Source organism: Diabrotica undecimpunctata, chromosome 4, assembly GCF_040954645.1.
Source record: "Diabrotica undecimpunctata isolate CICGRU chromosome 4, icDiaUnde3, whole genome shotgun sequence".
Taxonomy (NCBI): Eukaryota; Metazoa; Arthropoda; class Insecta; order Coleoptera; family Chrysomelidae; genus Diabrotica; species Diabrotica undecimpunctata.
Window position 1 is genome coordinate 42315441 of NC_092806.1, and position 72089 is coordinate 42387529.

Below are 72089 nucleotides of genomic sequence, written 5' to 3' on the forward strand. Positions count from 1 at the left end.
CACATCATTCACAAACGAACTAATACTAAATGCACATACAACTGCATACAACTGCACATTCTTGATACTTCTGCCTTAGCATTATGTTTTGCTGCTATTTGTGTTTATGGGCAAAGTATGCTTAAGCTATTTTGACATGGCTCTCAATGAAACGGTCCGTATAATATCGGGTTGCCTAAAACCGAGACATATCAAATAGGTCTACCGCGTAATTGGAATCACTTCACCATCCATCAGAAGACAGATCACGTTGGAGGTATGATGAAAGAAGCAGAAGATGGATCAAAGACACCTCTTATATGACCACCGAACAATATCTAGCACACTTAAGTCTTGGAAAAGCTTTTGAAAAAACAATAAATATCTTTTATAAAAGCATTTGAAACGTGCCGTTTCCTGGCGTTCCATAAACCTATAGCAAGTCTCAGCTACCACAACACATTTATTTCCTTCAGAAGAAATGGTTTTTGGATATAAATTGCCTTACTCGACATGGAGAGCGCTAAACAGATAAAGAACTGGCTTCTTACATTGGGTTAGTAACCTGAGAAAATAGGGATACCATCAGGTCGTTAATGGCGACTGTGGCACGGTTCAGAGTAGTCACTACCTACTAATGTGCATTAATATGAGAGTGACCTGCACAGATAAAGACCTAATTTTAGTAAATTACTGGGCCAGCTATATAGCCAATCATTAAACATATAGGAATTAACTTGTTGATGTTCCGGACACAAAAGTAGGTACGTAACTTTAGTACGCTAGTGGTCATCATAGCTATTTATATGTTGTTGACCGTTGTTCCCATCGTCGACCTGGTAAACCTCCCTTGAAGTTCTGTGTCCTCCAGGCCTGCATATATTATCTCTGTGGAAATTAAATACCCGATAATAAATGTAGGGAAAGCATTTTTTAAACACAGCATTTAACTGCCGAAGGTACGATTTAGCTATAAACACAAAAAGGAAGCTAACTCAACGTAAAGGCGTATTGATCTGGATGATGCAAGTATACCTGCTGAGCTCTCGGTTATCGTAAAAATCACATCAATAGGAGCATCCACAGACACCAATCTCTCACTTAATCTCAACCCAAAGACTCAGACCATTGTCGCCAATAGCTCAATTTTGGCTTTACGATTGGTCAAATTGATAATTGCAGCCAATGGTATTGCCCGAAATTGAGCATTGGCTGTCGTGCAAGCTCCAATGGCAGAGCGCCATGCAGCACTTGACCTACTTAATTTCATATAAGTATAGGTGCACGACGGCCAAAAAATCGTTCTGGTCTGGACAGGGATCCGCAGAACCAGCCTTCTTGGCATAAGAGACCTTCTGGTTGATTTAGTTCCCAGAAACTCTGTTTTTTATTGCACCTAACCGCTATCTTTTTTTTTTAGGATTTTTCCTAAGTCCGCTAAGTTCTTTAGCGAGACTTAGTCTAATTTATATTTAAATTGTATTTATTTCAGCTTTTTCGACTTAGGATATTTCTCATGAAATATTTTATTTCGAATTAAATCGTATTTTCGACTTCATATTTTAGTACGATTTCATATTTTTCTTCTGTTTCCTGGGTATTTTCGACTTAGAAGTAATTTTGGTAAGATATTTATTTCTGATTTAATAACTTAAGATAACTTGAATTATTTGGTTATTTCTTTCAGGATTTTTCCAAGTTCTTAAACGAATAGTTTCTCATTTGATTTGATTTATTTGAAATATTAATCATTTGGTTTTAAATTAACTAAGTCTGCATCTATATCTCCACCACTGACTGTTTGGGGTGACGCATTATCTAACCGTTTTTTTCGTCCCTGTCCCCTCGCTCCCGATTTATCGACAATACCATATGCTCCCTCTAAGTAAGGTAAACATGAATATGGCATGACCCAATTTAGTAATTAGGGTTTGGCGATAATGGCTATTATATTACAAGGTAGTGATCATTTCTATTGATTTTACAGTTTTTGGTACCTCTAGTACTAATGTTTCGGAAGTACGGTAGGAACGGAATATGCGTATTTTTACCGTTCGAAATAGAATGTGTTTGAATAACGGGGTGGGTGTTAAATTTTTTTAAGGAACAGTTAGGTGACGAATAAGAGGAATTCTTTATTGACAAAGAAATAATAATTCTTGAATTTTTACAGTTTTAAAGTATTATGGTTCAGACAATAGTACAGAGGAAGAGACGCACACCATACAAAAATAACTTCAGGAAAATAAAAAAAAATGAAAAACATAAAATAAATTATTATGCCAAATTATGCCTGATTTAGAATTTACACTCTTATACTTACAGTATCTATTACAGTCACGTCAAAGAGTTATAACCGTCATTGCTACGTAAAGTATATGAGAAAGAAAAATAAAATAGTATTTTAATGACTCTTCTTCTTATTCAAGAGCTTTTTTCCAAAAGTCGACATCAATTATGTCAAATTTTTCTTTTTCTTGACTTAGCAAATTGTTTAGTCCCAAGCTTGTCCAATCTCTTATTGCGTATGTTCTCGTCATATCTATTATGTACATATATGTCATTTTTAATCACCCATGTTTACTTATGGCCAGAGTCAGGCCATACCCGTATACATATATATATATATATATATATATATATATATATATATATATATATATATATATACGTAATAAAGCGTTTAAATATAATAATTTTATAAAATATTAGATATTAATATTGTTATTATAAAATAAAACAAAACTTATAAGCAAGCAATTACTTTAATTCAAGAAATAACTATATATATATATATATATATATATATATATATATATATATATACAGGGTGGCGCACCGAAAACGAAACAGATGCATTTACTGGCAGATCCATCATTTAAAAGGTCTTTCAACTCCCTTTACAATGATGTAAAATTCATGTACTTCAATTCAGTAGTTTTGGAGATTTATTGATTTAAAGTTTAAATACATCATCGTAAGAGGAGATCAATACATAGCAGCAAAGTTGTTAAAAAATAACGAATAAACTGACCTGTCAGCCGAGTAAATGTTGAAAATGACCACCATTACTTTCCATGCAATAATAAAGATTTTGCTGAAAACGTTGCCGGACATTTTGCAATATTTGAGGAGTAATTTGATGGCACTCATTCACAATTCTTTGTCGTAAATCTTCTAAGGATGTTGGCTGAGTAGCATAGATTTTGCTTTTTAAGTAACCCCACAAAAAGAAATCCAAAGGTGATAAATCTGGCGATCTTGGGGGCCATTCAACGGCACCTCTTCTACCAATCCATTGACCTGGAAAGGTCTGATCTAAATAATGCCGAACTCTTAATGCGTAATGTGGTGGGGCACCATCCTGTTGGAACATCAACATATTCTCAACGTATCGACCATCATTCTGATTTTCAATTATATCTGTTAGCGCAGGATCTATGGCATTTTGCAGTAATTCCAAATACATTTCACCAGTCAAATTTCCAGGTAAGAAAAAATGACCAACCAAATGATCGCCAAAAATGCCAGCTTAAACATTTAATTTTTGTGGCTGCTGTGTGTGTACCTCATGGTAAATTCTGGGATTAGAGTCCGACCAATATCGACAATTATGACGATTTACTTCGCCATTTAAAAAAAAGGAACATTCGTCGGAAAAGCAAATGTTAAATAAAAATTGTTCATCATTTGTAATTCGGTCACTCATAACTTCACAAAATTCTAATCGCTTATCAAAATCGTCTTCATTAAGTTCTTGTACAAGGTGAATTTTATACGGATGAAAATTATGGGCCTTTAGAATTCGTTGGATAGTACGTCGACTAACACCACACGAAGTTTGCAATTTGCGGGTACTTAATGTAGGATCTACAATAACTTGCCCTAAAACCCCCACTTCTGTTGCTTCGGTCCTTATAGGATTTTCAATATTACGTTTTTTATTGGCGACTGATCCAGTTTCCCGAAATTTAGCTACAAGTTCTAGAACATATTTTCGGTGCACATTATTGTTCTCATGTCGCTCATTAAAAATTTGTGCTGTTCTATTAGCGCACTGATTATTTCCGAAAAATATTTCAATAATTTCAACCCTTTCTGCCGTGGAATATACCATGGTTAATTTATGTATAAAGCAATAAATGATATTTTAACAACAAATATTGGTCAAATCAATCGCAAACTAATGTACTATTTCCTATTTAAAATAAGTACGTGGCATTCTCTACTTATCTTTCTTCAAGAAACAACTTTTTTTGTCACAAAGGACACTTCAATTGGTATTTTTATTATTAATAAACCATGGGCGTAGTAAATAAAAGCATTTACTTATCAAGAAAATGCTTTTACTCAAATTTCTTCTGAAAGAAGTACAAACTAATTTGATGTACCTATTAAAGTCTACTTTAAACTTTAAATCAATAAATCTACAAAACTACTGAATTGAATACATGAATTTTACATCATTATAAAGGGAGTTGAAAGACCTTTCAAATAATGGATCATTCGACCCCCCTTTTCATTTAAGATTTTAGGAATGATGCCACCCTCGCTTAAGGGGCTGCAAATGTTAAAGTGATTTTATGCCAATTTTGTGTCCCCCTCGAAAACAAAATCGACGGGTCCGAGCGTTTTTTCAAAAAAGGAATCATCTGCCAGTAAATGCCTCTGTTTCGTTTTCGGTGCGCCACACTGTATATATATATATATATGTATACATGGTTATTTACTTAAAAAACAATATGTGATAATATGTTTTCAAAGTTTTCTATCAAAAAGTTATGTCGCCTAGCTGTACTAAGTTTAATTGACACAAAAACTAAAGTCTGATGACCACGCACAAATGCATTCACAGCGTGTCACAGTCATAAACCCTTCGGTTTTTTTAAATGAGGAAGATAATACGGAACACTTACTGAATCGTTTGAATTTTCTTCAAATCGGATTTATATGTTATCCAAGGCGGTTTTGTATAAAAAATTATTAAGGCCAAAATTATTAAAATTATTATTAGCCAGCAATTTTAGTTTTTGGTGGTTAATAACCAAAAAATTATGTAGGTCGTTAAATAAAAATAAACAAAAACAGTTCTCACACATCAAAACACTACACAAATTAAATAATTTGGAAGGATACCCTACATTAGGAATCTTTTTGTAAGTATGTAAAAATTATTTATACAAAAGAAAATGAGCTAATGAATAATGAATGAAATAAAGCACATGAAGTGTATTGGCAAATATATAAATGGGAATATATTTAATGTGTATATAGGAGGATAGATTGATATAAAACTAGCCTTTGATAAAAAAAACAAGTTTTTTAGAATTAAATCGATTTATTTCTTAACATAGTCCCCTTTCAGCTCGATACACTTAGTAAGACGATGTTCCAATTTTTTTATCCCATCCGAATAGTACTTTTGCTCGAGCTCTTCAAAACAGGCCGAAGTTTCAGCGACAACTTTATCATTTGTTGCGAAACGACGTCCTCCGAGCCATTTTTTTGGGTTTGGAAAATCGGTGAGCCGGTGCATTGTCTTGGTGAAAGAGCACTTTTTTGCGTTCCAAACCGGGGCGTTTTCGACGCAATTCGGCATCAAATCGATCCAATAATGCTGCGTAGTACTCACCATTGATTGTTTTTCCTTTTTCCAAGTAGTTGATGTGGATGATGCCCTTCACGTCCCAGAAAACAGTCGCCATCACTTTGCCGTCCGAACGTGCACTCTTTGCCTTCTTCGGCGGCCCTTCGCCGCGTTTGTGCCACTGTTTCGACTGTTCCTTGGTTTTCGGTGTGTAATAATGCACCCAGGTTTCATCAACGGTGATAAATCGGTGAAAAAAATCCTTCGGATCGCACCGTATCGTCGCCAAAAGCGTCTCCGAAGTGGTCACACGTTTTTGCATTTGATCGATTGTTAGCAAACGCGGCACCCATTGCTCGGATAGCTTTTTCATGTCCAAATGATGTTGAATGATGTTGTATACGCATTCCTAGGAAATGTTTAGGACCTCTATTTACTCGCGAAGCTTAATTCAACGATCAGCCATAACCATGTCATGGACTTTGTTGATTATTTCCGGCGTGGTGACTTCATTTGGTCTCCCTGGACGCTCATCATTAAAAACACTCGTATGACCACGAACAAATTCAGCTTTCCAAAATTTTACTGTTGCTAACAAAGGTGCAACCTCACCATAAACTTCTTCCAGGTCGGCTTTGATTTGCACATTCGTTTTACCCTTTTTTTGGAGGAACATAGTCACCGAATGATACTCGACTTTTTCCATTTTTTCGAAAACACAAAATTTGCTTGTATTTGACGGCTGTAAAAACCAAACTAATTGTTTTTAAAACTTAAAATTTTGACAGACGTCATGTCATGAATGGCAAATCTCAACACCGAAACCAATTCGGTATCAAGTAGCGCCATCTATCAAAGGCTAGTTTAATATCAATCCATCCTCGTATAAACCACCACTGTTTTATTAGTAGATTGACAATAATCCATTCTTCTTCTTCTGGTTCCTATCCGTTTCGGATGTTGGAAATCATATTGGCAATCATGACCTTGCTCGCTGCGGCTCGAAACAGCTCCGTTGAGGTTTTCTTAAACCATGTTCTTAAATTCCGCAGCCATGATATTCTCCTTCTACCGGGTCCTCGCTTACCTTTGACTTTACCTTGCAATATAGACTGCAGCAGGGAGTAACGGTGCTGATTTCTCATAACGTGTCCCAGATATTGCAATTTTATGCGTTTGATCGTAAACACAATGTCTGGTTCCTTCTTCATTTTTTCTAGAACTTCCTTGTTCGTGATCCTTGCTGTTCATGATATTCTCAGCACTCTTCTATAAAGCCACATCTCAAATGCTTCAAGTTTTTTAATAGTGGTGTCTGTAAGCGTCCATGCCTCCGCCCGGTAACACAACACATAGAAAACATAGCATCTCAAATGTCTCATTTTTGTATCTAGGGATATGTTGTGACTTTTGAAGATGACGCTTATTTTGTTAAAGACCGTTCTTGCCTTTCCTATGCGGCACTTTATTTCCTGTACATTGCTCCACTGTTCGTTTATAATAGTTCCCAGGTAGCAATACTGTTTTACTCGCTCTATCTGCGTCCCATTAATGTAAAGATGAGCCCCATTTATATTCTCCTTACTGATAATCATTTGTTTCGTTTTGTGGGTATTAATGTTTAGTCCGTACTGTTGACTGTACTCGTTTATTCTGTTCATTAGCCTCTGAAGTCCCTCTAAACTATCTGCTATCACCATGGTGTCGTCGGCATATCTAACATTGTTTACTCTTTCACCATTTAGAAGGATGCCTTCGTCTATTCCGTAAAGAGCCTCGTTAAAAATTTTCTCTGAGTACATATTAAATATCAACGGCGATAGGATACATCCCTGTCTAACTCCGCGTAGTATTTTTATGTGATCTGTTTCTTCTCCGTTAATTTTCATGTATGCGGTCTGATTCCAGTATAGTTCTGAAATTATTCTGAGGTCTTTGTCATCCAGGTCTGCTTCTTTTAAAATGTTTATCATCTTTTGATGTTGAACTCTGTCAAATGCCTTTTCATAGTCGATCAAGCACGCGTATACGTGGCAGTTAACGTCCCTGCATCTTTGAATCAGTACCTGTACTCCGAAAAGTGCCTCTCTGGTACCCACTGCGTTAATGAAGCCGAACTGTCTGTCCGATATTTGTTCCTCGCACTTCTTATAAATTCCAATAATCCATAAGGAACATTAATGCACTCTAAATATATTTAAATATCTGTTGGCGTGGATTGGTTGTCTGAAAATAACTTTAATCAAAGCACGGCTAACGTCTGTAATATTAAGGCGAAGTAAGTAAACTGTCAAATTGGTACTACCATCCACCGCCAACTATTAACATTTTCAGATTACCCTGCAAACTCGCTCCACAAAAAAATATTTTTTGTGCTATTTTAATCAGTTCGTCCCAGATCAGTTAGCGAGTCTAGGTACCTTAAGGCATTGGTACTATTTTAATTTATTGGGTATTATATCTTTAATAAGTTTACTACTGTGAGTATTATTAGATTTTGCGAAGAGTCCGCAGTGACTATTCGTGTACTGGTCCATTTGAGTGGCATTACAAGTTTAAGTAAGTTTTATGCGTACGCGTGTACGCGTTCTATAGATTAAATTTTAAAATAAAAATTATTTTAAATTCTTTAGGTATTATGACAGATTACGAAAGAGAACAAAAAACGTCTTCATCGGCTAAAAGAAGAATGTTTGGCTGGTGGCTAATATTCTGCAACAACAAAACAACATTTTTTATGTTTAAAAGATTTCATAATAATTTATACTAATTATTAAGAAGATGGCTTGAAGTTATAAAAAATTCTTAATTTTCACGTTGGTTATTTGTTAACCCAAGTTGCATTTTGCAGATGATTGCTGATATTCATAATTGCGTAGTGACAGTCAGCAGCGACTATTGGTGTTTCAAAAATAGATGCGAATACTGTAGTTTTACGATCATTTACCATTTTTGTTTTAGAATTTTTTGAAAACGATTTTCGGATTGGAAATTGGAAAAAAAATAATAATTTGTCAATTATTTGTAAAGAGCTAATGCTTGCCTCGGAACTAAAAAGCCTAATGCTTGCCTCGGAATTTCGGACGGATTATATGGAAAAAGACACAAGCTACGGAAACGGGTATTGAATATTGGTACATGGAATGTCCAGGGAATAAGAGTAAAAATGGAAGAAGTTATTCATGAACTGAAAAACGCCAACATGGATATAGTAGTCTTGACGGAGACTAAGAAAAAAGGAACTGGCACAGAAACTGTAAATAACTATACACACATATTCAGTGGTATCCCAAAACACCAAAGAGCAAAGAGAGGAGTCTCTGTAATGATACACAAAAAATTCAAACACAAAATAACTGATTTCGAGACAATCGACGAAAACATCATACGTGTTAATATCAACATAAATCAAACGCCAATGACAATTCTTGGAGTCTACGCCATCTCAGATGACGAATCAATTGCTGCTAAGGACGAGTTTTTCGAAAAATTGAACGACATAATCACCAACATAGGAAAGTCACGAGAACTGATAATACTGGGAGATCTGAATAGCCGGGTGGGTCAAAGAATAAACAGTGAGGTGATCGGTCCCTACGGTGAAATAAACCTGAATGACAATGGAGAAAGGCTGATCCAAGTGTGTCAGAGTCATACTCTGAGAATAATGAACGGCTTCTATAAACACAAGGATATTCACAAATACACATGGGTACAACATACAAGGAATCTAAAATCGATCATTGACTATGTAATAGTCAAACAAAGCACTACCTTAAAAGTGAATGATGTAAGAGTACTTAGAGAACCGACGTGTGGTTCCGACCACTATATAGTTAGGACAAAAATGGTATTTCCTTGCAACAGAGAACTGGATCCGACATTACGAAAATCTATTAACAGAAAACAGAGAGGAATATAGAGAAATGTCTCCAACTGAAATACACATACAAGGAGAAACGATAAACATCGATGAGAGGACTGTCATAAAAACGATACAACTACTAAAAAATGGTCGAGCTGCAGGTCCGGAGGGAATTTCAGCAGAACTAATCAAATGCGGTACTAACAAACTGTTTGAACGATTAACCTGGTGTATAAACCAATATCTAAACGGTGCACCAGTCCCGCATGAGTGGAAAGTATCCTTCATATCATCTATACATAAGAAGGGAAGTAAACTGGACTGCTCAAACTATCGAGGTATATCAGTAACCAGTACCTTAAGTCGCCTATATGGAAGGATACTTCGAGACATTATCGAACAAGAATATAAGGAACAAGAAGAAGAGGAACAATCTGGCTTTAGAGCGGGAAGGAGCTGCACCGATAATGTGTTTGTTTTGAAACAAATAATAGAAAAAAGATCAAGTACCAATCAAGAAACCCACCTTATGTTTATAGACCTTCAGAAGGCCTATGATACTGTACCCGCTAAAAAGCTATGGAAAGTTTTGCAGGAAACAAACATTAACCACACAGTAATTAACGCCCTTAAACAGCTTTATGAAGGATCAACGTCGGGAATAAAAATTGGAAATAGACTTTCAAAAAAATTTCCTGTAAACAAGGGACTCCGGCAGGGGTGTTGCATATCCCCCACATTGTTTAAAATCTACGTGGCGAAAGCACTGTATCAGTGGAAAAGAAAGTGCAGAGGAATGGGCATTGACCTGGGAGAAACTTGCCTATATACCCTACAGTTTGCAGACGATCAAGTCCTTATAGCCAACGATAAAGAAGACCTGACATATATGGCCAGAAAACTACAGGAAGAATACAAGAAGTGGGGTTTAGAACTCAATACACAAAAAACAAAATATCTCCCAATAGGCGCAGAACTATCCAACATTCAGATGGACACAACCGAAATTGCATTCTGCACTGAATATACCTACCTAGGAATTGATTTCGACACCACAGGCACAGACAATAGGGAAATTAGAAAACGAATAACCCAGGCCCGTAGAACAATTGGATGCCTTAACGGAGTTCTTTGGAGCTCAGAAATTGGTAAAAGACGAAAATACAATATATATGAATCTCTCATAAAAACCAGCTTAACCTATGGTACAGAGACATGGAGATTAACAGAAAGCAATAAAAGAAAACTCGAAGCAACAGAAATGGATGTATTTAGACGATCACTTCAAATATCTAGAGCAGACAGAATTAGAAACGATGACATAAGAAATCGGATGTTGGTAGATGGATCACTGGCAACAGACATAGAAAGGAAACAACTTATATGGTATGGCCATGTTCAAAGAATGCCAGAAACAAGACTACCAAAAATCGCCATGAAATGGATACCACCAAATCGTAAGAAACGAGGAAGACCAAAAAGAACATGGAAGGAGGGAATAACAAAGGCAATGAGCTCCCGAGACTTGACCGAAGAACAATGGAATGATAGAAATTCGTGGAAATTAGGCATCGGACAACGACGCAAGACGTTTTGAAACCGATATATATATATATATATATATATATATATATATATATATATATATATATATATATATATATATTGTAACGATTGGGGTTTATAGAAAATAATTTATAAGTTATATACTACATAATATTAGATATAAAAAAGTATTTGATTATTTTAAATAAGTTATATACTAGAGAATTTTATAAAAATATATTTATGTGAGGGCATTTTAAGAAATTAGCATATAATAATTGTAAAAAGTTGTATTTTAATATTGTAAATATATATAAGTGAGCCATGTGCATAGGCAACCAAAAATACTCTCGGAGTAATTTGACAGATAGAAATTAATCATAAGGGAATATAAAGTGGGGTTATATAATATATTGTTTGAAATGTGTATTTTATTAAATTAGAGTGTTAGTTACTAATTTAATTATATATTCTGATCTGAAAAGCCTAAATGTAAACAAAATTATTAATAGAAAAGAATGGAATTCTCTGGATCTCCGGAGATGGCCATGTTTGCGAAATGGTTTGTTCCAGAAAATTCATACAAGTATGAAATAGAACAAATTGGAACATGATCTCTTACGAGATGGTTCTAGAATATCAAAAAGATATAAATACCCGTGATTTGGATTCAAGATGGCAGTTTTGGAAGTTTTTAGTCAGAAGTCAGGCCAGTTCATTATGAAAGTTAATAGACACATTTAGTTAGTGAATAGTGAAGAAAATTGTTCATAATTTTCAAGAAGTCAGTCAGAAAAGTTTAGTAAGAAATATGAAAGTTAGTTGGAGTCAGTGAATCAGGTACAAATAGTCGAATTGTTTAATATAGTGAGTTAAATGAAGATTAAAAATTATGCATATAATTAATGCACATTTATAATTATACACAAATAATTATTGAAGATTATAAAAGTATATTGGAAGAAATTAAATTATATTATGGTTGGAGATTAGTATAAATCAACTTATAATAATTGGATATTGGTATATTGAAAAGAAGAATAAATATAAATGCTGTTTGCTGGTTTGGTTGGTGGTGTATAAATGCTGGTGAAGAAAACTATATCTTAAATTGGTAGAAGCTGATAATTGGAAAAAGTAATTTCACAAAAAACAAGGATAACTGAAGTACGAAGACATTCAGTGGTGATTAGAATCTATATAGTAGAAAACAGTTCATTTAGGCATTCAGTGAAAGAAAGGTACAAAATTTTGTTAATATAATTTAGTTAGTGTCATAACAATTTCAATTTTGAAGATAGTTTTGTTTAAATTTTAGATTGTCTATAGAATTTAATTAGTTTTATAAGAATATCAGTTTAAAGATAGTTTATTTTAAATTTACATTGACTAGGTTAGATATATATGTGTGTTTCATAATAGTTATAATAAAGATAATTTAAAAAAGTACTTACAAGCTAATTCTTTGAGAACCGCGATAAAAACCCTATATATTATATTATTAAAAATACTCATTGCTCATCATTCAAACAAAAAACACATCATAACAATATATATATATATATATATATATATATATATATATATATATATATATATATATATATTTGTAAAGAGCAAACAGTCTAGTTTTTCCTGCATTTTCTAAAAATTTTAGCACGCTAATTAGAACGCTTTAATGTTTTAGCACGCTGATTATTTTATTTCATAATATAGTTCACACTGTATAAATTCTCTGTAATACATGTGCAATAAATTTACTGTGAGTGGCATACAAAATAAAAAACAATAATTGTTTGAATTTATTTCTTTATTGTATTAAATATAGAGATAACATCGCAACGCTTTATCATTCCATCTAGTAGAATTAGATCTTAGTCCATTCCTGAACGGCTAGACAGCATAGTAACCCAGTGCAGGAGGCAAAATACCTGTAATACATAGCACATGAAAAAACCTATTTCTACATTTTTACCACGACGCGATATGTGGGTACCTGTAACTTTTTGCAGCAGATGCACAACTCCTGACACAGTAAGAAAATAAGTATCTAGTGCAGATGACTCGGAGTCTGCGACTGGTTTTATCTAATAGTTACAAGGTGGTTGATTTTTTCAGTTAAGTTATGAGGCGCGATATTACAAAGTGGCCCAAAAAAGTAATACCCTTTATAAATTAGGTAATTATTTTCTAGATTTTGTTTTAAAAAGCAGATACAAATAAAAACATTTTAAAGTTGAATAATTATGTAATACAATATATCAATTCAATATAAAAATACACAATAGATTTAAAAAGTTGTTAAAAAAGTTAACCAAACATTTGTTCTAACAACAAAACACTAGTCTAGAAATAAAACTATTATTGAAAAATGATATGAACAGTTGAAAAACATAACTATAGTCCGTCTAGAAAGTATCCGGAATTTTATATTTTTCCTAATTTTAATAGATTTACTTTTTGTACCATTTTAAGACAAAAGTAATGCATCAAGTAGATTATGCCGATAGTAGGTTATGGACAAAATCGCATCAAAAAGTGAAAGAATTATCTGGAAAATCACGAACAAATACACCTAACCGATTAATTGATAAAACCAATAAACCTGTTAATAACGCAATTGAAATAAAACAAGTATGGACTAAATATATTGAAGATCTTTTCATGGACACAAGAACGGAACCAACACAAAAAACGGGGAAGGTCCAATAATATTAAAATCTGAAGTCCAACATGCTATAAACAACTCAAAAACTGGCAGAGCCCCGGGGCCAGATGAAGTTCATATCGAGTTGATTAAACTTTTAGACGAAAACAATTTAAGTGCAATAACTATACTATCTAACAACATATACAAATCTGGTAAGATACCTACAGAATGGCTGCTATCGACCTTTGTTTCGCTACCAAAAACCAAGAACCCCAAACACTGTAATGGTTATAGATTAATCAGCTTAATGTCACACTTATTAAAAACATTTTTAAAGATTATATATGCAAGAATATTCAGAGAGTGCGAAGCGGATATGAGTAATAGACAGTTTGGCTTTCGTAACGGCTTCGGAACAGTTGAAGCTTTGTATAGTTTCACAACTCTTGCCCAAAAATGTCGAGACCAACAAAAAGGTCTTTTCGTTGCGTTTATAGACTATAAGAAAGCTTTCGACAAAGTTAAACATAACATTCTTATAGAATGTCTATAAGTCTATAAGAGAAAAGGACTCATGACATTAACATAGTGAGAAATCTCTATTGGAACCAACAGGCTGTGGTAACATTAGATGGAAATACCACGGATGCGCAACAGATAAGTAGAGGAGTGAGACAGGGCTGTGTACTTTCACCATTACTATTTAATATATAATCTGAAGAGTTATTTACGCAAGCACTTGAAAACTGTAGGGAAGGGATCAAGATAAATGGTGAAAATATAAATAACATCCGTTATGCTGACGATACAGTCATTATCGCTGAAAGTGAGACAGACCTGCAGACGTTACTAAACATAATTTGTGATACTGGGGAACAGTTTGGTTTAACAATAAACACAAAGAAAACAAAAACCATGGTTACCAGTAAGACGGGCAAAGTCGTTACAAAAATCCAGATAAAAAATGCAGATATTGAGCAAGTGGGCAAAATGAAATACTTAGGAGTCTTACGGAAGATCTGAATCCGAAATCAAAAATTCGCTTAAGAATAGAGCAATCAAGAGCAGCCTTTTTGAAGATGAGGAAATTTCTGAAAATCCGATTTCGGATGGTAAAATGTTATATCCACTCTATTCTTCTTTATGGTGTCGAAGCCTGGACTGTTAATGTTGACTAAATGAGAAAACTGGAAGCTTTTGAGATGTGGTTTTTTAGGAGAATTTTGAAGATACCATGGACCGATCATATAAGGAACGAAATGGTGTTGCACAGAATGGGAAGATACAGAGAATGTTTGACCACCATTAAAAGGCGAAAGTCAGCATATTTGGGTCACATACGTAAAAATAATAAGTACGAGTAGTTGCACCTGATAATGAAGGTTAAAATCAAAGGAAAGAGGGATCCTGGTAGACGACAAATATCCTGGCTGAAAAACATTTGCGACTGGACCGGGTTAAACACACAGACGCTCTTAAGAAAAGTAGAAGATAGAGATGAATTTGCAATAGTTATAGCCAACCTTCATTAGTGGTGACGGCACTAGAAGAAGCAGAAGAAGAATTTGATGGTTAAAAATTAAATGATCTAGTATTATTTATTATCTTAGTGGGAGTTACATTTAGGTAAATGGTAAACTATCAAAAATGTTATTTTAAACATATAAATTGACCGATGACTCTTATCGTATTTTTGCTTTGTAATATCGTGTTTATGCTTTGTCTACTATATTTTTCAATTCTCTTTGATCCTGAATCATTTCTTTTCAGTCCTGAATCAATTCCATCTTTGATACATCCTCCAGTAGTTGGTCTTTCCATCGTATCTTTTTCTTGGTCTGTTTATTACTGGTTTCCAGTTCTTTGCATGTATTCAAACCATCTCAGTATTTGCGCTTTAATAAATTTTACTATGTCTTTCCCTTCGGTAATATTTCTTATTTCATGGTTCATTAGTCTTTTATATTCTCCTTGTTCTGTCTTTATTGGGCCGTGTATTCTTCTCATAATTTTTCTATTACTTAATTATTCTTACTTTTTCTTCATATTTTTTCGTATGACACATTACTTCCGCCTCATACGCTATCACCGGTCTAATAGCCCGGGATTCACGGGTTAACTTTAGTAAACCTAAGCAACAATACCGGAGATTGGGTAACCAACTCCAGTGGAAAGTAGGGTCAGGTCCGACGAGGAAGGGAAAAGTGGTCCCTCAAAAAAGTAGAGCTTAAAGAAGATGCCAAAGACATCCATAGGAAAGTAAAGTTCACAATATATAAAACCGTCATATGATCTATAGCAACATATGGCGCAGAAACATGGATCATTACACAAAAAAAAACAATAAACCATATTATTAGTTTTGGAAGAAAGCTCTTAAGAAGAATATTGGGGCCCATTTACAACAATAGAATGTGAAGAATAAGGTTCAACCAATAGTCACATCAATATTACAAAGAATCCTCCATAACAAATTATGTAAAAATACAAAGATTGCACTGAGCAGGCCACCTTATAAAAATGTATAATAATAAAACAACAAAAAGTAGGAGCTTAGAACAATTAGTGGAACTATGATGGGACGTCGGTCAGTAGAAAATCCAAGGAAGCGGTGGATAGGCAAAGTAAGAACCGATACTAAAGAGATAATGAGGTGGATAACTGGAGAAAAGTAGCCAAGGAAAGAAATACTTGGAGGCGGATGCTGGGAGAGGATAAGTCCCTAAGTCCTGAAAATTCCAGAGTAGGAAGAAAATAAATTTTATTGTGTGTAATAAAATATACATAAACAAAATCCAACGTTTTTAGTGAACATAAAATATATGAAATTAAACAGTCGACTTTTCAAGTGATTAGAATTAAATTTTAAATTTTAAATATTGTTTGATGCCCACTGATCATCGCCTAATTACTAACCGATCTTTTTATATGGCTTTTACTTTAGTAAATGTTTATTTAGCTAGCTTGTGGTAATAAACATCAAGTATTTATGCCATGTATGCCTTTTAACTTCGATCAATTTGGCGTTTACTGTGTAACTAGTCATATTTTTTGGTTTCAACATTCTATTATATCTACTAATGACTAATGTCATTTTGCCGATAGTCTTCATTTTCTTTTTTTAATTGGAATGTAGTAAAAATATGTAATTTATTCTTTTAGAACTTTTGATTTCTAAACATTGTCTATTTATAATTATTATACTTACATATCTTAATAAAATCTGTGCCACCATGTATAAGTTAATATTCTCAGCTACAACTAACGACGGTGTCATTTTCAGTTTCTTAATCTTCTTGCGATCGTATGTATGTGTGAGTTCTTAAGGTGTACCTGCAGTCAAGGTGGCTCGTGCTTGTATTTTTAGACTCGTCCATTTGTACGTAGATGCGGGCACCCTTACCAATATTCTAGAATTCCATAATAAAGTATCGTAATTGTCCATTTACCAGGTATATCAGATTCATTACGCTAACGATATAAAGCGTTTAAAATAATTAGTGCTCTGAAGTTAATTTGTTGTGTGATCATATTTATTATTCAAGTCAATCGGAAACTGAGACTACGAAATAGTAGCCTTTATGTTAAACAGGTCAATGCAGATGATACTAGAGGCACACTTTTTATCTAGATTACTTCTACACAAAAAACACATCCTGTCAATTATATTAAACCGAGGTATTGAAATTACGTATATTAAACCTGCTGCTACCCTCTTATTTAACATAATCTGTACATTTTTTTTTCAATTTGCGAATAGAGCATAAAATTATTATAATGTTAGATAAAAAATTAAACATATTAAATTGTTTTAGTCACAATAATTTTAAGATATATTTGAAACATTTAAAAACCCATAACTCAAATTACGAACTAGCAGCTTTTTCTAGTCAGTAAAAAATTTCAATAAAAAATTAGCACAATGATAAATATATAAACTAATTGCAAACCTTCCTTATCTTTGTTGACAGAATTTTGAGTCAGCGAAGCTTAGCGCCTAGTGTCATTCTTAAATATTTTGTTATATTGTATGTTGGTTTTTTATTAGTAAAGATGACGTGGATATATTTACTTTGTTCGGCTTCATATAACATATTTTAATCCAAGTATAAATCTGGTCTATATATGTTTGCAATTCCTTGTCAGCATCTTCGTCTTTTTCAATAGCCAGTACCAGTATCGTCAGTGGTAAAGTTTAAGGTAAAGAGTAGTATTTAACCCTAAACTCCTATCGTGTATTTACACCCACACAACTACTATCGTGGGGAGATAAACCAAATTTTAATAACCTCTAAGCAAAATATAAAAATATATTTATTTTTTTTTGCATTTTTAATCAATGCATGTGTATATAAAAAAGAGGTTTTTTGTAAACTTAAATTTTATTTTAAGAAAATTAAAATGCTATAATAAAAATTATAAATCTTTAGAAAAGAAATTTTGATACAAAACATAAATTATTATAACAAAAAAAATATCTTTAATTGAAATTAACGGTTCATTTTCTGAAAAGTAGTTTATAATAGAAAAGTCTTAACCTAATACAGAAGAAAATCATAATAGAGTAAACATGTAAGTGTTTATTTATTCTTTGCACATGGTACAGGTAACTCTATGAAGTGAATATATTTTGCAAATGGTCCTATGACATTCTGAGCAAAATCTCGAATGTTTGTTATCCTCACCTCTGGGACACAAGTAGCACCTACGTCTTACAACTGGCCTTTCTGGTCTAGTCTGATCTTGATGAGTAATTTTATTTTCTAATGCTTTGAAAATTATCGAACGTAATTTTCTAGACAAATTAAGCATTGCAAATTTTACTTCTAACTTTTCATTTATATGACCGATTCCCAGCTCTTGACTAAAATCCGATCTATTTTTTCTAACCCCAGGATTAGCATCCTGGAAAGGGCATCGCTGGCTTCTTTGACCTGAACGATAAAGTGCACATTTTAGATCAAGTGCATTAACGCCCCGTTTCGACGAATTGTAAAAAGCTATTTTATCGGGTTTTTTCCTTTCCTGGCCAACAGATTTGTCATGATGCATGGACGATAACATAATTACACTTTAATTTTTTTAGGGACATATGATACGATTGTATTGTCCCGTGTAAAAACAAATAAGCACTTATTCGCTCTGTGCGTGACCAAGGTAGGGGTACCTTGAAACGATGCCAGCGTGCGTATCGGCGAAATATAACAAAATTGGACCTTTTGGATCTTTTTACGCATAAATTTGATCAAAAATGGGTGCAAATACATGTTGCGTAAACATTACATATAAATTAGAGAAAAAAAAAAGATGGATTCGTGCTATTAATATGAAAAAGTAAATATCACATAATTTCATTTGTATGCAATTGAAATAGGAAAAATTTAAATAATTTACCTTAAATGATAATATTTCATAAAGCTTTAAGCTAACTGCAGCCTGCCGGATGAGTTTAGCTTTTATATCATAATTTTTCTATTATTGTTTTTAATTACATGCTCTTCCACATGCAAAAACTTGATTTGCCAGTACTAGATTTTTCCCTGTCTTTTCCGTTTGGGGTTGAAAAGATAAAGTTAATGAATTTTTAGAAACCCAGTTTTTAATACTAAATTTATTTTGTACATAAACTAAAAAAATATAATTAAAAAACTAATCATTAATACCTGTCAATTTCGTATCTATTTAACCTATGTTTAACCTCAAATTGGGAGGTCCAAAACTGTCAGATGAAGGCGGTAGATGTCGCGTCAGTCACGCACGGAGCGAATAAACTTCGTAATTTTTATTTGATTAAAATTGTGGAGGATTTTCTTTCTTATTTTTACGTATTGTGCCTACATAGGTAAGTCGAAGTTTTTTAGTTTATTTACCAGCTCTATTAAGGCGAACTAATTATCACCAGTGACATTTCGGTTACTATTGGTAATTGGTTCCACTAAAGCAAGTGTTAAATTGCTGCAAGTCGATTTCCATTGGCCTTCTTTTGATCTTTTATTTTATGATTGTCAAATCTTATTACTGTGAGAAGATATAAGAAGCATTCTTTTGACGTTGTATCACGAAAAATTGACCTACCTAAAACAACTGTCGAAAATAATAAACCGACATGCTCATAACTAGACTTTAGTACACCTGAAATACTTAAAGCCATTGGGAAAGACCAAAAAAAGCCTTAAGTTCACCTTCGTTTAGAAGATCGACAAAAGTACAGGTATCCCCATAATTCACACTGAGCTCGGTAATTTTTTTATTTGTGTACTCTAGAATAGAGGCCAATATGTCAGAAGTTAGAAGAAGTGACCGGAATTTAATTGGAATGGATGTTTTTGTTGCTAAGGCAGGTTCACGAAGAGCAGGAAGGTGTGTAATAATGTTCTGTGCGCGAGTTTTTGATGGTGCCGGAGCATTTTTAGCTCACTTATATCTGTTCCATCCATAGTAAAAATTTGTTTCATTATTATATGTTGTTTTACATTCGTCGCTTGAATAAGTCACTTACGTCAATTTCTAAATCTGTGTAGTGATCCGAGTGTTCACTTTCACTGTCAATATTCCTCTTATTAGAATCACAATAAGTGTCAATATTTTAGGTTGGCTCCTGCTGGGATTCGAGAAAGTCAAAAACATTATCACTTGTCAGTCACCCTATTTCCGCTAATTCTTAAAGACATTTTATTGTATTATCTTGACTAATAATAACGTAACTACTATAATGGGGTCAAATCCAACCAGAACTCAGCAACAGGTATGCACTATCAAACTAATCATGTGCTACTAAGCGGCATGCTAAACTACGTACTTAATTTGGAGGATACATGGAATAACAAGGTCGTTTGCCAAACTGTCTACCAATGTCGCATGAAAGTTCAAGTCCTGGGGTCAAATTTGATCCCACGATAGAAGTTTAGGGTTAAGGTAAGTTTACATAGGTAAATCATTGGGCCTACCCTAAATTATCTTGCACTCCTGCTTAATTTCTCTTTCTTCCATCCATTTCTGATCTCTTTTCAGTATATTAAAACCCTTGTTCTTTATATTAGTCCAGGGATATAAGCAATTTTTCATGACACTCGTCCGGCCAGGCAAACGACAGTTGTTTTGAGTAGTATGGTCCTCTGTAACAAAAACCTATATGTTTCCTGCAGTCGATTTTTTGGACTTAATTAGTTATTAACAAATAAAGGTCAAAAAACGGAAAAATTTTGCTTTTTTCGTCCATCAGCAAAAAGTGAAGCATTTTAGACAAATTTTAGAAGAAAAGAAACTTATAAGTCATTTAAAAACCTTTAAAATGGCGTTTTCTAAATGTTTCTATCCTTATTTGTTGCTTGGAAAGTTGCAAAATAAGTCAAAAATTTCGGTTTTTTATAAATGTTAATTAACTTAAAATGTTAACTTTTTTGAAAATAAACTTATAACATTTATATTTCATAGAATGCTGTGTCTATGAGTTCTTAAAATATTGTTAAAATTTCAAAGTGATCGGTCAAATAGTTTAAGAGTTATTTTATTTGTTTATCCCAAATTAATTTTTTTTGCAACAATAAAAGTCAGAAAATTATATAGTTTTAGTAATTGTAATGATAGTTTCTTGAAGAAGAAGACTTGTTCTATTATTAACATTAAAAAAAAATTAAGAAAATTAATTTTAAATATTGCAAAATAATTTTGCAAAAACATGTCGATTTTTTGCTTATAAACAATTAGAATAACTTTTTAACCATTGCCTGCAAGAATATTATTTTTTTATATTTAAGAAGCCTGAATTTTTTCACAAATTTAAAAGAAAAAAAATTTGTCCCAAAATAATTTGGGACAAAGTTAGCCTCTTTGTTTATTTTATTCATAGCAGCTTTGTTTATAATAATTAATAAATCTTATTAGCGTTATTTAAAATAAAATACTTTATAGTTTTAACGTACCAAATTCTAAAAAGATTGCCCTTCGACGAAATCGTCCACAAAGCTTCAAAATGTGGTCCTTAAAATCGGCTGGCTTCGAAACTCACGGAAGCCGAAGGGAGGGGGAAGGAGCTGTTAGCTGTATCGCTGGTTCTTATTTATGGGTTTCAACGTTCCTTTTTTAATTTGTATGTACTGTTTGCGTACATTACGAATATGCATTATTTCAATAAATTGTTAAATAAACTATCTAATTTGCTTCAATTTTTTTTTCAATTTTTATTATAATATTTGAGATAATTTTTATTTAAAAATATAAATATTTATAATTAATTTATACCTCTTTAATAAAATTGTAAATAATTTATTTATAATAGATTTTATGAAAACAACAAATTGTCCTAATCAATTGTTTCTAAAAATAGTATTGCTTTGGAAATATTAATTAAAATAATTTTTCTAATGTCTATTCTTTATTACTTTATTATTATTCTTTTTAAGTTAGAATTAATTTCATGTTATCGAATGAACTATCCTACAATAAAGTCGTCCCAAGAATGCAACTCAGTAATATTGGCAATATAATTTTAAAGTTATCTACTTTAAAATATATGTTTATATATATATATATATATATATATATATATATATATGTATATATATATATATACATATGTATATTTTTATATATATATATATATATATATATATATATATATATATATATATACAGGGTGATTGATTAGTGTAAGGATTAGTTTTAAAATTAGTTACAATCTTACAGGCTGTTCCATAAGATGGTGCCAGACCAAACTTTTGTTTTTTTCTGCTTCACTTCCACATCACAACAATGTACATTTTTATTATATTATACCGGGATTTAAAAAGTTCTAACCAATATTACCTAAAAATCGTATCAAGTTTAACTCCCTGTATAATTAAAAAGGAGTATAGGAACATTGATATATTGCAACCACAGTTTTTTAATAATTGTTAAAAATTATAAAACATATTCGTTTTTATAATATTCGTTAAATCAAATACATGGCAAGTCAAAATGCAAGTACATTATTTTCTTGGTAATTTTAAATAGAACACCCTGTATTTTAGATCACTATCAAAAAGTACTAATATCGTACTTCAAATTTTTTAAAGTACTCCCTATACCTAAAGTTATCAGTTTTCTAGATATTTTTATTTTTCTATCAAAGTATTAATTTGGTAGATATTTTAACGTTTACCAATAATTATTTTGAGTCGGCCATGATTGATTTGTCAGAAACCAGTATTTCAATAGCCAGTACCAGTATCGTCAGTGGTAAAGTTTAAGGTAAAGAGTAGTATTTAACCCTAAACTCCTATCGTGTATTTACACCCACACAACTACTATCGTGGGGAGATAAACCAAATTTTAATAACCTCTAAGCAAAATATAAAAATATATTTATTTTTTTTTGCATTTTTAATCAATGCATGTGTATATAAAAAAGAGGTTTTTTGTAAACTTAAATTTTATTTTAAGAAAATTAAAATGCTATAATAAAAATTATAAATCTTTAGAAAAGAAATTTTGATACAAAACATAAATTATTATAACAAAAAAAATATCTTTAATTGAAATTAACGGTTCATTTTCTGAAAAGTAGTTTATAATAGAAAAGTCTTAACCTAATACAGAAGAAAATCATAATAGAGTAAACATGTAAGTGTTTATTTATTCTTTGCACATGGTACAGGTAACTCTATGAAGTGAATATATTTTGCAAATGGTCCTATGACATTCTGAGCAAAATCTCGAATGTTTGTTATCCTCACCTCTGGGACACAAGTAGCACCTACGTCTTACAACTGGCCTTTCTGGTCTAGTCTGATCTTGATGAGTAATTTTATTTTCTAATGCTTTGAAAATTATCGAACGTAATTTTCTAGACAAATTAAGCATTGCAAATTTTACTTCTAACTTTTCATTTATATGACCGATTCCCAGCTCTTGACTAAAATCCGATCTATTTTTTCTAACCCCAGGATTAGCATCCTGGAAAGGGCATCGCTGGCTTCTTTGACCTGAACGATAAAGTGCACATTTTAGATCAAGTGCATTAACGCCCCGTTTCGACGAATTGTAAAAAGCTATTTTATCGGGTTTTTTCCTTTCCTGGCCAACAGATTTGTCATGATGCATGGACGATAACATAATTACACTTTAATTTTTTTAGGGACATATGATACGATTGTATTGTCCCGTGTAAAAACAAATAAGCACTTATTCGCTCTGTGCGTGACCAAGGTAGGGGTACCTTGAAACGATGCCAGCGTGCGTATCGGCGAAATATAACAAAATTGGACCTTTTGGATCTTTTTACGCATAAATTTGATCAAAAATGGGTGCAAATACATGTTGCGTAAACATTACATATAAATTAGAGAAAAAAAAAAGATGGATTCGTGCTATTAATATGAAAAAGTAAATATCACATAATTTCATTTGTATGCAATTGAAATAGGAAAAATTTAAATAATTTACCTTAAATGATAATATTTCATAAAGCTTTAAGCTAACTGCAGCCTGCCGGATGAGTTTAGCTTTTATATCATAATTTTTCTATTATTGTTTTTAATTACATGCTCTTCCACATGCAAAAACTTGATTTGCCAGTACTAGATTTTTCCCTGTCTTTTCCGTTTGGGGTTGAAAAGATAAAGTTAATGAATTTTTAGAAACCCAGTTTTTAATACTAAATTTATTTTGTACATAAACTAAAAAAATATAATTAAAAAACTAATCATTAATACCTGTCAATTTCGTATCTATTTAACCTATGTTTAACCTCAAATTGGGAGGTCCAAAACTGTCAGATGAAGGCGGTAGATGTCGCGTCAGTCACGCACGGAGCGAATAAACTTCGTAATTTTTATTTGATTAAAATTGTGGAGGATTTTCTTTCTTATTTTTACGTATTGTGCCTACATAGGTAAGTCGAAGTTTTTTAGTTTATTTACCAGCTCTATTAAGGCGAACTAATTATCACCAGTGACATTTCGGTTACTATTGGTAATTGGTTCCACTAAAGCAAGTGTTAAATTGCTGCAAGTCGATTTCCATTGGCCTTCTTTTGATCTTTTATTTTATGATTGTCAAATCTTATTACTGTGAGAAGATATAAGAAGCATTCTTTTGACGTTGTATCACGAAAAATTGACCTACCTAAAACAACTGTCGAAAATAATAAACCGACATGCTCATAACTAGACTTTAGTACACCTGAAATACTTAAAGCCATTGGGAAAGACCAAAAAAAGCCTTAAGTTCACCTTCGTTTAGAAGATCGACAAAAGTACAGGTATCCCCATAATTCACACTGAGCTCGGTAATTTTTTTATTTGTGTACTCTAGAATAGAGGCCAATATGTCAGAAGTTAGAAGAAGTGACCGGAATTTAATTGGAATGGATGTTTTTGTTGCTAAGGCAGGTTCACGAAGAGCAGGAAGGTGTGTAATAATGTTCTGTGCGCGAGTTTTTGATGGTGCCGGAGCATTTTTAGCTCACTTATATCTGTTCCATCCATAGTAAAAATTTGTTTCATTATTATATGTTGTTTTACATTCGTCGCTTGAATAAGTCACTTACGTCAATTTCTAAATCTGTGTAGTGATCCGAGTGTTCACTTTCACTGTCAATATTCCTCTTATTAGAATCACAATAAGTGTCAATATTTTAGGTTGGCTCCTGCTGGGATTCGAGAAAGTCAAAAACATTATCACTTGTCAGTCACCCTATTTCCGCTAATTCTTAAAGACATTTTATTGTATTATCTTGACTAATAATAACGTAACTACTATAATGGGGTCAAATCCAACCAGAACTCAGCAACAGGTATGCACTATCAAACTAATCATGTGCTACTAAGCGGCATGCTAAACTACGTACTTAATTTGGAGGATACATGGAATAACAAGGTCGTTTGCCAAACTGTCTACCAATGTCGCATGAAAGTTCAAGTCCTGGGGTCAAATTTGATCCCACGATAGAAGTTTAGGGTTAAGGTAAGTTTACATAGGTAAATCATTGGGCCTACCCTAAATTATCTTGCACTCCTGCTTAATTTCTCTTTCTTCCATCCATTTCTGATCTCTTTTCAGTATATTAAAACCCTTGTTCTTTATATTAGTCCAGGGATATAAGCAATTTTTCATGACACTCGTCCGGCCAGGCAAACGACAGTTGTTTTGAGTAGTATGGTCCTCTGTAACAAAAACCTATATGTTTCCTGCAGTCGATTTTTTGGACTTAATTAGTTATTAACAAATAAAGGTCAAAAAACGGAAAAATTTTGCTTTTTTCGTCCATCAGCAAAAAGTGAAGCATTTTAGACAAATTTTAGAAGAAAAGAAACTTATAAGTCATTTAAAAACCTTTAAAATGGCGTTTTCTAAATGTTTCTATCCTTATTTGTTGCTTGGAAAGTTGCAAAATAAGTCAAAAATTTCGGTTTTTTATAAATGTTAATTAACTTAAAATGTTAACTTTTTTGAAAATAAACTTATAACATTTATATTTCATAGAATGCTGTGTCTATGAGTTCTTAAAATATTGTTAAAATTTCAAAGTGATCGGTCAAATAGTTTAAGAGTTATTTTATTTGTTTATCCCAAATTAATTTTTTTTGCAACAATAAAAGTCAGAAAATTATATAGTTTTAGTAATTGTAATGATAGTTTCTTGAAGAAGAAGACTTGTTCTATTATTAACATTAAAAAAAAATTAAGAAAATTAATTTTAAATATTGCAAAATAATTTTGCAAAAACATGTCGATTTTTTGCTTATAAACAATTAGAATAACTTTTTAACCATTGCCTGCAAGAATATTATTTTTTTATATTTAAGAAGCCTGAATTTTTTCACAAATTTAAAAGAAAAAAAATTTGTCCCAAAATAATTTGGGACAAAGTTAGCCTCTTTGTTTATTTTATTCATAGCAGCTTTGTTTATAATAATTAATAAATCTTATTAGCGTTATTTAAAATAAAATACTTTATAGTTTTAACGTACCAAATTCTAAAAAGATTGCCCTTCGACGAAATCGTCCACAAAGCTTCAAAATGTGGTCCTTAAAATCGGCTGGCTTCGAAACTCACGGAAGCCGAAGGGAGGGGGAAGGAGCTGTTAGCTGTATCGCTGGTTCTTATTTATGGGTTTCAACGTTCCTTTTTTAATTTGTATGTACTGTTTGCGTACATTACGAATATGCATTATTTCAATAAATTGTTAAATAAACTATCTAATTTGCTTCAATTTTTTTTTCAATTTTTATTATAATATTTGAGATAATTTTTATTTAAAAATATAAATATTTATAATTAATTTATACCTCTTTAATAAAATTGTAAATAATTTATTTATAATAGATTTTATGAAAACAACAAATTGTCCTAATCAATTGTTTCTAAAAATAGTATTGCTTTGGAAATATTAATTAAAATAATTTTTCTAATGTCTATTCTTTATTACTTTATTATTATTCTTTTTAAGTTAGAATTAATTTCATGTTATCGAATGAACTATCCTACAATAAAGTCGTCCCAAGAATGCAACTCAGTAATATTGGCAATATAATTTTAAAGTTATCTACTTTAAAATATATGTTTATATATATATATATATATATATATATATATATATATATATATATATGTATATATATATATATACATATGTATATTTTTATATATATATATATATATATATATATATATATATATATATACAGGGTGATTGATTAGTGTAAGGATTAGTTTTAAAATTAGTTACAATCTTACAGGCTGTTCCATAAGATGGTGCCAGACCAAACTTTTGTTTTTTTCTGCTTCACTTCCACATCACAACAATGTACATTTTTATTATATTATACCGGGATTTAAAAAGTTCTAACCAATATTACCTAAAAATCGTATCAAGTTTAACTCCCTGTATAATTAAAAAGGAGTATAGGAACATTGATATATTGCAACCACAGTTTTTTAATAATTGTTAAAAATTATAAAACATATTCGTTTTTATAATATTCGTTAAATCAAATACATGGCAAGTCAAAATGCAAGTACATTATTTTCTTGGTAATTTTAAATAGAACACCCTGTATTTTAGATCACTATCAAAAAGTACTAATATCGTACTTCAAATTTTTTAAAGTACTCCCTATACCTAAAGTTATCAGTTTTCTAGATATTTTTATTTTTCTATCAAAGTATTAATTTGGTAGATATTTTAACGTTTACCAATAATTATTTTGAGTCGGCCATGATTGATTTGTCAGAAACTGACAGTTTGACATTATTGTTTATTAATTCAGTATTGGGATACACCGTAAATTAACAACAATTATTATTTAGTAATTCAGTAATTAATTCAATTTAAATTAGCAATAATGAATTTTACTACTGATGAAATTGTAGATATGATCTGGATATTGGGGGAAAGCAATAAAAATTCATTACTATCAGCTAGAACTTATCAAGAATGGTTTTTAGATAGGCGGCAACCTAGACAAGATACATTTGAAAAATTGAAAGATCGATTTAACCGCACTGGTAAGGTGGTCCCAAGGTCACCGGAATTGGACCGGAAAATGGACTCATTTTTCGGGGGTTACTTTAAGAACGAAGTATTTAAAATACCACTAACAAGCAGGGATTATGAAAAATAGAATCCGAATTGCATTTCAAAATATTTCTTTACAAATGCTTAGTAGGTAATGTAAGCAACTCTTTCAATGACCGCTTTCAAGTATGCACAGATGTTTTGGGAGGTCATTTTGAACACCTTACTTAAGTAAGATAAGTTAAAATTACTATTATTTTTTATAAATTTTATTTCAAATAAATTGTTTTTTTTATGTGTCGCTATTTCGTTACTGAATTAATAATTATATTTGATAATTATTATTGGTAAACGTTAAAATATCTACCAAATTAATACTTTGATAGAAAAATAAAAATATCTCGAAAACTGATAACTTTAGGTATAGGGAGTACTATAAAATTTGAAGTACGATATTAGTACTTTTTGATAGTGATATAAAATACAGGGTGTTCTATTTAAAATTACCAAGAAAATAATGTACTTGCATTTTGACTTACCCTGTATTTGATTTAACGAATATTATAAAAACGAATATGTTTTATAAGTTTTAACAATTATTAAAAAACTATGGTTGCAATAGATCAGTGTTCCTATACTTCTTTGTAATTATGCAGAGAGTTAAACTTGATACGATTTTCAGATAATATTGGTTATAACTTTTTAAATACCTGGTATAACATAATAAAACTTTACATTGTTGTGATGTGGTAGTAAAGCAGATTTCAAATTTAAAATAAAATACAGGGTGTTCCATTTAAAAAAACATAAGTTTGGTCTGCCACCATCTTATGGAACACCCTGTAAGATTGTAACTAATTTTAAAATGTGGAGTTTAAAGCTGTCTACAATTTTTGTCAACAACTTTTTTTTGTAGTTCTTACTATAACTGATCTACTAAGATTTCTTAATTGTTATAAACAAAGCTGCTATGAATTAAATAAAAAAAGAGGCTAACTTTGTCCCAAATTATTTTAGGACAAATTTTTTTTCTTTTAAATTTGTAAAAAAATTTAGGCTTTTTAAATATAAAAAAATAATGTTCTTACAGGCAATGGCTAAAAAGTTATTCTAATTGTTTATAAGCAAAAAATCGAAATGCTTTTGCAAAATTATTTTGCAATATTTAAAATTAATTTTCTTATTTTTTTTTAATGTTAATAATAGAACAAGTCTTCTTCTTCAAGAAACTATCATTACAATTACTAAAACTATATAATTTTCTGACTTATATTGTTGCAAAAAAAATTAATTTGGGATAAACAAATAAAATTACTCTTAAACTATTTGATCGATCACTTTGAAATTTTAACAATATTTTAAGCACTCATAGACACAGCATTCTATAAAATATAAATGTTATAAGTTTATTTTCAAAAAAGTTATTAACATTTAAAAAAAAAACGAAATTTTTGACCTATTTTGCAATTTCCTAAGCAACAAATAAGGATAGAAACATTTAGTAAACGCCATTTTAACGATTTTTATATGACTTAAAAGTTTCTTTTCTTGTAAAATTTGTTTAAAATGCTTCACTTTTTGCCGATAGACGAAAAAAGCAAAATTTTTCCGTTTTTTGACCTTAATTTGTTAATAACTAATTAAGTCCAAAAACATATAGGTTTTTGTTACAGAGGTCCATACTACTCATAACAACTGTCGTTTGCCTGGCCGGAGAAGTGTCAAAAACAGGGTAGTTTTTTTGCTTATTTCCCTGGCCTATATCTTCTGATCATTTGATTAATTCCCTAAGTCCGGTATTACTTATTCGCAACTACACTGATCAGACTTGGTTGCTTATTTTCAATTATTTCTGTTTTTATTTCAGGGACTGTATCTGTAGCGAGCTGATAGCTTTTGTGTTTTTGAGGTTTTTATCATTAAACTACTCTGGTTGTTAAGGTTTTTTGGATCTGCATAGTAATATGTTTCGTTTTTCAATTTTTCCCCCAATTTTTTTCTCAAACTCCAAGCTTTATACAATAACTGTTCGTTTTAACTTAAGTTCTTATTATGTACTTTTATTTTAATATTCTAATTTCATCATAATCATCATTGGCTCTACAACTCATAGTTGGTCGTGGCCTATTCTAGAATCACTTCTATTCCTTCCTATTTTTCGCCTTGGTTTTCCTTCGCCTGAAATCGTCTTTCACCTGGTCCCTAAATCGTGCTCTGGGCCTACCCCAACTGGTCTTTGGTTATAAAATGTATTTCGTTGGCTCCATCTTGTTCATTCTTTTTACGTGGCCTAGCCACTGCAGCCTGTTTATTTTGATGGATCTACCAATACTAGGTTCACTGTAAAACCGGTAAAGCCCAAAATTATAGCGCCTACGTCATAATCCGTTTTTTCCTGCATGCCTTTATAAATATTTACGAGGATTTGACATTCAAAATATGCTAAACGTTATTCATCGCTTTTTGTCATCATCCTCGTTTCTGACGCATAAGTAAGGAAGAGCTTGATAAGAGTTCTATATATCAATATTTTCGTTCTTTTTGTGATCTTTCATGTTAAATTCTGTAATCCTTAGTAAGTTCTATTGGCCAGATAATTTAAATTTACTCTTTATTTATTTTTCCTAAATGCCCAAGATTTAACTGTGACAACTTTTAACGAATTTATAATCAGATGAGAAATAATTCACTCTGCAGATCTGAATCATATGTTTCTTAATTGTGGAAACAACTCACAGCATTTAAAAATGTATTGATCAGTTCTTTTCGGGAGTAAAACACATTTCTATCATTTCTACCAAATATTTCGCACACACCATGCTTTACGGAGTACAAAGTTACTAAGGATGTTAATTATTTAAATTATACATACTAAACATAAAGCAGGTAGCAAGGTTTAGATATCTGGGAATAGATATAACTAGTTATGGAGATGTTAAAGAAGAAGTACGACAACAAAGCTTAAAAGCAAGTAAAGCGGCGGGATCTCTTAATGACATAATCTGGAAGAACAAACACCTAAGACAAGACACAAAAACAAGAATCTATAAAGCAGCAATTAGACCTATATTAACATACACGGCGGAGACAAGACCTGACACATCTAAAACGAGACGACTACTAGAAATAACAGAGATGAAAATACTCCGACGAATATCAGGGAAAAGTCTGTTGGATAGGGAGAGAAAACATAAGAAGAGCTTGTACAGAAGAGATAAATGGATGGGTGACAAAACGGAAACAGGAGTGGAACGAACACATTAGTAGAATGGCTGAGGATAGGATAGCAAAAATAGCATGAGATAAGTCACCAAATGGACAAATAAGTATTGACAGACCAAGAAAAAGTAAGTGCGACAATTAAGGAGGCTAATATTGAAGAAGTAACAGGCTTTAAAGCCTGTTAGGAAAGAAGGAAAGTTAGTAAAGAAGGAAGAAGAAGAAGAAGAAGAAGAAGATACCTTTTAAACTTTAAGTCTCCAGAAAAGACTGGCCAAAAATTGTTGCCGACATGATACGTTGCAATGGCTAATAGGGAAACTGCAGTAGATAGCAAAAATATAACCAAATACACACTCGCAGATCGAATAAGATCATTACATAGGGGCTATAGCGCTATCAACAACTGAAGATTTATTGATTGCATGTGACACCTATTATACTCACCCATACACACACGCACATATAACAACAAAATACATAGGCACATCTACACCATGCATATTCAGCAAATAACTCGACAGCAGAGTAACCGTTGATGCTTAAAAACATACTTTGACACATACTTTGAACTACAGAGGGTAAAGTGTTATCAAAAAATTGTCCCATAAATCTGTTTAATTTGTTGGCATAAAATAAACACAGAAACAAAAGGAAAAAGAGAAAATGGAAATAAAGACTCATATAATATAAATGACTCTTCCCACAAATAAATATATAGAGAATGAGCAGGGGGTGACTCCACTCGCAGACGCTGTCTCTGTCCTAGACAGGCTTCATTAACTCCATTTAATGTCTTAAGACCAGATATATCATTCAAAGTGATGGAGTCGAAGAAATCTGGGCAAAACCTATAAAAGCAAACATCCTAGACTCAGCTAAAGAAGCATTGTGCGAAAGAAAAAAATCTCCCTTTAAGTAATAAGATTCGTGGTTCAGGAATACAGAGATATAGAGGTAAAAAGAAAAAAGCATGCTTGAAGTACATCTCAAACAAGACACAACAAGTGTATGGAGATTACAAGAGAATAAGAAATAACACACATGGAGAAATAATACACAACTGTAAAAAGAATTAAAAAGAAGCACTGAGAACACTTATCAAAAGAACTGATATGCAATTTTTATCGTTTACAAAAAGAAATAAGGGGCTTTATAAGAGGTCATAGGGCAGAGGTTAAGGAATTAATAGACCCGAAACACATAGAAAAAGATGCATGGATTGACTATCTAAAGAAGTTATGTACAGAAAAACAACAAATGATGTAGGTACCACAAACGCCAGAAATTACCATAAACGAAGATTTTCACATCAGCAAGCATGAAGTACAAACAGTTGAAAACTAAAGAGAACAGAAAATCTGCAGGTGAAGATAGGATACTAAATGAGTTATTGAAATATAGTATATCTGCAATGAAGGATCAACTGACAACATTAATTAACTGGATTATAAGACACAATAAAAAAACAGAAGAATGGAGTACAAACGAGCTAATTTTATAATTTATAAAGGGCAATAAAAGCGATCACAAAACTACAGTGGTATCAATTTGTTAAATACTAACCTAAAACTTACAACAAAAATTTTGCAAGAACAAACAAATCAGCTATAAATTTAGCAGATGAGCAACAAGGTTTCCGTACGAAAAGATCATGTATATATATATACAATAATCATAATAAACAGGGGACTGAGAAAGCATTAGAATACAATAGACCAGAATTCCTATGGTTTACCGACTTAAACAAGGTATTTGACCGAGTAAGACATAGTGATGTAATACATATTTTGTATAATAAAGAAATCCCGTTGGATATTGTAAAAACAATTATTGAAAACGTATATTTAAACAAGAAGATAGAAGTCAGAATAGATGGATAACTTACAAAATCTATAGATACAGGAAATGGAAAAAGACAGGGAGATTCATTAAACCCTATGCTATTTAATCTAATCAATGGTGAAGTCATACAGACCGTCAACTATGTATATGTTAAAAAAGAAGTAAAATATCAAAAAAGCAAATAGAACAGCAGGATGCCTTAATAACAATATATGGCTTAACCGATACATTACGATACATCTGACGCATCAGAAACAAGACTGGACATAACCAAAATACAAGCAATGCTAGGAACAGCAGAAATGGGAATACTCAGAAGAATTACAGCAATCACATTGAGAGACTGAATAAGCAATGACAACATAAATACAATGTGCAAGGTATAAACGAGTAGACACTAAATAAAAAAATATTGAACAATCACATCAGTAGAATGACGGATACAAGAGTTGTTAAAAGAGGAAGGGACAAATCACCAAGTGAAGAAGTAGCCTATGACCGGGCAAGAGATTACTATTCCACAGAGGCACACACATATTAATACCACAATGTGTTATTTAAATTAATATATCAATCAAAAATCGTAATAGCGGTTCTAATTGAAACACATATCTGAATACATAATACATATTTATGATGAACTTTCAACTAGATGTAAAAAAATTTCCTAAACTTAAACGCTTCTATTAAATCACCATGTCTTAATATTTAAGCCTTATAAAAATAAAAAAATTAAAAAATAAAAAAAAAAATAAAAAATAAAAATAAAAACATTTATTGCCTAATAATATCTAACATTTTAAATTTAATTATCACATTTCTTCTTTTCCGACGTCCCGCTCTTGCACCGCCTGCTTTTGGTAGTTTTTCCTTTCGGGTCCTGGTTTTCTGTTGGTGTTTTCCTGTCATCTTCTTCTGTAGGTACTTATTTTGGCATCGTACCTACTGCCCTAATTGGTTGTTCTTCGGCAACCACCCGGCTAGACCCTGATCAGATGGTCGATCAGTTTATGGGTATGTCTGTACATCCTCTGGATCCTGTTCTTCTCGAAGATGTCCCTGGTCTTACGGAGTCTTCTTGTGACCTGGTTGAAGAAGTATCTTGTTCTATTCACGGCCACCTCCCTCAGTGGTGTGTACTGGAGCCTTTCCGTGATGGTTGCATTTGTTATTCTGTCTTCCCATGTTGATCCATCTATTATTCGGTAACATGACGTCTCTGTTGCTTCTAACTTCTTCCAGTGGGTCTCCGCTAGTGAACTCCATACTGGAACTGCATATAACATCACCGATCTAACGTAGGCCTAGTATAACTGAATCTTCTTGGCTTTCGATAGTGGACTGGTCCTGAAAATATAAGGAAGTATTAGTTTTTTAGCTGCATTGGCTTTTAACTTAGTTTTTTGTGTATGCAACCGGAAGTTGAGTTTCCTATCGAGGTGGACTCCTAGGTATTTGACTGAATTTGTTGCCTGGATCCTGTTTCCTCCTACTGTTATTTCGTTTGCTGGTGGGTTCTTTTCCTGAGTAAATATGATGAACTGCGTCTTCTCCGCGTTGATTTTTATCTTCCATTTGTCCGTGTATTCTGTGAATTTTCCTAAGTGGCTTTCCATGTTTCTGATGATTCTTCTGTCATCTTTTCCGGTTGCATACACTGCTGTATCGTCAGCGTATAGGGCTGTTGAAGTTCTTGGATCTGTTGGTAAATCTGCAACAAAAATATTGTATAATATTGGAGATAGGATGCTGCCTTTTGGTCTGCTGAAACTTGAAAGGTTCTGTTAGATAAATATATATCGCAAATGTTGATTAAATAATGTGGAAGCCCAGCTTTGTCCATTTTGTAGATTAGTGCCTTTTTCCAAACAGTGTCATACGCTTTGTCGATGACAAGTATGGCTAATCCTGTCCTTTGTTTCCTGTTAAATCTTATCTTCGTGTCGCTGATTATTCTCGCTAGTTGGAGTTCACAGTTCCTTCCTTTTCTGAATCCGAGTTGTTCTTCTTGAATTATTCTTCTTCTTTCTGCGTGTTTCATCAGCCTTTTGTAAATGATTTTTTCCAGTATTTTTCCTATGGTTTCTTGACTTCTTCTCTGGTTGCTGCGTCCGACATGTCCTGGTTTTGCCTATGTGTTGCTGCCATTTTTTTTGCCATTGCATCCACTTTTTGTTGTAATTCGTAGTGTGTTCCCTCGTTGTCTATGATTTGTGGCATCTTTTGTTTCCCTCTTCTTTTGGCTTTGAGCATTTTCCATACATTTCCTTGGTTTTCCTCGGCTTTTCTGATGTTGTTATGCCGTTGGTTTTCAGTAAGACTTCTCAGTCTTACCCTTATTTCTTCGGATAGTGTGTCTCCGTATTCTTTCAACTCCTGCCTTCTAGTTCTTTGGAACGCTCTTCTGGCCTTATTTCTGTCTTTGATGATGTCTTGTAGTTCCGTAGGGATGATTAGTCCTTTGTTATTTGTCATTGATTTTGGTATGTTGTCCTCCATGGCCTGTTGTATTTTTCTTGTAATTTCTTCTATTTTCCTTTCAACTTCTTCTATTGATTGGAATTCCCTCTTCATTTCTATTTGGTTGAGTGTTCTCCTGTAGTTAGGCCAGTTAGCATCTTTCCATCGCCATATTTCAATATGGTATTTCTATAGTAGGTAGATCTACTCTGGATGTCATCCTTCCTGTAACTGGTTTGTGATCCGAACTGCATTCAAAGTTGGCCCTTACATCTTTCCTAATGACTTCTTTTGTGATGAACAAGTCCAACGTCGAGTTGTTGTATTCTCTTACTGGGTTTATTCTTGTTGGTTCATATTAAAGCCGAAAGAGAGAACAGTATTTATGTATAAATATTGTTCTCTCTAAATGTCAATTCTTTGCAAATATTTTTACACAATTAAAAAGAATACAAATTTTTTCTAAAAAAAGATCTTTCAGATCTGGGTTTCTAAAATTTGGTAGATACTCGTATTATCGAGTATTAAACATTTGCTGCGTTGCACAGTATCTGCTCTAGGTTCACGTCTTGGACTTCCATTCCTGTAGACTAAGGTGAGTTAACTTTTCATGCTTTAATTCACGTTTTATTTCTCGAATACATCTCTACAATTTTAATTACATCTCTGTAGTTTTGTACTAGCCTGTAACACACATATTTTGTGCAATAAAAAACAAACTTTATGAACGTTATCCAATCTCAGGCAGAATTAAATACCGATCTTAATAGTCGATAAAGTCTGGTAAGCGGTAATGTTTTCATAAAAATAAGAATCTTGAATATGTTAATAACAGTATGGGATTATACTAGTATATAGAGATATTTGTAATATTGATGTTAAAAAGGTAATGTTACATTATTAGTACATACAAGCTATATTAATTTTAATGATATTATATAATTAAGTAAAATATTTTTGTTTGCTTACAAATGAACACGAATATTATAAAATTTAACTAAGAATTTTCCAACCAGGAGACGGCAGCCTTATTGACATACTGAACCAATAATACATAATAGAAACACAAAATTCAATCGTTTGCGGACATAAACCGGACAGATCCCACTAATTTGATCACTTTTAGACAAGTGCCAACTACTATAAATTTCAGTACAGAATAAAAGACCATAATCAAAAAATAAACGACACGTGAATTTGTTTACAATAATATATTTTGGATTGTGCTATATTGCTATATTATCTCTCCATATTTTCCGTGGTCAGCCCACACCTCTTTTACCCAACAGTGATTCGTTTTTTGTTGTCTTGACCACTTCATCGCCAGTCATTCTGTCTATATGATCATTTCGTTCTTTCTTCCCATTTAGTATTTATTCGCCTACCTTTTCCACCTTCCATGTTGTTCTGATTTCGTCACTTTTTTTTCGATGGTTTAATGCGTTTCGAGTAATTATTCTTATTATTCATATTTCTATATTAATCTTATAGCTACTTTGTAAAATTCCGTCTTAGTTTACATCCTAATGTGTTTGTTTCTCCATGATGTATTGTTTAGACATCCTGCTGTTCTATTGGATTTATGTATTTGTTTTTTTTTTAATTTCTGCTTCTGCTTCCGCATCACCGTAACTGGATAGTGTTAGGCCTAAATATATAATAATATTAATATTAAATATCATAATATCCAACTCAGCATTGATACAGTAAAGATACGTCTTGTAGAACATGACTTGCGTATTCGAAGACCAACTACAGGCCCATCATTAACTGCAAACTACCGCAAAGCCAAATTCCAATTTGTCAGAGCACACGTAAACTGTGATAATGACGACTGGGACAACTTTCTGTTTACACATAAATCCAGATTTTGGCTTTATAGTTCCTATCGACGTTTAAGAGTAATCCGACTACCAAATGAGCGTTATGCAGAGAGCAACATACGTAGAACGACTTTATTTAATGTAGAGTCTATACTGTCGTGGAAAGACAGTATAGACTCTATACGCTGTTGAAAGAAATTTCTTTCAACAGCGAACTGCGCCGACAGATCTTGTTCCTTTACGTCGACAGATCTTCTTTTAACAGTGATAGGTACATAACCGTAGGTCAGGCCGTAGAGTTGGGGTGTCTACATTCTAAAAAATGACATGCACCCTTCCCTCCATGCTATGGCATGCTGGACGAGCCATACAGTCTGTAGTCAATACCCCGAGGTATGAGCGGGAACACAAAGTGTATTAATACTCATACGCTTATGAAACGCACCTGGGGCATCATAAGGGCCTTTACATTTCACTCTTTTTTCAACTTGTCTTGAGTGAAATGTCTCTAATCTTTCCTATCGGCCTCTTTTGGCTAACTCCTGTTCTTCCGACCCCGAATGGCTAATAGGTTACGAGGGCAGACGGGTCATTATACTTCTTTCTACTACATTCTCATTCACCGAGTGATTGCCGGTATAAGCAATCCCCCACTAACTGACCAACGGCTTCGGGAGGATGAGTTAGTAAGTGGTAGGGCACTCTTGTGTCCTGGGGTTGAGAAATTGATCTCAAAGACGGATGAACCTATATATGGTCAACGGTATAAGGATGTAGAAGGCAACAAGAAACCACTACAAAAAAGATCGTCAGATTTCCCTAGACTAATGACCATGCAAAGCACAACCACACAATTGGCGCCAAGTCCGTGGCAGACCTTAGATGGTCAGGGGGTGTTAAGAATCCCCACGAAGAAGGCTAGGTCCCACTCAAAAATGGAAAGATTTAAAAATAAACAAATCATACAAATTGGAGCCTATAATGTCAACAGTATGTTTGAAGCCGGCAAAATCCACAACACCATCCAAGAAATAAATAGAATTGACATTAGTATCCTTGGCATCAGTGAGATGAGGTGGTCTAATTCAGGAACGATGAAAATTGACAACAAGACAATATACTACTCAGGTAATAATCAAAGACAGCATTGGAATGGAGTTGGTATCATATCAAGGTATAGAAAAATGCATTAAAAACGTGGTCTACCACTCGGATCGTATGCTACTTCTACAATTACATGGAAGTCCAATCGATATCAACATCATACAGGTATATACTCCAACAACTGATAAACCCGACACTGACATTGAAAAGTTCTACGGAGACCTACAAGGACTAATGCAGCTTACAAAAAAGCATGAAATATCGATAATAATGGGAGACCTCAATGCAAAAGTGGGAAAAGGTAGATCTGAGAATATCATTGGAGAACATGGATTAGGTCAGCGAAATGAAAAAGACGATAGGCTGTTTCAATTTTGCCAAGAACTTCTTCTTCTTCTTCCTATGCCGTCCCCATTAACGGAGGTTGGCGACCACATTTTTAAAAGCTTCTCTGTCTTTTGCAACGTGGAATAATTCGTTTATAGTCATGTTTGTCCAGTCTCGAATATTTCGCAGCCATAACTTCCTCTTTCTACCTATTCCCTTTTTGCCATCGACTCTACCCTGCATGATGACCTGCAGAAGACTATATTTATTATTTCTTAGTATGTGTCCAAGGTATGCAGTCTTGCGTACTTTTATCGTTCTCAACAATTTTTTGTCTCGACCCATCCTTCTCAGCACTTCCTCATTGGTGACCCTGGCAGTCCATGGAATTCTTAACATTCTCCGGTATATCCAAAGTTCAAAGGCTTCAATCTTTTTAACTATTTGCGCTTTTAGTGTCCATGTTTCTACCCCGTACAATAGTTGCGACCAGACGTAACATTCAACAAACCTCAGTCTCAGCGCAGTATTCAGATTTTTGTCACAGAACAATTGTTTGAATTTTAAGAACAGAATACTACTATTATGAATACATGGTTAAAATTACCTGCGCGCAGACTATATACATGGAAATCGCCACAAATACATAAATATGGCTCCTTACTTCCAGAAATCAACAGAAGAATGAAACTAACTTGGAAATCTTGTGGTAGAAATGCAGTTATACTTAAATCAAAGATGCCAATCCATCTGAAGGAAAAAGTATATTCGATGAGTGTACACTACCAATCATGACATACGGCTGCGAAACTTGGACACTGAAGAAAGAGATAATATCGAAACTCAAAGTCACTCAAAGGGCAATGGAGCGATGCATGCTAGGTGTAACAAAGAGAGATCGAAAAAGAATAAAATGGATCAGACAGAAAACCAAGGTTATTGATTTAGAATTAAATCTTTAAAATGGCAGTGGGCGGGACATTTAGCGAGAATAACTGACAATAGGTGGGCCACTAGAATAACACTGTGGTATCCAAGAGGCGTCAAGAGACCAAGAAGACGTCCAAATTTACGATGGGACTATGACATAAGAAAACAAGCCGGTATAGTTTGTTTCACGAAAAATGGTTGAGTGCTTAACGGTTACCTGAGTTGATCCTATTGTGTATACAAGAGTCTCTCAATAAACTACCGAAGTACACAGGGTCGCACTTCAGAAAGTTTGTAATATAATATATTTCATTGGTAGCTGTGTAATACACGATTATAAAAATTTATTAAATTATTTTATATGGTATTTTCAGGTTGTTCATGTGAATATACTTGATAATTGAACAATTTTTAACATGAAGAAAGTAGTTTTTTTGTTCTACGTGAATAATTGTAGTATATGGATCTAAATTCAGAAAGGTACTTTCCTTTACACTTTTTACAGGCTTAGGACTGTCAGCAAAAAACTGGCGTGTTTAAAAGTTTTTGCTCTTCCTAATCGGATATCGTTAAAAATGTACAGTAATAATAGTTCTATTTACAGTATATACATACAAACGAATACATAATGTACAAAAAATAGATAAATTGAAAAAAAAATATAGAAAAATTGTTAATATTTACAAAAAAAAAATACACAAAATAACCAAAATATATTTATGAATTCCTTAATACCTAATTCTGTTTCGCTGTCGCTATCCTCTTCAATATTAATAACAATTGTTTTAATTATGTGATTCAAGGTAACATATGAATTTTCTACGTTCATTACATGGCGTACTGAATTTTTCCAACTTTCTGGGGAGATATCATCAACACATTTCCTTATTAATTCGACTACACTACCACTTAAAGTCGGAGAAACATTTTGTAACCTAACATTTGACTTTAGTTGGTGCCACATATGCTCTATGGGATTAAATAAACAATAGTAGGGCGGAAGCCGTAACACTGTATGTCCCATGTCCTCGGCCAATGCGTCACAAACATATACTTTTTTAATAGAAAATGATTTTAACACTTCTAACTTCATTTTTTAAATAACTTTCTTCAAAATATATATCGTTTTCTAACAGGTAGTTTTGAATTTTAATTTTCGTGTTATTTGCACTTGGAGACTTATGTAATTGACGACTGTGGTAACTTGCATTGTCCATTACTATCACACTATTTTGAGGAAGGTTAGGTATAAGTCTTTAATGTTCTTTGCAGAAATCCATAAGGCATTTGGGACCCAACCATTTTTTGATCCTGCATGTAAAATTGTTATTCTTTTCCCTGTGTTTGAAGGAGCTTTTGTTTGACACCTGTTGGAAGAATCGGACCATCCTTTGGATGTTGTTTCATGAGTGTCAAACCATGTCTCGTCCAGATAAATTATTGGTCGATCTTCTGTACGGTACTTTCTTATGGAAGTTATATATTCAGTACGCCACTTTTGTAAACGATTGGACTCTATAAGCACTTGCCTTTTGTCAATTGTACGATATCTGAAGCCCATTTTAGACAAAATCCTCCAAATACTAATGCGGCTACAGTTTATTTGTGTATCATCATTAGTAAGCTGTTTAAAGCATCTAATGTAGGTATCCGTTGCTCTTCGTACATTGTGTAAATTTTTCGTCTTATTAAGTCCTTATCACTTTCGTCAATACATTTGGTAGAACCGGCATCCTTACGCTTCCTTCTTGACTTATGGGATTTGATGTAATTCTTTTCACTGTGGTTAGAGGTATTTTCTTTAAATCAGATATTTTACTGGCAGCAGTATTAGCAGTAAGTCCTCTTGTAAGTAAAGAACTATATATTGTTTTTACGATTTCTCTAGCTTCAGCAGATAAATGCTTTTTCTTTGCTGGAACACTGGAAGAAGCACCATCAATGTTTTACCACGGATGCCACATAATGCTGTTTTATAGGTATAAATAGGTATAATACTGGTAACACTTGTAACACTTTCAACTAAATGAAACAAAATGTATATTTAAAAATTTCTCACACTTTCAACTAAATGAAACAAAATGTATATTTAAAAATTTCTCATCGGTTTTATATACTTTTACAAATTATACAGAATAGAGGGAACCTGTATAATTATTCCAGGAAATACTTAACGATCAACAAATTTATTGTGGTCATTAAAAGATCAACCATTAATAGTGAAACTCACTGTTAAAATGTTTACAACTTTATGAAATAAAATGTATTTTAATCGTTTTTATAATTTTATACGATTTTTTTATATTACCAGTTTATTATACAAACAAGATAACGACACTCCACAGTAGCTTCAATTTTACCTGAATACTTACCTGCTCAACTAATGTTGACTAAGTTGGGGTACTTGCGGTCGGGTTTTATTGCAATCATTAAGCACTCAACCATTTTTCGTGAAATAAACTATACATCATGGCACAGAAAAGCGAATTTTAGACAATCTTGGGCAGATATGAAGAATGAATATGTAAGGGAGGCTACATCATAATCGGTAGAATATGCTGAGATTGATGATGGATTTTAGTACAACAATCAGTTTGTATCGGTTCTCCAAAATCACTACCAGTTGTATTTTTTTGTACACATTTTCTTTATTGTTTATACCATTCATAGTTATCAAATATTTTAATTTGTTTTATGCCATACGCTAACAACAGTATGTGGAGCAATGTGCTAGTGCCACACACTGTAAAATAAATTTAAACAAAACAAAATATGGTACTTTATATAAGGAGTTACTAGCGTACATTTAAAAGAAAAATAAAAAAAATGCCTAAAATAAAAAACGAATATAATAATTTAAAAAAACAACAAAAAAAAATAGGACGTGAAAACTATAAATAATACCAAAGAATAATAAACAAAAAAAACATAAACAATAAATCAAGTAAAATCAAATAATGATAATAATAATACTCAATAAGTGTCATCTTTTTAAATTCCTCAAATTATTTCTTATAATTCTTGTTCCAGAGCCTGTTTTATTTTCGTATTTTTCCATATTTTTGTATAATATTGACAACACTGGATTATTCCTATACAAAAGGTTCACCACACTTTTTAAGAAATATTGACTTTCATAAATGTTACTCTAAGGCAATATTTGTTTTAAAATATTCGATTCTGTTGTTTTTAAAGATCTGTATATCCTATTAAAAATCTATCATCTACTAATATATTAATAAAATGTAATGTAATATTTATCAAGAGGTTGTGTTAATTGTGACCTAGATAATTCATATGGAGCATTGTCTAATAATAATTTCAAATAATTTGTGTTATCTCGAATCTCATACAATACCGTTTCCCATACGGCTTTCTCACCCACAATCTCGTTTTCATTCATCCGGAGATTTCGGACCTATCCTAAGCGATCTTAGATTAATGCATAAAACAGTTTGATACTTCAACACTTCGAAAAACCAACAAAGGCTTCTTTTTAAACCTTTTTTAAGCGGATTGATCTGATCGAATGAATAAAAGCCGTTTCTGTGGGAGTGAATTGTTGCTATATTTAATTTTAATGTCAGGTATCAAAAGGGGGAAATACTTATCTAGATCTATGTGCTTTTGTAAATTATAACTGTAGCGATATATAGCATTATTTTTTATAAGGGAAGGTATGTTTTGTTTTCCAAATAAAAAACTACAATTTTTTCAAGTGGAGATGTCTGGTAGCGATATGTATTATGTTTTTTAGGATACTTGTACTACTTTGATCTAGAACAGATTTGATATTGACTGATAGTTTTAAACTTGCGAAGATTACTTTTGTCGATAAAAACTAACAAATTCTTTATTTTTTAAACTGATATTACTATCACTAGGTAGGTGTGTAAATATGCGAATATATAATAATTGCTGTTTTAATGGAAATAAGCCACAGTTGAAGTTTAAAATAGTTTATTGACGTTATTCGTTTATTATATTTTGAGAACGATTTCCAAACTGGAAATTGAAAGGACAATAAACTTATTTTAAACTTCAATTGTGGCTTATTCCCAATAAAATAGTATTTAAAATACCACAAGAAGAGAGCTTCAGAACAATTTTAAATTTATAAGTATTAACACCTTCTAAAAAAACATAAATACCTAGCTTTGTATAGCTTCTGGAAAAGTAGTCATTAAATCAAATTAAGAAAAGTAGTCAAACTCAGAAAAATAGTCATACCATATACCTACTCCAGTCGTCAGAGACGATAATGCCACTGAACCTGTAAAAATTATACAAACAAGTTGAATTTTGCCGAAAATGTCTATTTCAGGACGCTAAAAAAGATTTAAAACATTGTATCACTTTTACTACCGTGCTTTCCTCTAAAACCCACAACATAGAGGAGAAAAAGGAAAAAAAATCGATTTACCAAGAATCTGTACACCATAGAAAAAAAATTTTCAAATTAAAAATGTAGCTAACATAATTTTAATTAATTGTTCTCTCAGAAAAAACGATTGAAGCGATCGGCGATTTTGAATATCAGTTACGCGAAATCAATACTCAATAAAATTTGTATCAGCACGACGCACGGTAAAATTTTAATATCTTTTGATCCAAGATTTTGTCCTATCGAGAAAAATTAAGATGCGTTTCAAAGGTAAAGTGTGTAGCTTTCGTTTGCTATTGTATTTTACCGCAAATAATCTCAGTTTTTATAAAGGTATTAAATAAGTCAACGTGGCGCGATTTTTAAATTTTTGAAGTTATACTTTTATACGCGCGGTCGACGTTGGAAATTTGCACAAACATGTTCCTTTTGTAAACATATTTAATATTTAATAATATTATTATTTTTTTATTAATATTATTATCATGGTAAATTAAACATATGCGTAAGTTATGTATATTGTCATTTTTAAATACTTGTAAATATTGCATTTTAATTTGTATTCTATTATAATATTGAATTATGTGGCAGTGTATTGTATTGTATTTTTATATTAATAACAAAATTAACAATGAATTTTACTGCAGAGTATATGTAAAAATTTTTTTTTGCATTCAACTCCTTTTATACATATATGAAAATATAAATATATATTTTCATTAAAATATTGATTCAATCCTTCATTCACTTACTATACTCGTATTACAGGTCAGACGTTTATATACAACAAACGATGCACCATATCCCTGTATACCTAATTATTTTTCTCTTTCTGCTCTCTCTTACCTATAGCATTACATATGTAATGATTGTTCAGATTGACTCCCATATAAATTTGTAACGGGGAACGCGTGTATAGAAGTATAACTTCTACCGGCAGTCCCACTGGACTGCCACACCTGTTTTTTTTATGATTCTCATGACATCAATACAATGTATCCCTTTCATTGATCAACCACTATAAAGTTTTCATATCTGGAATCTGATCTTCATAACCTATAGCATGAAATTTTAGTTTTGAGTTTTGGCAACAAATGTGAGACATTTGAAATATGCTTATAAACGCTGAATTTAAATTATCACATTACAAAATATCTAAAATAACTGCTCTTTTTTAATTACACCAGTACGTCTTTTAAAAGTACTTAACTTCTGCTATAAGTTAACCCAAAACCGTCTACTTAGAGGTATTTCCCGTGACGTGAATTATGAATGTTCTTTTGAAAAAACACTTTTTTAAAAAGCACAAACACTCAAAATAAAATCCACTAGGAAAAAATCAAAATAAACTTTTATTTACACTAGCAAAGATTTTAGTTACAATTCAAAATATATTATTCAAACTTTAAATAAAAATATATCAGATTAATATCACACTAATAACAAACTGTCAGACTGAAAAAAGGTGATTTTACAATACTTTATTTATAATAATTACGCTTGCTGAATATGCTGTTTTAATACGTCACTCCTATAATAGAGTCATCCAAAAATGGTTATTGCCTAAGGTTCCGTGATTTTGGGTTAATTGTCGCTAGGTGTTCTTCTTTGTTAGAAAGTTTGTGGAGTTTGTTTAAGGGGATGTGATCTATTCTCAATGGTTTGAATTTCGTTGATTTTTGAATATCTATGGTCCTAATTTTGGGAAGCATTAGCGGTTCCTCTGGAATGATTATTCTTTAATTTATATAAGGGTTGGGTTTTAAATTCACATCTTGGCGGAAGATTAATGAGATAAGTTCCTTTTATGCCCAAAATTTTTGTTTTAAGACACCGAATTGTAATTTTGATTGATTCTGGGAATATGCCAATATAATAGGCTTCTGACGTATCGGAAATAAATGATAATAAGTAAAGGAATAAGGGCGTAGGACTGGAAAATGTAGAATAAATATAATAGTATGGTTTGAATAATAGGCATCTACTTTAATGATGTCGTAGTATTTTATCTGGTCTACCTTATGGTATTCTAATATTTTATTGATGATGAATTTTATTTCTTGTTTTATGATCACAATGTTGTGGAGAGTATTTACACGAGAAAATAATATAATGGCTTCTTCTAGGTCATTTATTAGCTGAAGGATAGTTTGAAGAGTTAAATTTAATCCAGAACATCCCTTGCTTGTAAATAATGGTTAAAGTCAAAAATAAATTTATTGAGGTCCGCGTTGATATTATTTACTTCTTTTCAGTTATTATTTATTCGTTGTGTATTAGTAAAGTGATAGTTTCATTAAACTCTTTTATGATCTTCTTCTTTAGGCTAAGGTGATTATTAAGATGAAATATTAAGTTTTCTTGGTTTGTCTGTAAGGTTTCTATAGCATTGTTGTATTTTTCTGCATCATCTTGATCTAGATTGCCGTAAATGGCTTTAATATTGCTTCCTAATCCATTTATTAGCCCTCTTCTTGTTCTACTATATGGGTAAATTGTTGTAAATATTTCTTGAGCTTTTTTTGTATTAGTGTTGTTTTAGCATTATTCCATTGTTCGGGTATGTTGCCTTCGAATAGGCATTTATTAAATAGCATTTCTAGATATGTGATGGCTTCTTCTCCGCCTTCCTTTAGCATTTTTGCTAGGATTCCATCGCTTCCAGGAGCTTTATTCCTTTTTATTTCTTTCACTGCTCTTTATATTTCTTTATGGCTTATTGCGGGCATTATTTCTGAGACATTTGTTATCTGCCTTTTCAAGTTCTGCTTTGAGGAGTTAGGAGGATTGTTTCTGGAACGATACAGATCGGCGTAGAAATTTTCAATTAAGTTTGTTATATCAGATTTACTTTTTTCTAGTTGTCCTTGTTCATTTTTAATGGTTATTATGTTTTTCTTATCTAGCTTCGGTTTGGTGCATTTGAGACCTCGGTTTTTCTCTATGACTTGTTCTATACGGTCTTCTTGATGTTTTCCTATTACTCAATTAAGTTGCTTAAATTCTGCAGTGTCTCTTTTGTTTTGTCTCAGAAGTTCTTTTCTTTATTTCAGCATGTTTTGTGATTCGACACTTATTTTGTATTTTCATTTTCTGTTAGCGGTTGCCACTTCTGAGCTTGAATTTAACAGTTCTTTTGTTATGACTTCATTGATTTCATTTAAGCTAAGTTTATCCAGATTTAATACTTTCGCTGGTTTATCTTGCTTTTATATTGTTCTGTATTTGATTTTAGTTTATGTGTGTCTATATATGTTTTTCTAAATTTATTTCTATTTTTATTATGTTTTATCTCTAATTTGGCTGTAACTTTTCGGTGATGACGATTACTGACGCCGTATTTATTACTGTTACATTCTGTATGATATCTGTTTTGTTACACAGTATGTAATCTATTTCGTTCCGAGTTTTTCCGTCTGGGGATAGTCACGTCCACTTTCTTTGAGTTTTTTTCTTATAGAATGTGTTTATTGAAAATGAAACGTTACCAACTGATAAAAATATACAAATTCTAATATTTAAAGTGAAACAGGCAATTACAAACTCAAAAAGTGATGAAATTCCAGTAGATATACTAAAAATCCTGAATGACGAAAATATTAAGTGTCTAACTAAATTATTTAATAAAATATGCAACCACGGTCAAATTACTGAAGAATGGTTAAAATCTATCGTTTTATCCTTACCCAAAAAAATAATCTTAAATCTTGCAATGAATACTGATTAATTAGCCGCATGAGTCACACTCTAAAAATACTACTCAAAGTTATTCAACAGCGTATATTATATAAAAAATATGAAGAGCAGTTAGACAACACACAGTTTGGATTTAGAAGTGGAATGGGAACAAGAGAGGCCTTGTGCGCAAGGACGGTACTATTACAAAAATGCAGGGAATATAATAAAAACGTATTTATATGTTATAGGTATAGATTTTCAAAAAGCGTTTGACAGAGTTCAACATGGTAAACTCATACATGCATTGAAACACATACACCTAGATCGCAAGTATATTAATTTAATCACAAAACTATACTACAATGAAACAGCGGCCGTAAGGGTGGAAGATAGTGAAACAAACCAAGTAGAAATTTAAAGAGGAGCCAGACAGGGATGTGTGCTGTTGCCACAATGATTTAATGTATACTTCCAACTAATATTTCAAGAGGCACCATGGGAAAGAACTTAAGGTGTAAGGATTGGAGGGAGCATCATTAATAACATAAGATTTGCAGACGATACCGCAATCATGGCAGAAAATATAGAAGATTTACAAATTTTTATAGAAGTCATTAACAGAGAAACAAAAAAATAAAACTAACAATATATATAGATAAAACTAAATACACGGTGATATCGAAAATTCCTGTTAGCAACATACATCTGACATTGGAAGGTAAACCGTTAGAGAGGGTCGAGTATAAATACCTCGGAGCAATTATAAACTCACAGTTAGATCAAGATAAGCAAATAAAGGTCAGAATTAAAATAGCTCGAAAAGAATTTATAAAATAAAAGTTAATAAAAAACTTATACAGAAGTAAAACACTTCACATTTGTATTTAGGTATAAAACATATAATTAAAACTTTTTTAAAAAGTGTCGTCAAAATTTATACAGGAGCATACCGTGACGTTTTCGATCTGGATCAGATCATCCTCAGTGCCACAAAAAAAAGAAGACAAGTTTTTTAAACGATGGTATACAGCCAATTACTGGGATTTCCCCAATAATTTTTATAAAAGTTAATGTTTACAAATAAGAAATTGTGCATGATTATCAGATTGATGTTCCTTGAATATAATGTATTGTTACAACTGTTATATGAGATAAAAGTTAGGACTCTAAAAGTCCAATCCATAAAAAAATTAGAGGCATTCGAAATGTGGATATATAGGCGTATTCTAAAAATTCGTCTGGAAAACTGCAAAAGTCTCAAAGGATGTAGTGTTAAGACAAGTTGGACATGGAAGAAAGCTTATGAATATAATTAAAATAAGAAGAACATCGTATCTGGACCACATACTTTGAAAGGAAAATACTATCTTCTGCACGTCATCACGCAAGGAAGAGTAGAGACAGACATTTCGCTTTGCAAAAGATAGAGAAGGTTTTAAGAAGTGATCGCCATACTTCGTTTGAAGACGGTACAATAAGAAGAAGAATAGAGAGTTCATGAAAACGACTTGTGAAACAACACACCCCTAAGAAAATGACATATAGGTATTACAATGCATTGGAGTAAGTGTATTGATCAGAGTAGATCAGGAACCACTCCACCTCTTCCCAACGCTCCAAACCATCCTCCACCCCCCGGGTAGTAAGTTGATGCACTATAGAGGCTAAAAATAGGCAAAATTCTTCTCACATGGGAGTCGTGGGTACAAGGACTCTTACGTGAAATATTTCTCCTAGTTGGGCTGAAGAACACAAGAACTGTTATTATCTTAATTGACATGTCATCATTGTGCTTTTGCTTGCTCGGGCTCGAGTTTGGACTCATACTGTTTTTTGTTATTAGTATTTATTTATAGTAATAAATATCTTTTTGTGGCTTTGGATTTTTTGTTAATTTTTGTGCCGAGGCCGGTTTTTGTGGAGAGGGATTTCTAGATCTTCCTGATGCCTGAATCTGGTTCTTAAGAAGCGTTTAGCTACGTAACTGGACACTATTTCTTTATTTCTCTCAAAGATATAGTTCATGTACGGCGTTGGGAGCTAATTCCCGTAGGAATAAAGTGTTTTTATAGAGCTCGAGACCCCGGAAGCCAGTTAAGATACGCCAGACTGTAACATCGATCTAAGCGCAATAAACAAAATTTTATGTATGAATAACAGTAGCGTATATTAGTAGGTAAAATTGCTTATTACAAAACAAAAATATATTTTATAATTATTTTTATTATCAGCGCTTATATATGAGCACTTATTTTGATCACAAAGAAATTCATAAAGGTACCTAGGTATCACCAGATGGACAAACAGTAAACCAAATAGATCATTTACTAATAGAAGCCAAACATATGAGAGCCATAAAAGATTGCCAAAGTTACAGAGGTGCTCATGCAAATTCGGACCACTTTTTGGTCAAAGTTAAAATGGAGCAAATAATACCCACAATTAATAACACTAGTTGTAAAAAAATAAAAAGATATAACGGTGCACTACTTCAGGAGGGAGAAGTTAAGAAAAAATTCAGGCAGCAAATTGAAGAGACTCTGAAAAGCCAGACAACAGTAAATGATATAGAAAGCAGATAGGTACAACTAGAAGAAAAAATTCAAGAAGCAGCCGACTCAGTATTATCAGGAAACAGACAATGTAAACAAACGGATTGGTATGATCAGGATTGTAAGAAAGCCATTAGTGATCGAAATAAAGCTAGAATAAATAGCATAATAAGAAATAATGAAGAGAGTAAAAAAGCTTATGCCGCAAAAAGACGGGAAGCAAAGAAGATCTGTAGAAGGAAGAAGCGGTCAAGTTTAGAGCAGAAACTAGTTCGTATTGAAGAAGATTTTTTACATAAACAGTTTTTTTACATAAAAAAAAGGAATTTCTACCAAGAAATAAAACGAGACCGAACCCAGTACAAAACCACATCAAGATATTATAAAGATGAAGAGGGGAGTCTGTTAGGTGGAACAGATGAAAAATTAAGAAGGTGGGCCAATTATTTCGAGAACATATTGTAGCGTGATTAAATAAAACGAGCGGTTCGAATTTATATACATATATTTATTTATAACTTTACAGTTCGGTACTCTCTTATCAACTAAACTCACTTCTAACATCGCGTCATTTATATACCAAAAGTATTAAGTTCCAGAACATTCAGGAGTTGTCCCACCTCTAATTCGCCTACGTGGCCTGTTGTTCTGTCTCTCACTCGAAGGATCGCGAATGTTCTTGTGGCCTTGTTAGAGTTGTAACCGTTATATGAGCCATGTCAAAAGCATGTTCGTAACAATATTATGTATGGACGACCAAGATGAAAGAGAACAAACGCAACTACAACATGAAGAAGTAAGGGACCCAGATGTGAACGAAGAAGCACCTACCAAGGAAGAAATTATAGAGATCATAAAAAACTTAAAAAACAACAAAGCACCTGGTGAAAATGGTATCATTGCTGAGTTTCTAAAAGAAGGTGGCGAAATGGTGCAAGAAGAAATCGCTGAGTTAATACGCGAAGTGTGGATCAAAGAAAAAATACCCAATCAGTGGAAAGAAGCGATCTTATGTCCAGTGCATAAAAAATGAGACGTTACAGAACGTAAAAATTACAGGGGAATAGCTCTACAAGATACAGTGTATAAGATTCTGGCCATATCAATTAGAAATAAAATTAAAACAAAAGTTGAAAATTGTCTAGGTGAATATCAAGCAGGTTTCAGAGCAAACAGATCGGTAATAGACCAAATTTTTACAATGAAAGAAATTTTAGCTAGCTCATATGAATTCAACCTAACATTACACATGCTGTTTATTGATTTTAGACAGGCATATGATACTATAAAAAGAAATAAAGTATATGAAGCACTAGAATATTTTAAATTTCCACCAAAAATAGTAAGACTGACTAAATGCATACTTAATGATACTAAAAGTAAAGTCATGTTAGAAGAACGGGTTTCGGATAGCTTTATCACCAATAGAGGTCTGCGACAAGGTGACCCGTTATCAACAGATTTTTTCAATTTGATCTTAAAAAAGATTTTACGAGAATGTAACATCTACACTAGAGGCACAATATATCATCACAGGCAGCAATGCGTAGCATATGCAGACGACGTTACCTTAATAACAAGGAGACCTGCAGAATTAAGAGAAATCTTTACTAGAATAGAGAGAATAGTCAGGGAATATGGTTTAGAAATAAACGAAGAAAAAACAAAATATATGGTGATGAGGGGAAACAAAAATCATCTAGGACAGTCCTTTAAGATACAAAGCTCAAGTAAAGAATATAACTTTGAAGTTGTTAGCCAATTCGATTACTTGGGAGTTACACTAACAAATAGGAACGAAGAGAACCAAGAAATCATAAAAAGAATGGCTAAAGGTAGTAAGCGTGCTGGGAGCCTGACTAAGATACTGAGGTCGAAGATAATATCCAGAACAGCAAAAAAACGAATATATACAACAGTTATCCGACCTACAGTACTCTATGCTAGCGAGACCTGGACACTAAATAAAGATATGGAAGTAAAATTAGATAGATGGGAACGAAAAATTCTTAGAAGGATATAAGGAGGTGTAAAAGAGGGGAACATCTGGCGAAGAAGAACGAATGAAGAAATAATGAAAATATATGGGCAACCAAAAATAACAAGACTCGCTAAAATTCAAAGATTAAGATGGCTCGGACATATAGCAAGAATGAAGGAAGGAAGAGTTCCCAATGAATTAATAAACGAAAAAGAGGCCGCCCCCGAAGAAAATGGCTGGAGTCGGCAAAAGAAGATTTGAAGTCGCTGCGGGTACAAGATTGGAAAAACTTAGCACAAGATAGAAAGAAATGGAAGAAAACCGTTGAAGCCTTAGGCCTTTGAGGCCTGTTGAGCTGATATATATATATATATATATATATATATATATATATATATATATATATATATATATATATATATATATATATATATATATATATATATTTATTATTGAAAGATTTTTCCACTTCTAAACGACAAGAAGACATTTGTCAAATAATTTGAAATCTTATAATAAACAAAGTTGTTAAAAATGGGTTTTTGGAAGAAAATATAGCTAAAAATAATTTCCTTTTGTAATTATTATGTTGCACATTGTAACATTGGATGTCAAGTTACCAATGATCAGCAAATCAAATTTATTAAATAGACTACTACATTTGTGTAATTATTATATACCTGTATTTTGGTAATATTTTACAAAGGTACACATTCATGTACTTACATATATGTAAGCTTATTTATAACACCTCATTTAAACTAAAATATTTTATTGCAAATCTAAGATCGCTGAATCAACAGAAATGATTTTTTTCCTACGTATTAATTATAGTTGCCGGAGTAATGAAGTTATATAGCCTGCAGATTTATTATGACCCGACCTTTCACCTTGATGCAGTTCTTCTTTTAAATTAATTACAGCTAATAAATTTCCAAATACTTCACCCAGTAGATCCTCGAAATGATATACGCAAAGGCAAACGAGCCGATATACTTCTTTTTCTTCGTCTTCCTTTTCTCTTAGCGTTCTTTTGGTTTTTTTTGGGGTTATAAGAAATGTTCTGTGAAGGCCTGCGGTGGCATTATGTGGTCCACCCTCGCTTTTCACCTGTTGGTCTTATTTGCAAGTCAAATATGGCTGCAATATGCTGTGTGTTACGTGAGTTTAATGGAGCTTATTTTTTTATTTCCCTTTCATTTTAAACCTTGGGTAGATTACAGTTGGTAAGTCGGTTAACATTGTTATTTTATATTATTAATTAAGTTAGATTAAATTGAATTGAATTGAAAATGCTTGTACACAAACAATTATTTGAACAACGATAATAGTTTGCACAAGTGAAATTTAAAAATTTTAAAACTACAGAATTATTAAAAGGAAAATCCTAAAAATTGCAAATAATTTTTAACGTAAATGTTACGACCGATGTGTCTATTGCGGTGTTCACAAATTAAACCAGAAATTTTTCTAAGCCCAATCTTTCTAATAAACAAAAGCTTATGTTGTTCTATCGCAATTGCAAGTTGCAATGATGGGTCTGTGTAGAAATTAGGTCTGTTTGCCATTATGTTAAATTCAGTGCTGAATTTAGTACTAAAAATATTGTATCTACAAATTAGATACGTACACCGATTCAATACTAATTTTTCATTCAACATATTTAGTATTCCTTTGCCTAACCTTCTTCTCTTAATTTTTTTCATCGTACATGCTTTTTTTAAGAAGCGTATGATTTTTTTTTCTTTATTGCTAGCATAATTATTACAATTAAGGATACTGCACATAATTGTAGCTTCATTTTCAGTAGTAATATCCCTAGGACATTGATAACAGACGAGATAATTTCATGACAATCGAAAGCTCGTTCCTTGGTAACAGCACGAAGCCGAAGGCTGACTGCTGTTACCAAGCAACGAGCTTGAGAAATTTGTCATGAAATTATGAGGCATTCATCAATGTCTGAGAAATATTTGGCGGATAATTTTTCGAAAAAAAAAAACCATAACTCAACATAACGAAACATTTATTTATTAAAAGTACAGTTAGTGAAAGTACAATTATTAAAATTTAAGTTAACATTAGATTCCTTACTGTTCTCTACTATAGAAGATCTATTACCACGCATAATATTTATAATCTTGTTGTGGTGTTCTTGATCGAGATTCAAGTATGGTTTTATTGAATTCTGATTGCCATGACCAGTTATTTTTAGCAATTGTTGTTCTTCTACACCACTTTTTGCTAATTCGCTAACAGCAGTTGATCTATTCGAGTGATTTATCTTTTTCTCCTTTACATTTAAGCCAATTGCTTCAGCAGAAGATTTAGTCCATCCATTCATTGTATTTCTTCCAACAGGTACATTATCGTACCATTTGTCAGTTTCATTTTTCCAGTGTCGATTTGGTTTTAAGAACAGTCGTACAGAGGTAATATTGTCGCCTCGTTTTGATATCAGTTTATGAAAAAGACGTATAGGGCATCTTTGTCTCTCACTATTGATAAGCAACCATTTACTACTTGCACAGCTTTTAGAACCACCTTGGCACGTTTTACTGAATACCGGATTGTATTCAATGCGATTTGTTGGAGTGTCATCGTTATTTTTCTCGATTTGAAAAAAATCCACCAGACAAGCTACTGCCTCTCCTCCTCGCCACGCTAATTCTACAGCACCAATATAGTAAAATTTACGCATAAGACCTTCAGGGGTATCTTCATCCCAAAGCAATATTATTTTGTTAATTTCAGAAGAATTTAACGAAACTGAACTGGCCTTACGTTTACATGGATCTGCTTGTAGTTTCTTCTTGATTGCATCGCGGGCATCTCGGGCTGGTTTAAACGCTATATTGTTAAACGGGTCAATCATAATATTATAGTCATTATAGTACTTTTTTTGCAATAGTTTGCACGAAACGTTCCACATTGTCTTCACCGTTGCCTCTTTAAATTCGTCCCCGTTTTTCTTTCTCATATTGACGGCCCAATCTTTTAGTATCAACGCCAATTCTTCTAAGCTTCTATGTTCATTCAACTCATATTCTCGTCCGCAGCAAAATTCCATGAATATTCCCCAAATATATTCGTGACTGTAGGTTGTATTTCTGGGAACTTTTTCTTTGATTAGTGCATTTATACTTTGAACATTCTCATTGCCGAAACGTGACATTTTGAAATTTATTTGGATGAAGTTGTCAAACTCGATCATGTTGTCATAGGGATTGAAAATTGCACTAAATGCAATTATCAGTCTAATGTTGACATGATTGGGTGAAATTGTTCCACATGACACAAAATGACAAAATTTTAATGGTTGTTAGAACAGTCGAAAAATTATCAGTAGTAATATCCCTAGGACATTGATAACAGACGAGATAATTTCATGACAATCGAAAGCTCGTTCCTTGGTACTCAGCCTTCGGCTTCGTGCTGTTACCAAGCAACGAGCTTAAGAAATTTGTCATGAAATTATGAGGCATTCATCAATGTCCGAGGGATATTCGGCGGATAATTTTTCGAAAAAAAAAAAAAAATATCATAACTCAACATAACGAAACATTTATTTATTAAAAGTACAGTTAGTGAAAGTACAATTATTAAAATTTAAGTTAACATTAGATTCATTTAACATTAGTGACATTTTGAAATTTAGTTGGATGAAGTTGTCAAACTCGATCGTGTTGTTATAGGGATTGAAAATTGCACTGAATGCAATTATCAGTCTAATGTTGACATGATTGGGTGAAATTGTTCCACATGACACAAAATGACGAAATTTGAATGGTTGTTAGAACAGTCGAAAAATTATCACAATAATTATTTACCTGTGTGTTTTGTTTACTCTAATCATAAAACAACCTTCATTGTTAGGATATCAATACAAAATTTGTAGAGCGCATACCTACATGCTAATTAAAATTAGAAACAAGATAGTTGCAAACACAAACACACATTTTTCATAATAAATCGACTCTAGCAACTAATTAATATGTTTAGTACTAAAGTCAGTATTGAAATTAACATAATGGCAAGCGGACCTTACAGAGGTAATGCCAACATTTTACACAGTACCTTTGACGCAATAATGAGCTTCTCTTATTTGCAGCATTGTGTACAAGAAATACAACCGGATGGCTTGGTTGACAAAAAGTTTTATTAAAGTTTTAAACTAACTAGCAGCTAAGTTGGATAAATAAACATGTGCAATTGGGCTAAAGTACAGCGGAAAACAAGCGGAAATCCATATTTTGCATGACTGTGATAAAGGCAGGCGGCAAAATTTTTTTGGAGATTACCAAGTGATATCAGAAATATGTGGTTCTATTACACTAGATCTGTATACGCTAATGCAAGGTATTAAAATTCCAAAATGGTTATCAGAATAACTAAAAGATAATAGAATTAACCTATTGGCTTTAATACGACTGGTTTATAACATAAGGCTTCCAAAAAATTTAGCAGACATCATAACAGATTTGAATGACTCGTATATCGGTAGTCTAGTAGCAACACGTTTTGGCAAAACTGATCTCCGTAAGTCAAACGTTCAATTCAACGTGAAATAAAGTATAGTAGCATTTCAAGATGGTATTCTAATTGATGTCTTGGTAGACCTTTTTAACTCCATATACAAGACGGGACACATACCCAAAGAATGGCTTCTTTCAACTTTTGTAACGATTCCAAAAATTACAAATGCTAAAGATTACAATGACTATCGGACAATTGCATTAATGAGCCACACATTGACAACTTCCTTAAAATCATACATAACAGAATCCACATGAAATTAGAACAAGAAATAAGTGATTCACAGATGGGTTTTAGAAAGGGTCTAGGAACTAGAGAATTATTATTCGGAGTCAATGTTCTGACACAACGATATCTGGATATGAATCAGGACATATATGCTTGCTTCATAGTTTTTAAAAAAGCTTTTGACAGAGTTCAACATGAAAAGCATTTAAGTATTCTTAAGACCAAAAACATAGATAGTAGAGATCTACAAATTATATCGAATCTGTATCGAAATCAGAAAGCAAGAATAAGAGTCGAAGGAGAACTAACAGAGGAAGTAAGTATACTTAAAGGAGTTCGACAAGGGTGCATATTTTCACCACTCTTTGGTCAAAGGAAATAGCATTAATAATATTAGATATGCGGACGATACGGTCATATTTGCAAGTGATATGGAAGATCTACAGTACATAATACAACATGTATACAATGCATGTGAAAGGTACGGACTGCAAATGAATCTCAAGAAAACGAAATCAATGATATTCTCAAAAAAAACACAAAATGTAGATAACCTGATTATCAATAATACAACGATCGAAAGAGTAACAATATATAAATATTTAGGAAAGTGGCTAACCTAAGATGGAGATCAAATAAAAGAAATCAGATCTAGAATAGAAATGGCAAGAAACACGTTCATAAAATTGAAGAACTTACTTTGCAACCGTAACATTAATCTAGAGATCCGCACAAGAATGCTACGTTGTTACGTTGTTTCTACTTTACTATACGGCATGGAAGCGTGGACAATAAAGCAGTCTGAAATCAAAAAATTAAACTCCTTTGAGATGTGGTGCTATAGGAGAATCCACAGAATATCGTGGACTGAAAAAGTAATTAATATAGAGGTGTTACAAAGAATGAAGAAAGAATGTGAAGTCGTAAAAACTATTAATTACTATTTAAATGGGAATAAGCCACAATTAAAGGTTAAAATACGTTTATTGACGTTTCAATTTCCACTTCGGAAATCGTTCTCAAAATACAAACATTCACTAATGTTTGTATTTTGAGAACGATTTGATATCACCAGCTAAGCGTTAAAACTAATATACTATTCTAGAACTCTAAGTCAAAATGAAAAAATTCACACTTTTCTGCATTTTTTATCATTAAAATCTTAATATTTTCTTTTATAATCTAGAATTAATATAATTCCAAATAAATGACCGAGACCTAATCATAAATTAACAAATGCTATGTTATGGATGTTATCCATACCCTTATAATATTTGCTCAAAGACAAATAATACCTGCAGGTTTACACCGTAAAAAATAATTTTAAACTTGTGCTTGTTATCTTTTTTAACACCTGAATTATGGTTTTTGTGAATCATCAATCATACCTTTTTTTGTTCACGCAGCAAGATTATGTTAATAAGATTAAGTTCTTGTGGTGACATTAGCAGTATTAGCATATCATTTGACGATAAATCTCATCTTAAAACAGAAGTGTGATGAACGACATCTTTCATAACGAATATTTGAAAAGAAATGTTTTATAGACTGGTCAATTGCGAAATATTTCTTCTAAGCTGTTAAAAAAGTTGCATGTCATTTAAAAATGCAATATAAAAATAAAATATTTAAAAATACTTTTGAAATCGAATAAAATTTTCACCATTTCTTAACAAAAATATTTCGGTGTCAATGCGATATCACAAGTGAAATATTTTAAGATTACTAATCATCTTCACTAGATTAAGCAAAATTATCGAGAAGCGATATTCCATGTTAACAAAGATGCGTGGTTTATTGTCTCAGACTGGACTTGTTTTGTTCAGTAAGTATTAGTGGAGTAGCTATTATCTCTTAGAGTAGATGCGTGTTAATTTTTCTTAACGTTTATAATTGCATTACGAAGGCATTTGGTTTTAATAAATGAACTTTAGGGTGTATGTAGTAGTTTTTTAGTTTTATTAAGACTTCTCAAGGTTGTGCGTTCTAATTTGTAATTTAAAATAGTAGTTTTTTACTAATGTGTAGCAGATACGTCAAACTTCACAATATTAGGTAGATTTTTATTGTTGTAGAATTTTAGGCTACTAGTTTCGAGGCTTACAATATATGTCCCATCATCACTCCACGGTACGTAGGTATTTGTTCTAACAAAAACTATAAGCTAAAAACAACATGAAACAAATAGCACCTAATACAAACCAATAGTTAAAATCAAAATTAAATTATTTAAGCAAACAACTATAGTCTTAATTAAGTAAGAAAGTTGGTACTATATTGTCTTAACCCAATAAACACATTGCCGAATAGATATTGGGGCTCTGATCGCTCTACCCTTCTAACAATCTACAGAACTCTAATTAGATTAAAAATAAATTATGAATCGATCATTTACGCCGCCGCTTCCCGCTACTTATCGTGGAAAGTTTATTTTGTGAAAGTGTGGAGCCCTTATTATATCACCACCGAATTTTTTTAACACCAAGCATTGTGCGATCTAATTTGTAACATTTGTCCAGTTGCAAACCTAATCGAACCCTATAACCTTAAATCGGTTACAAGAAGCCCTTTTAGAGGAATAGAAACTTATTCCTCAACAGCATATTTCTCATTTGATTTTAGGCATGCCAAGGAGAGTTCAGGCAATATTCAGGCAATATTCAAATCAAGTGAATCATTCTTTTTCTTGTAGTTCCTTCTCCTATCGGAGGTTGGCTATCATCAGAGCTATCCGTACCTTATTGGCGGCTGCTCTAAAAAGATCTACTGAGCTGCAAATAAACCACTCTCTTAGGTTTCTCAGCCAGGAAATCCTTCGTCTTCCTATAAATCTTTTACCCTTGATTTTACCTTGCAGTGAATCATAATTATTAACAAAAATCTGTTTTATTTTTATTGTAGTGCTTTATGGTATACAATGTTTTTTGTTTGATTACCTGGTGAATATACCAAATAAAGCCGCACTGGAAACTGTAGTCGTTTAAATTCAAATGGTACATCAGTCGGAATTATTGGGATGCGTGGTATCAAAACGTCTTCTCCTTTATACTTTCCTTTCAGTATAGTTGCTTCTATCACGTTGTTCAATAATTTTTTTATCGCTAACCGTGTGCCGTTGCAAAGATGTGGTTGGTATATTTCTCAACATTATAACTACCGATCCAACCTTTAATTGAAGATTGTGAGGTGGCAATCCTGGTAAATCCAGCGAGTTTAAAAATTCAGGCATCATTTAACGACATCATCTTGGTTAGTAGCCGAATCAACTGATTTATATATCCTCAATTCGCCTGTAATTTGTTTTTGAATTTAATTCATTTACATCTATGTTTTTAGCAGCCAATATAGCCCGTTCGCTCAACCAATCATGATTTCTGTAATTTTGAGCAACATCTGGAAACACCTTTTGAATAAGTTCATCTTGTGATCGTGTTAACTGACAAAAACTTTGAGGAAAGTTAATGCAACCAGTCAAGATGTCTATATAAAATTTGCCATTACCAATGTCAATGAGTTGTTTAGAGAATATGTCTCCAGATTGGTCATTTTGTAACTCGACACGCATATTCTTGCTTAAGTGTAATACCTTGACATGTTTCCACAAATTGGAGGACTTTAAACATGCATTGAGTTCATCAGCTGGCGTTGATCGTGGAATCACTGGTAATGTTTGACGATAATCTTCTGCTAATAAAATCGTTGCACCACCAAATGGGTTATGATTGCTCCGTAGATCTTACCTGTTCCCGTGTTGGAAAACCATCAGATTTGTTTGTATATTCACCAGGTAATCAAACAAAAACCATTGTATATCATAAAGCACTATCATAAAAATAAAACAGATTTTTGTTAATAATTATGATTCACTTGATTTACAATAAAGCGATTACTGAAAATACACTTATATATGTTTTATTTCATTTTTCTTTATTACATCGGTTATTAACCCTATGTTAATATTAATAATAATAATAAATAATTAATTATCTCTATGTTTTGACATTGAAGCACCCACTTTATAAATATTTGTCACCTTTAGGTTCCCACTATCCCTTTAGATTATTTTTCAATCAGATTTCAACCCAAGTTCCCCTTTTAGTTTGAGGCCCTTTGGCAGACATCCCAGTCGGGGTTTTTAGTGGGTCCAAAAGGTTGGCCAAAATTCGTGAAAGCGAAGATACTTAGGTCACCCGAGCTGATCCTCACACACCGCACTATCATCATGGTGACGGTTCTGTTCAGGAGAATTAAAGAAATAAACTGCCACGTTCCAAATCTATTTGACAGAACTAAGTCTGTCGGGTCCGCTAGTAATTTAATATAAACTTTATTGAATAGCAATAAAGTTCAAATTGACTCTACATTTAGTTAGAAAATAATTTATGGAAAATTTTTTTTTTATTTATTTATTTATTTATAACAGATTTTATTTATTTATGGAAAAAAGATCATTGCAGATCTATTTCTAAATAATAACTGTATTAATGTTTTCTGGGAAATGTCAATGTTTTACCCATATACGTAGTGTAAAAATAAAGTTGTTTTTTCGTCTTATTTTGCAACCCCCTGTGAAATTTATTAAAAGGAGCACACCTACATTGTTTGGACAACAATGAGTGCTTGTAATTTAATATAAACTTTATTGAATAGCAATAAAGTTCAAATTGACTCTACATTTAGTTAGAAAATATTTGTATGGGAAAAAGAAAGGGGCTGTTTTAGGGTTTTCCCGGACATTATTCGAATGTTTCTTGCCGTAAAAACCATCCTTAGACTTCGAGGAACATTTTAAAAAAAGAATTGTTAAGATTGGTCTATGCGTTGTTAAGTTATGCGCTTACCAACACATTTTGCGATTCATTTTTATATTATCTTCTTCTTCTTCTTCTTCAAGTGCCATCTTCGTTCCGAAGGTTGGCGATCATCAGGGCTATACGTATTTTCGAGACTGCTGACCGAAACAATTCGTTGCTGCTACAGCTATACCATTCCCGTAGATTCTTTAGCCAGGGGTTTCGTCTTCTTCCTATGGACCTTTTTCCTGCTATTTTCCCTTGCATAATTATTGGAAGCAGTTCATATCTTTCGCCTCTTGTAATGTATTCCAAGTATTGCAGTTTTCGTTTTTTGATCGTAAATATGATTTCCTTTTCTTTATTCATTCTTCTCAAGACCTCGACATTTGTGACTCTCTCGGTCCATGATATTCTCAGGATTCTGCGATATATCCACAGTTCAAATGCCTCTAATTTTTTGGTATCAATATTTTTCAACGTCCATGAATCCATTCCGTAGAACAGCACAGAAAAGTACGTAACATCTCATCAGGCGTTGAGAAGTTTCATTTCAAGGCTCAAATCTCTTCCGCAGAACACTCTCTTCATTTTAGTGAATATGGATCTGGCTTTTTCTATTCTTATTTTGATTTCTGCTGAGCTATCGTTGTCTTCATATATTATAGATTACCTAAAATAGTTTGTTTTGTTTGTGTTTACGTTATTATAACAATAAAAGTTTAAAGAAAATAATAAAAAAAAAGGGAACAAAATAAATAAAGTTTTAAATTTAAAAAGAGTTTTTATTTTAAAAACGCAAGTGCTCCGTTTTTCGTGTCGGTGAGTGTAGTTAACAATTATTTTAATTGTCGATTCGATTCCATAATACAGTCAAAGGAAACGTCGAAGTTATTTAAGCAAATAAAAAAATTATCTAAACAAATAAATTAATTTGCACAAAATAATTTATTTTATCTTCAAAGCAAATGTTTTTTTTTTGAGTTTTATGTGATAGCAAATATTGTTTTTCTCTGTGAACGATATAACTGTACTATTTTTGTAATATAATCGTCTCAGTGGGTCAGTGTGACAAACACGTACAGGTAGTCCGGGGTCAAATTCATCAAAAGGACCAAAAAAGGGTTATTGTTAACCAGTGAGTTGACACAATAGCGTGGGAGAAATATTATCATACCTGTGGAGACAGTGGCCACTAGGCGACCACCAGTAAAGATGTACATGAAGACATCAAATCATTGGTTCATGAACAAGAAGTATATATGAATGGGTAGGCTTTATGATGAAAATGATGGGTGTATATTTCAAATATTGACATGGGAAGTTTCAGTAATGACTTTTCGCACGGGTTGAGGCCGTATAGGTAATTCGAACTACTTGATATATATTAATTGTTCGAACTATATTGTATGCCCTAAATATTTTAATTCTTTGATATTCGAGTCATTTTATTTTCCGTTTGTTCTTTTAACCCAGATAATCCTGACATAAGAAATAGTATTAAAACTGCAATTTTTTGTTATTAATATGTTTTATTTGGAACACTTGAATACATTACTGTAATAATATTGCAAAAAATCGCAATGTACACAAAAAAAATTAGCGTCCTACATCTAGGACGTCAGGATCAAGCACTACCATTTGTGTGGTAACTCACAAAGCAGCGTACATGGATACCAACATCACATTTTTGACATCTTGTAGTTGTTTTTTTATGGCAGTAGCGACATCTAGTTTGTTTTTCTTGATCAATCACATAATGATGCATTCCATCGAAACAAGAATCGGCATTTTCTCTTCGACTTGGCCGTCCACAAGAAGATGAAGTCGCTTTTGTATAAAGCTGAAGAAGTGAAGTTGCAATGCGTCGTCGAAAAGCTAATTGATCCAAAGTGCCCTGATTGCTTCGATGTAGTTGCCAAGCATTCTGTATAGCCAAATCGATACAGTGAGTAAACAAACAGAAGTACCACTTTTTTCCTCTAATACCAGTTCTATATAAACTTACGTTTTGATCGCATCGATCTACGCCGCCCATATTTCGATTATATAATTTTACCATAAATGGTTGAGGAACAAGTATCGTTTTTTTTTCTTGTCGCGAATATCGCTTTACTTGATGAATAGGATTCGTACCAACTGCGTTCGAGCAGAGCGATACAACACTATTATCGTGCCAGCTGACAATTGTCAATTTCTTATAACCGTCAAACTTAGCATCGTACGAACCTCTTTTGTCTTTTTGTAACTCCTTTGCCGATTTTAGCGGATTTTTTGGTATTCTGTTACTTCTTATGGTTCCTGTTCCTCTGATATTTTTTTCTGTCAGCATTTTAAATAAAGGCATTGTACTAAAAAAATTATCAAAAAATAAATGAAATTTTTTCAGCTCCCACTTTGATCTAAGAATGTCAACATAACTGAGTACCACACCTACACCGACACCAAAATCCTTGTATTTAGGCGATACGTGTGTTGATGCTCCCTGGTATGGCTCAAACCACGTTACGTACCCATTTTTGTTACATCCAACCCAAAGTTTATATCCCCATCTTATCGGTTTACCCTTTATAAACTGTTTACAGCCGTGACGCCCGAAATAAGGAACCATGGCTTCATCAACACTGTGGTTCTCTTCTAAAACTGCATGTTTTAAAAAAATTTGATTTAGTAACCTAAAGAGAGGTCTAACTTTACTGAATTTATCAGAATGATCCAAATTATTATTATCGGCTATATGCAGAACGCTCATTATAAAATCAAACCTATCCCTAGCAAGTGCCCCAGAAACTAAGGAATTACAGACGTCTCTATTCTTTTCCCAATACATCTTCTTCCTTGGGTATTGAGTATAACCACTAAGAATAAGAGTTCCTACGAATGCTTTGATTTCTTCGATACATATAGGCTTATTTTTCTTATTTTTCATACTTGCATATCTATTGGATTCGACAACCAGTAAATCAAAAATTTCTTCATCGAACAACTTCATGAACCAGTCTATGGGAGTATCTTCTGTATCAATATTGAGATCATTATCCTTTGACCAATCAAGTATTTCTGCTTCTTCTGAGGTGGTTGCTACTTCAGACCAGTGGTATTGCCGTGGAATTTTCAAAACTTTCTCAGATTTAACAGAATTTGATAATGGAATATGATCATCCGAGTCTGAGTCAACCGAACGAGGTACATGGATTTCAGCTACTGTTCTCAACATATTTGAAGGCAAATTATCCGGAGACACGTTTTCTTCATCACCAGAATCCTCATCTGTTTCAGCGGCATCTTTCGGAGGTAAGAGAACTATATTAGCTTGAGAATGAGGAAATTCATCTTCTTCTAACATCTCCAAGGCCTCATGTAAAGAAAAACCCCTGAAACAATAAAAGCAGTATGTTCATAACACTATCAACAAATTCTTTTGGGCTAAATACTAAGTAAAATAAACAAATAAATCCAATGATTACAATAATTACTCAAAATTATAATTTTCATGCCATAATAGTACATAATCCTGACATCCTACATGTAGGACGGTCAAATTTATCACCACCTGGCAGCCAACTGGCAAACATTTTGGATAAAATTATTTCACGATTTAGAAAAATGAACACTTATATACAAATAACATCATAAAAAAGTATATTTTATCAAAAGTTTAATATTCATTTCTTACCTTGCAAATCTGATTCCATGCTCAGCCATATTTTACGTTTTTTACAACCGCACCACAAGTAGACGTTTCAAGCGATAGGAACAAACTAAACAACAATGGGACGATTTGTCCTTGAGTAACATTTTGTGATAGACGGCGTTATCAAATTTAAACAGGGCCGTGTTCAAAAATTATTGAAATTAGCGTCCTACATATAGAACGTCAGGGTTATTAGGGTTAAACACGTTTCATAGTTTACTTGTTAGGCTTTCTCTTGCTTATATTGCTACAATGACCTTTATTTGTAAGATATACAATTCTCTATATATACTGTTATTATCTACTTTGACTCTATTGATGTTTATAGATGTAATCTACTTCAATTAATTATTTCATAATCAAAACATAAATAACATATAAAACTCAGGGCTGAATGATCTTATCAATACTTACTTTTGTGGCTTCAAATATTTCTTAATGATTTCCTTATAGGGATAGACAAAAGAGAATTAAAATAATACACATATGGATTTCAATTAGAAATTATAAAAATCGTTTATTTTGTCAAAAACGGAAATCGATATTCAATATTGCAAATTTTATTTATTTTCCTATCTTTATTTCCTATAGCAATTACAAAGAAAGAATCTTATTTCTTTTTGTCTGCAAATTAATTTTTTAAATCAATAACTGCGAATCTCTCTACTTCTGCTTTACAGAATGTTCTCGATGTTCAATTTTCTTGATATAAAAATAATTTTTATTTATCAATATTATTGTATCTTAAAAAAAAGTCAACTACAATGATTTATAATAAACAAAACTGATTGAAATTTGATGATTTTATAATAGTGAAATATGTAGTTCCATATGCCCTGTGGTATTTAACACGAAAAACAATACATTCATATTATAACAGAAAACGACTGACCTTTGCTGATGATTATACACTGTCTTCACCCATAACACGTTTCCTTACTTGCTGGTATTTAGATCAAAGGAAAACTCGTCAACGTCCCTCAAGAATGTCTCTGCTCCTCTGCTAAATTTTGTTCTCCTTTCCTTTCACTGCTTCGTACCGTACTCGTTCCGGCTTTCTCCTGATGCAATCTTTCAATTTTTTGAATCACTTAACACAATACTGGATACTTTAGACTCAAGAATTTATTTGGCCTATTACTCGTTCCACGATTTTTTTGATGATGCTTGTAACTTTTCAAACACAAACCGGTCTTTTCCTTTTTTAGTACACTGCGCTCAAATTCTCCTTTCGATCGAACAAAACACACTGCCCCACTCTCCTTATTCATTCTCCGACTTCCAAATCGTCCCCCCCCCCACAATTCATTTTCCATCCAATAAAAACCACATTTCCATCATGTCGCATTATTTACCCAAAACTACCTATTTCCTTAATCTAAACAAATTTTCAAATTTACGTATCTTTTTGTCTTTGTGGAGTTCCAAGAAAGAAATAAAATTTCGTATCCTTATTCTACTTTCTACAACTAATCACGTTCTTATCTATTTTTAAGAATCTTAATACAAAGGTATATTTTAACTATCTACTATGTACAGTACGGGCTAGTGAGTTTTCTACCCGCATATCTTGAAAACTTAATGGTCTCTTCTTTGTTTAATTAAAAAATATTGTCCGTGGTTTTAATAAACACTTTCTTAAACCATCAACAATCGTCTCTAATTGTTTGCTTGAAATACATTGTTCATGGGGTTAGTAAACAGTTCTGCGAAACACTCTCTTAAAACTAGCTATAATTATTTTATTATTTATTATTCCAAAATTTGTCATATACAGGGCGTTAAAAATTTAAATGCTCGTCGTTAAGAAACATGAAATTTTTTTTTTAATTTAAATTTTAAATAGGAATATAGTTTTTTATTTCTTATGTCAAATAGGAATATAACAATACATATAATCGATTGTATAGTTAAAATTAAAAAAACGTTTTTACAGGTCATCTTTTTAACCAAAATTTTGCTGGTAAAATAATTAAATTACCTTGTATTAGGTACTTTCAAAATCCCGTTATTGTAAAGGGTACACGTAAACTCTTCATCAATTAGCATAATTGCAGTCGTAAATATTACAAACTCATGACTGCAATAAAACCAGGGATTTCAAAATATACCCGAAGAGATTGGCAAACTCATCACTGACCAAACTGCACTCCGTGGCAGGTAAACATCGTAAAATGCTTGCAATCCATTAAGGTTTGATAATTTAAAAGAATAATTTAAGTCCTAATGTATTAAATGTAATGCATTGGTTGTAATTTGGGAATTTAACTAAGTTCTATTGATAGACACCTAAAACTATGCGAAATGAAAAATTTCTCTTCAATTGCCCTTGTTCCCTTAACATGGATAGTAAATTGCTCATTGATTACTATATTCAATCAGTATGCAGGTCAGATCAAATTCTTGTTATAGTTAAAATAACTCTTAAACATAATGCATAGAAGACACAAGAGATATACGCTATAAATAAAAGTTAAAGCAGATCTTTAAAAGATAGAAAAAAATCTCTATTCTTAAAGGTTTATTTCAAGAAAGAGGAGAACCAGACAAACATTGTTTAACAAGCTTCTGAATAAGTCGCTTTGAGGAGACCTAATAAGGTAGAAATACGTATAAACGAACAGCAGGAGCCCTGCATTAAAATTAAATCTCAAACGTCTTTCTACTTTAACAAGACCATTAAACTATTTAAAGACAAAAAAATCTAGGAAGTAGAAATACTGGATAACAGACGAAACATTTTAAATCATTGAGAATAAAAGAAATCTTTATTAAAGTGGTATACATTCAGAAAGGGAAAAAATTAAAAAAGTCTGAGAAATGTCAACATAGAAACAAAATAAAAACGCAAGGCCGAAAAATAACAATGTTACTACAATAACATTGTAGTCATCATCAAACAATCAGCCTAAAGACTTATTTAAATTAATAATATACACAATATAGTTTTAAGCTAAAACTAAAGCGGTTGCAGATCACATTGGAATCCTAAAAACAAACGCCAAGAACTTGTTCATCAGAAATATGATGAAATAGAAGAAGAACCTGATATACTCGAAAGCAAAGTATAATGGTTTAAACTCAACAGGGCATCAGATATGATTACAGTAGATATCAAAACAGGTCCAAATATTTATGATAACAGTAAAAATGCTCAAGACCAGAGAAGAAACAGGAATAAAATTGATTCACCTCTCCTTTCATCAAATATGATATACCAAAAAAATATTTTACTGACTGTGTATAATCTACAATTACGAAAATATGCAAAAACATGCATCTTCTACCATCTATGCTTCGTGGACCTTACAAAGGCATTTGACCGGGTCAAATTAAAAGACGTTATCTACTTACTGTATGCAAGAGAGATACCTCTAGGAATAATCAAAACGATCGAAAATATCTACCAAAACCACAAAATAAAAGTAAAGCTAGAAGAACTAAACAACCCTATTAAAGCTGGCAATGGGATAAAACAGAGAGATTCCCTGCGTCCTTTATTGTTCAACCTAATTATGGACGAAATAATAAAAAATGTAAAAACTAAAAAAGGATACCAAACGGGAGAAAAACAACTTAAAATTATCTGCTATATAGACGACGCAATACTACTCTCTCAAAGTGAAGATGATTTACAGCGTATGCTGCACAATTTAATATAACCGCCAGAAAATTTAACACATTAATTTCCCCAATAAAGATAAAATGCATGGTTACAACAACAAATTTTACTAAGATGTAAATTGGAGCTGGAAGGTCAGATAATAGAACAAGTAATGGAGTTTAAATATTTAGGCATCACATTGACTAACTAAGGAAAGCTCGAAATTGAAGTGGACGATCAAGTGAATAGAGCAAACAGATCCGCAGGCTGTCTAAATAAAAAACTATGGAGAAATAAAAATATCGGGAAAGAAACGAAAGGTAGAATTTACAAAACAGTCATCAGATCAATAATGACATACGCGGCAGAAGCAAGACCTGATACAGAGAGGACAAAGAGGATGTTAGAAACAGCAGAGATGAAAACACAAGATGAAAAATTTATGGTGAGACACTATGGGACAGAGCTAGAAGTACAGATATACGACGTAGATGCAAGGTGGAGAACATCAAGAACTGGGTAAGAAATAGAAGAGTAGAATGGAACGGTCATATAAGCCAAATGACAACAAATAGAATAGTAAAGACGGCAAGAGACGGTTCCCTAATAGGAAGACGATCAGTAGGAAGACCACGAAAACGATGGAACGACAACTTACTGGAGGCACATTGAAAAACAGACAGAGTCATGTCTATATAAAAAAAAGAAGAAGAAGCAGTGTTCGCATTTACCCCTATGTTTTCGTCATTTGGGCAGGGGACTAAAAAGGGAGAATATAAAATATATATTTTTACTTTTGTGGTGCCTATGATTCCAGATGTTAGGAATTCTGATGGTAATTTTTACTTAGTTTACAGCTGCTACAATATCATCAGCATATTTATCTGATGTTATTGGTCTGGTTTTGGTCCGTACTGACCCATATTCATGGGTTATTAGGGGTCAGAAATGTAACAATATAGTTTTCAAACATTCAAAGAGGGTGTTCATATAGAAAACTATGCTTAAAAGTACCATTAGATTGTACTCAAACCAGGAAGATGTTTCAAAAACCAATACTACATTACTATCATCTAGCCTTGAACGTCCACTGGTTAACATAGAGCTCTCGCATGCTTTTTCACTTAGTCAGATTTTGCACTAATTCTAGATGGATTAAAATTACTATGCACAACTATTACCAATATAGTCATACCCCTATTAACCGGTAACTAATGAAGAACATCATTAAAGAAATTCATGAGTGGAAATGTCCTCAACTAGACGGAATTCAAAATTTTAGGCCCAAGAACTTGTGGACCATTCATGAGTGCTTATCAATATTAATTATTGATGATATTATTAATCCATAAAAAATATTATCATTATTACTAATCCGCAATTTTGCGACCTATTGGTCGCTGGTTCTTCAAGGTTAATATTTATTTTTTATCTACCAAATGTAGGAAGGTGAGACTATAATTTTTCAAATATTTACTTTTAAATTATCAAACCAGCTACCTCATCCTTTCCCCTACACAGCCCAAGCAAGCAGATAATACTGGCATTAAATATTATTATCAGCAACGATTCAAGTAAAACGAATATTTGCCTGATTTTGAGCTTTGAATATGATAATGAGCTTTGACTTTTTTGAAAATAACATTTTTTATTGTTACTGTGAATTTTTGATTTTCAAAATGAAAATAAACATTGACTTCGAAGCCCATAAATCCCTAATACACATACAATACTTGATTTTCTGGTTTCACAGTTGTATATTTCATAGTTTAGAAGATAAATCCGAATTCATAAATAAGAACAAACTTTTCATTTTTTAAATACAAAATTCTGGTATATATAGCTGCGGGTAATCAAGCATTTAATATTCTTAATATAAACAATTCATTACTTAAAGCTTGCTTAAGATCTTTATAAAAGAAATGATAGTCATAAAAATATGAAGATTTAAAAGCAGTCACGATTCGATAAGAAATGAGGCGCCTTAAGGTAGGAAGCTCTTTCATATCAAAAACCTTCAATGGTTTGCTTGGCCTTATAGAGATGGTACATACTCGTATTTATGAAGTATCAGTTATCTTTAAATTATTATAGATAGCTTTTTTTTAATATCCATATATGATACACACACATAAATTGAGTACAAAGGTTTATTAGTATATATCAGAAGCCGTTAAAACAATAAAGCTATTGTCTTGTGGCATCTTAAAGCAATTACTATTTTTATTGGGAATAACCAACAATTTAAGATTAAAATAAGTTTATTGACGCTTCAATTTCTACTTTAGAAATTGTTCTCAAAATACAAACCAATAATAAATTAAACAAATATTGTTTTTTGTTACTTGGTGAAAAATTCTTCTAATAATTTAATTTTTTACTCTTTCATATTGACAATTCATATATATATATATATATATATATATATATATATATATATATATATATATATATATATATATATATATAGAAAAGAAATTTAATCTTTGCAGATAAGTTAAATAGTAAACTCTTAAATATTGGGGAAATCTTCAAGAAAGACTCTAATGAGTATCAATTGTTTCGCCGAACGTTTTCGCCAAAGAGAATTAATTTGGCTTCTTCAGGGCTGAAAGAGAATAAATTATAATTAGCTACCATATATTATCTATTAAAACATTATTGATCTTACCGTAACTTAGAATTGTAGAGTTAGAATATTAAAAAACTTTGCTAGTAACATAGTGATGTTTTTTGTTACTATGTGCAAAAAAAGTTTTTTTTTAAGGTTTGAAATGTATGGTAGCTTTGAACTTAACACGCAA

At 32.3% G+C, this 72089-nt stretch overlaps 1 protein-coding gene across 1 annotated transcript; it reads left to right on the top strand.

Annotated features, from left to right (window-relative positions):
* Positions 1-8732: 8732 nt before the first annotated feature.
* On the top strand, positions 8733-9488 carry LOC140438629 (uncharacterized). The gene has a single exon (XM_072528288.1). It carries the CDS (start codon positions 8733-8735, stop codon positions 9486-9488), a length of 756 nt encoding a protein of 251 aa, XP_072384389.1.
* Positions 9489-72089: the final 62601 nt, after the last annotated feature.

Bases quoted from the DNA above. Each gene is read 5' to 3' on its own strand.
- LOC140438629 (XM_072528288.1), top strand. From the start codon at position 8,733: ATGGAAGAAGTTATTCATGAACTGAAAAACGCCAACATGGATATAGTA.